At 42.5% G+C, this 72,089-nt stretch overlaps 1 protein-coding gene across 1 annotated transcript; it reads left to right on the forward strand.

The window, feature by feature from the left end:
- The first annotated feature begins 7,371 nt into the window (after nt 1–7,371).
- BCHE (butyrylcholinesterase) lies at nt 7,372–54,789 on the forward strand. Its single transcript, XM_083442232.1, has 4 exons — nt 7,372–7,516; nt 12,945–14,457; nt 48,350–48,516; nt 52,848–54,789. Exons 2-4 carry the CDS (start codon nt 12,950–12,952, stop codon nt 52,970–52,972), a joined length of 1,800 nt encoding a protein of 599 aa, XP_083298358.1. The 5' UTR covers nt 7,372–7,516; nt 12,945–12,949; the 3' UTR covers nt 52,973–54,789.
- The last annotated feature ends 17,300 nt before the right edge of the window (nt 54,790–72,089 follow it).

Genomic DNA, 72,089 nt, shown 5'->3' on the forward strand with positions numbered 1-72,089 from the left:
CTAACCCAGAAATAGGACCTTGGGTTAAGAACTTTGCTTCAGGATGAGAACAGAAATCATGCGCTGGCAGCGTGGCAGCAGTGGGAGGCCCCATCAGCTAAAGTGGTGCTTCAGGTTAAGAAGAGTTTCAGGTTAAGAACGGACCTCCAGAACGAATTAAGTTCTTAACCCGAGGTACCACTGTAATAAGCTCTAACCTCTAAGCTTATTACTGCTATAAGCTCTAAGCAAAGCTGAGGGGGGGGGGTGTCTTGTCTGGACAGCACAGGACCTCCATACACACTGCCCAGGCTTGTGCCCCAAGTGGGTCACTTCAGTGCTGCTATGACAGCAGTTTGACTTCACCCCTGGAGGCACACTCCATTGTCTCTCAAGACAGATGGATGCAAACAACAGCACCTAAGTGTGTCTAGGATTGCATGTATTAGTACATACATGAGACTAAGACCCAGGGCTTTTTTTACAGCCAGAACTCACCAGAACTCACCCCTTTGGTGCATTCTGGCCTTGCAGAACAGGGTGGCACATCCCCCCATCCCCCCTAAAAAAAACTCCATAACTTTGGCTGGGTGCTCCCCTGAAAGGTCAACAAGCAACTCTTTTTCTAATGGGAAAAAAGCCCTGCTAAGACCCATTAAACTAATTTGGACTTACTTCTGAATAGGCAAGACTCAGATTGCACAGGCAGTCACTACAGGACACCAGACCACCATCACTGAAGGGAGATTTTCAAAGGTCTCACCATATCTGCTATTTATGTCCTCACTGGGTTGGTTGATGTTTTGCTCTCCGCTATCACCAACCTGTTTTGAAGTCATTTTCAGTGGCATGCTTTATGCATCAAATATATCTGCATACTTGAACACATTTACTATATTTTCCCACTAACACACCCTTCTGACAAGCCATGTCTTCTAAGCAGATGGTACCGTGATATACTTACACAGTATGCAGAAATCGTGACATATTCCTGGAAATTTTTCACAGATGTTTATAATGAGATCTTCATGATCACACACCAATTGCATTTTCACAGACTGACAGAGCCTTCTGTTCCGAAAGGAGTTTGTACTCTGAAGTTGCTTCCATTTTGCTTTGTTCATTTTTAGTACATTTTAAGACTATGCAGGCTAACCAGGAAGCTTTTTAGAAGTGCCCAGCAAACAGCAAAATAATACATTTATTTATGTGCAATAAATATACCAGAAAAATATATTCATAAGAAATACCTAGCTATGACAAGAACTATACCTAGAACCATTTTTTTCGTTTACAGTCTTTTCCTGATTTTTTTCTGTAAACTAGCAACTTATAATTTTACTAATGAATAATTTTTTTACAACCAGCTATAATTAGAGCAATAAAGAGAAAATTATAGCTCTGCATGATATACTGACATATATATATATAAAAGAAGTCTTTCACTGGTTGTAATGTAGTTAAAGATATTCCTATTTGCTGAAATGAGCAGGTGAGTAACGTGAACTTTCCTAATATTGAAAAGTTATTCTACAGAAACATATATCTATTTCACCTTTTCATTGTGAGAGAATTATTGGGGAATTTTCATGTAATACAAAAGAAGAAGAAGAAGAAGTCTAAAGCTCTGCCTAAGTATTTTAGACCATATTAACTTTCCCTTTTTATTGTAGTGGTGGGGGACATCTGGCCACGGGTTCCTGGCACAGGTCTCAATTTTACCTGCGAGGCCATTTTCCACACCACCCACCTGCCCTACATGAGGTGTGGGACAAGTAAAGACATGGCTACAGAGGAACAAAGGAAGGCCTCAAATATTCCTTTGCAAGTGGGACTTGTTGATGCAGGGCCGTCTTACCCATGGGCAGTGGCGTAGTGTGGGTTGTCAGCACCCGGGGCAAGGCAAGTAATTTACGCCCCCCCCCCCCGCTGCACTGTCCCTCCCCCAGATAGTCCCTCGCTCTCTCTCCGCACCGCACCGCACACCTGGCACCCTCCCCTCCACAGTGGGCGGCGACCCGGCGGCTCGGATCGGATTCGCACAGCCAGCACTGCAGTGAGAGAGAGTGAGTGAGCCAGGTAGGGGCAGAGAGCTGCGAGTGCGAGCGCCCCCCCATATGTTGTGCCCGGTGCGGCCGGCCCCCCCTGCACCCCCGTGCTACGCCACTGCCCATGGGCACTATGGGTGTGGAGCACCCAGGCGCAGGGCTCTCAGGGGCGGCAGGCCGAGAGTCCTGGGCTGAGATTTGGAGTCCAGGAATTCGGAAGAGCCAACAGCTGCTGCCAAGTGGAGCAGAGCGGGTCAGAGCACCACAACTCTTTGGTTGTGGGCGAGCGAGCCGCTAAGGCAGCCGACCGGCTACACCCTCCTGCGCGCCTGGGATTGGCGGGCCATCAAGAGTCTGCTCACATCAGGTGCCTGGCTTTGCTCAGTCACTGCTGCTGCCTTGAGCTTGACTGATGTTGTGCTGGGCTCTGCTTGCCCCCCCAGGCACCCAGCCCCAGCCTTACTCTGCTATCACCACCTGCTCAGGCTCCTCTGTTGTTGCTGAGGTGGCCGGCCAGGCCACCATGCGTCGCTGTGGCCAGCATGCCATGCATGCCTCACCGACCCACCCTAAAAAAAGAAGGTTGACAATTTTGGGGTTCCCCCCCACTAAAAAAAGGTCAAGAACTCTGGGCAACCTGGGAGGGGTGCCAGGCGGATCTTTGCACCCCAGTGTTGCATATGCTTAAGACAGCCCTGTGTTGATGGCACCAATCAGCTGATTGATGTCAATGAGCTCCAATAGGATTGGCTGTACAATGCTGTTCCCAGTGGCGTAGCGTGGGGGTGCAGGGGGGGGCCGGCCGTACTGGGTGCAACATCTGGGGGGGCACGCTCGCACTCGCAGCTCTCTGCCCCTACCTGGCTCGCTCACTCTCTCTCACTGCAGTGCTGGCTGTGCGAATCCGATCCGAGCCGCCGGGTCGCCGCCCACTGTGGAGGGGAGGGTGCCAGGCGTGCGGTGCGGTGCGGAGAGAGAGCAAGGGACTATCTGGGGGAGGGACAGTGCAGCGGGGGGGGGGGCGCAAATTACTTGCCTTTCCCCGGGTGCTGACAACCCACGCTACACCACTGGCTGATCCCCACCCCTTTCACGGGCTGTAAGCTCCTTTTTATTGTTTTGTAATGTTTGCTTTTGTTTCATTTTATAATGTATATGTATAACAGAGAGAGCAATTATAACTTATGAAAATTAAAAGATGAAAAACAAAGCTTTAAAATTGGCACGTAGTATGAGCATATTTGCATACTGGTTATAAAAACAGCATTCAAGTGAAGACTATCACTATCCTCAGATTATCAAGACTGTGCTGGAACAGAGGCGCAGTCCCTACCAGGGAAGAATGGCAGATTAAACTGATGTAAACATGCAGAAATGGCAAAACTGACTGGAAGAATTAGGAATCAGGATGGCCACAACTTCAATAAGGAATGGGGAAAATATATAATTTACCTTAAAAAAACATTGTAAACAATTAAAATTATTAGTAGGATTGGAATGACACTTGTAGTTAAACATTGGACTATGGTTTTTTCGGAGATTTAATGGAACTGAACTAACAGAGAAGATGCAGGAGAAATGGTTAAGATAAGGACCCACAAAAGTGAGGGGGAAAGTCCAAGGGAACTTATGGAAATCGTTTAAATTGTTTGCTTGATGATTGTTTGTAAATCTGAAAATTTAAATAAATTTATTTAAAGAAGAAGAAGGAGACTGTGAGCCCCTTTGAAGATCCCTTTGGACTCTGAGGCAAGCAGACATTTTTCCTGTTCAGATGGGCAGCTCAGTTGGTTCGAGCATGGTGCTGATAACGCCAAGGTCGCAAGTTCAATCCCCATGTGGGACAGCTGCATATTCCTACATTGCAGGGGGTTGGACTAGATGACCCTCAGGGTCCCTTCCCGTTCTGCAATTCTATGATTCTATGATTGGTGGTTACAGTGAACCCCTTTGAACTTTAACAGATATGCATCCTTCGCCACCTGTCAAAGTTGGCCCACAGGGCTGGGGGCCCACCCAGATCCAGACTCCTACCCCTGCTTCATAGGTTTAATAAAAACTGAGCCTGCAAGCCTATACATGTGTACCTGGGAGAGCATACAATTGAACTCAATGGGGCTCACTTCCAAATACACTCGCAAATCCTGTGTGCCTTGCTTCTTTTGAAGTATATCATGTGGTTTCTTCTTCCCAGGTTCTGTAAGCTTAAGTTCCACCATTCTCAGCACTACTGGGCTCAAAGGAATAAGTAATAATCACAACAATAATTGCAACTTAGTCCCCACTGTGGGTTCCAATCTCCCTTCCCAAGCATTTACATTTACTACTTTATTCGGGTAAAACGTTATCTGCAGAATCATTTGCATTCATGGGAGCATGGAAGTGTTAAACTACTCATTGGAGAGTTTTTAAATGCACTAAAGATGCACTCAGAGCAGCAAACAAAATATAAAGACTCAGCTAGAGGCTAAAAAAGTGTTTCAAGTGCAAACTTTTCACTTCTTCACAGCACTGGCATAATTTTGTACAAACTAGGAGCTAAAGAGAGAGAAAAAGGACGGATCTAAAAAGAAAACCTTGTCAACAGCTTTGAGTAAACCCAATTAAACTGTCCTCACCTTGACCAATTAAAGTGACAGAAGCAGGAGCACAGGCTGTTTTAACAAGAAAGGAGGAAATGCTTTTTAAAAATCTATGCTGCGTTCACACAATGATGTCACTCCAACAATGTCAGATTTATGCAAATTAAAAAGGTCCAGAATGTTGACACATTTGTTCCAAGATGGCAGAGTATTTTTTGGACTGTACCGTTCTTCCTCCCTGACATTCAGCCTCCTGACTTGAATTCACAAATTTAAATTCAGATTGAGAGTAGTCCTCCCGCACACAGTGTGTGAAGAGAAACAGACATTCATTTAAGCCAGAAGACTGTTTTATAGGGTGCAAGTTGAACAGCTGCTGAAAGCTGCATCCAATCAAATGCTTTCCTGTCTTTCTGCCTCCATCTCCTCCAATCTGCAAACACACACCCCTCTCTCACACACAAACATGATGTCACAGCTGACAACACCAGCCAAGCCAGCATCTTCTTTCTTTGTTTTTAAGAAGAGGTTGGGTGGCCATCGCTCTTGCTTTAGCTGAGATTCCTGCATTGTAGGGGGTTAGACAAGATAACCTTGGTTGTCCCTTCCAGCTCTACAATTCTATGGTTCTATGAGTTTAAGGATCAACTCCATGTGTGCACAGATACAAAGATGGCACACTCAATGACTGTAACACGTGAACACGCTTTGTAGTAGAATTGTATTTTATGCTGTTTTAATGTTTTATGTATGGTCTGAAGCTCAACATCAAAAAAACGAAGATCATGGCCACTGGTCCCATCACCTCCTGGCAAATAGAAGGGGAAGAAATGGAGGCAGTAAGAGATTTTACTTTCTTGGGCTCCATGATCACTGCAGATGGTGACAGCAGTCACGAAATTAAAAGACGCCTGCTTCTTGGGAGAAAAGCAATGACAAACCTAGACAGCATCTTAAAAAGTAGAGACATCACCTTGCCAACAAAGGTCCGTATAGTCAAAGCTATGGTTTTCCCAGTAGTGATGTATGGAAGTGAGAGCTGGACCATAAAGAAGGCTGATCGCCGAAGAATTGATGCTTTTGAATTATGGTGCTGGAGGAGACTCTTGAGAGTCCCATGGACTGCAAGAAGATCAAACCTATCCATTCTTAAGGAAATCAGCCCTGAGTGCTCACTGGAAGGACAGATCGTGAAGCTGAGGCTCCAATACTTTGGCCACCTCATGAGAAGAGAAGACTCCCTGGAAAAGACCCTGATGTTGGGAAAGATGGAGGGCACAAGGAGAAGGGGACGACAGAGGATGAGATGGTTGGCTGGTGTTCTTGAAGCTACCAGCATGAGTTTGATCATGCGGGAGGCAGTGGAGGACAGAAGTGCCTGGCGTGCTCTAGTCCATGGGGTCACGAAGAGTCGGACGCGACTAAACGACTAAACAACAACAACAATGTTTTATGATGCCTTGTATGCCTTTCATGCTTTTGTATGCTGCCTTACACTTTTTACACATACAAAAAAGGCACATATAAGTGGCAAATAAATAAATAAATAAATAAATAAATTTATACCCCGTCCTCCCCAGCCAGAGCCAGGCTCAGGGCAGTAACACCAGTAAAATTACAGTAAAAACATAATGGGAGGGGGGTTGACAATTTAAAATACGGGTTAAAATTCAATTTTAAATGCAGCCTCAATTTAAAAGTAGCCCATAGATCAAAACCATAAGGGGAGGGAAACATAAGGGTCAAACTGAGTCCAAACCAAAGGCCAGGCAGGGCAGATCTGTCTTGCAGGCCCTGCGGAAAGATGTCAAGTCCCACAGGGCTCCAGTCTCTTGTGATAGAGCATTCCACCAAGTCAGGGCCAGTACTGAAAAGGCCCTTGCCCTAGTTGAGACCAATCTAACCATTCCTGAAAAGTGCATTCCTGAAAAGCATTTGGGTAGGGTCTGCTCCACGAACGAGCAAATTGCCTTTGGCGGGTTGCAGGAAATTTCAGTGGTATTAGTAGCGGTGATGAACAATAGCAGTACCGAAATTGGCACTAGGTGGCTTGCAGCTCCTTTTTTAATTCTTCACAATTCCCCCTGCATAATGTTGCTTCTGGGCATTGTGGGTGATTTTAATGATAGCCTCCATACCCGAGAGATGGAAAAATAACACCATGGGGGGGGGGTCTAAATAAGTCTCTGCTAGGTGGTCCAGATGTCAGGTTGCACACCTGGGATTTTATGCATTATATTTAGCTTGTTTGACTTTGTTGTAAACCATCCTGGGGCTTCTATGAAGAGCAGTATAAAAATCATCTAAAACAAAACAAAACTGGAGTGTGTTTCATTTTGAATTTAATTTAAATTTATTTATCTTCTGCATTATTATTGTCTCTCTCTTCCTCCCACACACCCCTTACTAGCGATGGTGCCAAGCAAAGTCTCAAATCCCACCAACCAGCTGAAGACCACTCATATGAGAACAATGATTCCTCTAGACCTGCGTGTGAATGTTACTAAACATGGAAAAATGCATGGGAAAAGCTGCATTGTTTTTATGCTTTGTACTTCCAATGGACTGGCTTTTCTAAATATGCATGCACTTCCTTCATTTCCCCGTCCCTGACGAAATCCTGAAAATTGGAATGCTCCGATTCCCTACTTGACTTAACTGCAAAGCCTTTCAACAATGATGGCATTCTCCTTTGAGCAGATGTCAGATATTAAGACCGCCTGCTTTCAGATCAAATTGCTGTTGCCAAGTCTCGCGAGCTTTCTCTTAAACAGTTCATTATAATGTCAGCACAGTCCAATTTGCAAGCATTAAAGAAGCAGCTGAACACTGCCTTTTGCTGAAGTATTAAAGATCTTGGATCTTAAAAAACACACATACTTTGGCATCTCTGTAATACGAAACGGGGTAAGAGATTCTCTATTTACGTTGATCTCTATCAGCATAAGTTATAGTTAAGCTCGATTTGTATGGGAATTGCAGTCTACTAAAACGTTATGCTCTGTCCATTTGTTGCTCTGCTGGGAATACAAAGTCTATTCTGCAAATGGAACTGATGGAACAAATAAGCAGGCATGTGTATCGAACCATAGTATTATTCAATGGATTCTGGGCTAAGTAAATTAAACTGAACTAAAAAAAAATCATTTATTAATTCAACTATCTGCTGAATTTAAATAGAGATTACACAGCCTTGTGTATAGATTTCTTGGTTGGCTAAAGATTTGCAAGGAGAGGAAACAATCATTGAAATAAATTGTATTGCTTCACTGAATGAGAATACCGAAGTCTGTTCTGCTGAACTTTCATGGATAAAGACTAATGGGAAAAAACTTTTAAAAAGAAAAGAAAAGTAGATGCATCTACCAATGTATCTACATTTGGATGACAGCCTAAAAGAATCTTCTGACTTCTTTTGTTCTGGAAGTAATAAAGTGAGTTTTATTTTCTTCAGTCTGTTTCACGTTAACCTAAGCACAGGATCAAATATTTCATACCAAACAATGGCAGTTTAACTTTTAGTTGAGAGTTGGCTTTTGGAAAATATTTGAAAGGGAACTTTGTACCTGCTCTTGAGTGCTTTGCTCCATCATGCAGGAAGGAATAAGCCAGCACAAGCTGTTATAGGGATAATTGTGACATGCACAACATTATGTGTGGTTCCAGTGTGCATATTTAATAGCTGACACTTGGCTGCAAGCCAGAACATTGTTTTATGTACTTGCATCATGTGGAAATTAATTGGACTAAAGTATATTTAACTGTGTCCTAGAATGCCATTAGGACGCAGCTTCCTTCGCCTTTACTTGGGAATAAGGAGGGATAAATCTTTTAGTTTTGATTTCTTTCAATTTCTTATTTTTCCAATCTTAAACTCAGCTCTTCACATTTCCATGAAAACTCTTCAGCATTTTCTGCATGCTATATACATGTTTGCAAGCAATTTCCCCTAATATAATGCATTTTTATGTTATTTTCATTGACACACACATTTTATGCCCATTTCACTAGTATATACCCTTTTGTATACAATGCTTGCTTGGTGAAATGTGTTGCAAAATTCGGAGAAGTGCGAATTTTGAATGACGCCTGTGGTTTTAGGAATTGCAAATTCAGCAGAATTTGAACTGAATTGTGTTGCTTCTTTGTGCCTACTTGAGAAGAAACCCATTGACTTCAATGGTTTTTCCTTGTTGGCATGGGATTTGCAATCACTGACTAATGCAAAAAGGAAAAGGAAAAAGAATGACAATTTGCTATGGCCTATTCAATTTGATGGCAAAATTGTTAGTAAAAACTTGTCTGCTTGATCAGTTCTCACCATTTGCAGAAATCATTGCCTTCGATTCTTCAGAGAACTAGTTGGAAGTTGTGTAACTGTTAGGCTGTTAATTGCCCATTATCACCATCCGTTTGCATTCCCACAGGGACATTGAAATGTGTATTGAGTTGTGTGCAATGTGTGCAATCACAAAACACTGCTTTACTTAGTTTTAACAGGATCATGTCCACTTCGTGAAAAGAAGTACAGTGGTACCTTGGGTTAAGTACTTAATTCGTTCTGGAGGTCCGTACTTAACCTGAAACTGTTCTTAACCTGAAGCACCACTTTAGCTAATGGGGCCTCCTGCTGCCGCCGTGCCGCCAGAACCTGATTTCTGTTCTTATCCTGAAGCAAAGTTCTTAACCTGAAGCACTATTTCTGGGCTAGCAGAGTGTGTAACATGAAGCGTATGTAACCTGAAGCATATGTAACCCGAGGTACCACTGTATGTGTGAAGGGGTGAGTTGCCCTGATATATTGTTGCTTTCTTTTTTTAATCATGTATATATTATTTGCCACAGGAAGACTGGTAGAAGTCAAGGTGAAACAGCCTGCAAATCATAGGCATGCTTTGCTAGGAAATAAATAGGATTGAACTGGATAGGTTTGACTTTTGAGTAAATGTGCATTGGATACAGTGCAAAGTTCTCCATACCCACCTCTCACAATCTCCTTTCCTCCTTTTCTGATTCTTCACTTTTTTATCTCCTTATCTTGCTCAGAAGACAGCCTCCACAGTGCTCACTTGTATTTGTACTGTTGATAATTAACTTGCAAATCAATTCTTGAATCAAATTGCCTGTTGTAGCTTCTGCAGTTTGAAACCAAAGCCCAACCTTTAAACCGGGTAATCTTGTTCATTTTACACCTATCTCCCCCTCCTGAACTGAAACCCAGGCTCTCTCTCTATGCATACATACACACACACACACACACAGAGAGAGAGAGAGAGAGAGAGAGAGAGAGAGAGAGATCAAAACCAGGGCAGGCAAGATTCTTTATAGATTTTTGATGATTCTTCCACGTTAATTCAACATTCTGGAAGTAAAGGAAGTCCTGTTGAATTCCATGGAGCTTACTCCCAAATAAGTTGGGTTAGGACTGCAGCCTCACTGAAGAAGCTGGTGGGGTGTAGGCAGGCAAGCTGAAATCTGATATGCTTAGGAATCAGCTTTCTTTCTTCTCAAGTCATAAAAAGCCCCATCAGTCACTCAGTCTTTTGCCAACTATGTTGAAACGGCTGAGAGCCACCTACTTCTCTCCCTCATATGCACATTATAATTTCTTAAAAGTACCCGTTTATAAACAGAAAGGCAAGAAACAAAATTTCACCAACAAAGCCACTTTACTACTGTGTGTGTGTGTCATCCTACCCTTCCTTCCTCCTCTCAGGCATTTGCAGTACAACAAAATAATATATTTCACCATTATTTCCCCCACTTAGGTATGGAAAGTATTTGTGTTTCCTGCCCTGATGCTAAACACATTTACTTGGGAATGAGCTCCAATCTGTTGCATTAAGGGACAGTGTGTGTGTGTGTGTGTGTGTGTGTGTGTGTATTTATTTATTTATTTAATAAAATGAGTGCCTCTAACCAAGCACATGCCTGGCCACCCGTGCTCTGATCATAATGTTCCTGTGGGTATGTCATGCCATGCCCATTGACTTCTGTGCTCCTGTGTGTATGTGATACTGTACCCATTGACTTTTATGCCACCTCTTTTGTCTTTTTAAAATAATTTTTATTGGTTTTAAAACAACCGTGAATACAATAACCATTAAACACTTAGCCAGCAGTGCAGCCAATGGTGTTTGTTTTATCCATCATCTCTAGACATAAACTTACATATTCAACAATCAAACATATTACTGAACGTAACATCTCCAAAAAGATCTTGATTTTGGTCACTTCTGTGAACACACCATCCATCTAAATCACCACGTGGATGTGCTCTAAATCATGTTTCGTGTCATTAGAAGGACTTGTAGATGACAACTGGCACTTGAGTTTTCTTATCTCCTTCTCTGCCCCAATCCATTTCCCTTTTGTGTCAGTTATCTTCAAATGTAAGCCTGAGAATAGAGACGGTCATATTTTCATTGATATGTAAACTGCTCTGTGGGCCTTTTTTTGGGTGGAATGTTGTGATGGCATGTTGAAGTCAATGGGCATAGCAGGACACTCTCAGGAACACTGAAGGCAAAGGGAATAGCATGACCCACCTAGAGGAACAAAGAAGTGAATGAACATCTTTCCCAGCCAAGTGATATGTACAAAAAATGCATATATTCATGAAAATATCATGCACACAGGGCTGTGGATCTCCATGTAAAACCTTGTGCAAGCATTCTGCATGCAAGCCCAGTGCCATCGCCAAACACCTGGCAAGCACAAAGTTCACAGGTGTGCAGTTTCCGGTAAGATCTTAGGTGAGCAAAGTTTAAGGATAGATTAATGCTCCTTTATCATGCTCTACAGTTCTTTATGAACCGCCCCAAGAGGCTTTACATAAAGTCTACTATTACTTTAAATCCTTTCCTTCAGTATTCGGCCTGTACGCCATGGCTTTTTATTTGCTCTCACATTCGACTGAATCTGTGAAATATTGTCTCTGATAATCCCCCTCTCCTTCTGTTCCTTTGATGCTCTCGCATACTTAGGAAGCACTTCAAGCAAAAATGTTCCTATTTTCCACTCTCAGCTTTCAACTGTAAGCAGACAGCCAGCAAAATGGCCCTCAATGAGCCACACAGCTGTATTTTGCACAGAAATTAACTCTGCTCCTTTTAAGGATAGAAGTACTACTCAATAACCTAGAACAGACTGTTTACAATGACAGTAATGAGGACACAGAATTCTTTCCTTTCCCCCATATCTTTTCACCCTCCTCAAGGAGAAATTACTCACAACGCCCAAGTTACTGCAATATCATTTTGGAGGTTGTTTTTTTTACTAAGGTCAATATCAAGGCCTGAATCTCAAACATAACTCCTGAAAGAAAACTCGATATGAAAGAAAGCGCAGTCGTTAGTGGCGTGATGAATAAACACACACAAAGTTTCCAGGAAAGAGTTTGGTGTAAAAATATGACTTGGCATAAGATATAGATATTTTGCTCTCCATGAAATGCCTCAAAATGGTGTCAACCTAATTCTTTTAGATCCTGTGAAGTAACAAAATGGTTCAGTCAGTAGGTCCCTCTGCATTCTTTTGTCTGAATCAAGTTGGGCAGAAACAAGAAAGTATTTCCTCATACAGCACACAGCTAAACTATGGAACTCATTCCCACAGGAGGCAGTGATGACCATGTAACCTTCCTCTTCCATAGTCTCTGTCTTGTCCTTGTAGACCTCATCAGGGTGGGCAAAACTAGAATTAGTTTGCTCTGCCTGTCTGTCTGAAGCTCCAACTAGTGTTGGTCCGCCTTACCAGTCTCAAAGGGCACTAGCCACCCTTGGGGAAAGCACTCCTGGTGAATTTGACTAGAAATGGGAGAAGCTGACTATAAGTGAAAATGGTTGGTTCATTAAGCTGGAAGGGACCTCAAGTGTTACATGCCCTACCAATGCAGGAAATCCACTATGACAGAACCCCCGATATGTGGTCATTCAGGGAGGATGAGGATAGCCATAGCAGAACATCTACCTTGCATGCACAGGGTCCCAAATTCAATCAACACCACCATCTCTAGGTAGGATTGTGCTAGATAGACCAATATCCTGACTCTACTGTGTACAACAACTTCCTGTGGTCTTATGATGAGGAAATGTTTTTCATTTTTCTCCACTCCTGTTTGGCTACATTTGTAATTCAAAGCACTAGGAGAGCTTGGTCTTAGGTCCTCAAGTTAGCTACTGTGTAAGGCTCATTTCTTGGTCTCCCCAGGGTATGTCTACTATTTTCTGATTTTTAATGCTTTAAGGCTATAGCACATTTTTTTTCCTGAATGCAGTAACCTCTTGCATTGCTGCACTGAAAACATATTTGCCCCCCACCCATTTCATTTCAGGAAACATGATATACCCTAATGGAGCATGCACTCTCATGTGGCTTCTTGTGCTGTACATGTTTGTCAAGAAGGTGGTCCCTCAAGATGACACTGTCGTTGCTACCAAGAGTGGAAGAGTCAAAGGGTTGACGTTGCCTGTGCTTGGTGGAACAGTTTCAGCCTTCCTCGGGATTCCTTATGGAGCTCCACCTGTTGGGCGACTTCGCTTCAAAAAGCCACAGCCTCGGGAAGAATGGGGAGGGGTCTGGAATGCCACCAAGTATGCAAACTCTTGCTATCAGAACATAGACAATACTTTCCCTGGGTTTTCAGGATCCGAGATGTGGAACCCCAACACAAACCTCAGTGAAGATTGCCTCTACCTCAATGTGTGGGTTCCTTCACCCAAGCCTAAAAATGCAACTGTCATGGTATGGATCTATGGTGGCGGCTTCCAGACTGGGACCTCCTCATTGAATGTCTATGATGGCAGATTTCTAGCCCGTGTTGAGAGAGTCATCGTTGTTTCAATGAATTATAGGTTAGGAGCATTGGGATTCTTGGCTTTGCCGGGGAATGAAGATGCTCCAGGAAATGCAGGGTTGTTTGATCAACGACTGGCACTTCAGTGGGTCCAAGACAACATAGCAGCTTTTGGTGGCAATCCTAAAAGTGTGACATTGTTTGGAGAGAGTGCTGGAGCAGGAGGTGTCAGCTACCATCTCCTTTCTCCACAAAGCCATCCTCTCTTCACTAGGGCAATCATGCAAAGCGGTGCTGGAAATGCCCCTTGGGGTGCACTTCTACCCTCTGAAGCAACACTGAGAACTCTAGCTCTAGCTAAACTCCTCCACTGTACGAGCAGCAACGAAACAGAGATCATTATTTGCCTTCAGAGCAAAGATCCCCAGGATATACTTGCCAATGAAGTCTCTGTTTTACCATACAGGGCTCTTTTAGAGCTGTACTTCACTCCAGTAGTTGATGGCGATTTTCTTGCTGATCTTCCTGGAACCTTGTTGAAGAATGGGAAATTTAAACAAACACAGATCTTGTTGGGGGTGAACAAAGATGAAGGTACGGCTTTCCTTGTGTACGGAGCACCTGGCTTCAGCAAAGATAACAACAGCCTTATCAATGAAACAGAATTCCGGGCAGGCTTGGCACTATCCTTCCCAGAAACAAGTGAAGTGGGATTGGAATCTATTGCTTTTCACTATACGGACTGGGAGGAAGAGCAGATCCCTTTCAATTACCGTGATGCTATGGATGATATCGTTGGAGACTACAATTTCATATGTCCGACTGTGGAGTTTGTAAAACATTTTGTCGAGGCACAGAACAACGCTTTCTTATACTTCTTTGAGCACCGATCTTCAAAACTACCATGGCCAGAGTGGATGGGAGTACCACATGGCTATGAAATAGAATTTGTATTTGGATTACCTCTAGAGAGAAGAGCTAATTACACCAAAGCGGAGGAAACTCTGAGTAGGTCTATTCTGAAGTACTGGGCAAGTTTTGCAAAAACTGGGTAAGTTGTGGGTGTGGAGGTGTGGGTGTTTGGGGGGGGGATATTTTTATGTTTACAGCTGAGTCTCTTTCCTAGTTATTCATCCTACAAAAATTCAGAATAATTCCTCCATGCTATTGAGTATTTTTTTGGTGCTTGCTTGCAGAAGTGGGGGGCTAATCTCTGAATCCCATTATTCCTTCTCCATTCCCACTATTAATATGGTGGCAGTGATGGTGGAACAAAAACTCTGGCAAAAAATAAAGTGCCAGTAGACAGTATGTAATGAAAAAAGATGTTGTTGAAAAGAACTTGAGGAGCACGTCCCTAAGAACATTAAGAGCAACAAGAAGAAGTTATTTAAATGCATTAGCAAGAAGAGACCATCTAGGGAGGTGATTAGGCCCTCGGATGACAAGGGATCCAAAGGTGTGCCAAAAGAGGATAAGGAGATTACAGAGAAGTTGAACGAATTATTTGTATCTGTCTTCATAGCAGAATATAAAAGACAGATCCCAGTGCATGAACTAACTTTTGCAGTAAAACAACCTGAGGAACAGAGGCAGATAGTGGTTATGAGAGAAGAGGTTTTAGGCCTAACAGAGAAAATAAAAACCGATCAACCTCCAGGCCCAGATGACATTCACCCAAAGGTTCTCAAATAATTCAAATGTGACATTGTTGTTGTTCTAACAAAAAAATATGTAACTTGTCCCTCAAGACAGCCTCCATACCTGACGAATGGAAAGTAGCCAATGCAACAACAATTTTTAAAGTGGGGAATCTGTGGGAATACTGGACATTACAGATTGGTTAGCTTAACAACTGTCTCAGGAGAACTGGTGGGAAGTGTTGTTAAAGGTAAAATAACCAAGTATGTAGAAGAAGACTTGCTGAAGCAGAGCCATCAGGGCTTCTGCAAGGGGAAGTCTCAGGAACCCATCAGAGTTTCTAAGAACAATCATACAAACAGTGGTCATCCAGCTGACATAGTGTACTTCGACTTTCAAAAAGCTTTTGACAAGGTACTTAATCAAAGACTCCTGGCTAAGGAATAAGAGGAGAGGTCCTCTTTAGATCAGGATTTGGTTCAGTAGGAGGAATCAAAGAGATGGGGGAAATGGCAGAGATATAGAAAGTGGAGTCCTCCAAGGATTGGTATTGGGATCCATGATTTTTAACTTATTCATAAAGGATCTAGAGTTAAACAATGAAGTGGCCAGGTGTACTGATCATACTGAATTGTTCAGGGTCATTTAGCAGTGGAGCAGGAGAAGGAGGATACAGGTTGTGACAGAAGAAGTAGAGAATACTGGTAGTTGGAGCAACATTTAATAACAATATGATTGGTTATGCACTTTCACAAAGGCTGCAAGGAAGTGCTCATTGCCTCTCAAGGCAAGATGTCTCCTATTATTTCCAGAAGCTGGCAGTATCAGATGTGTTTATAACAAGACAGGATATGGTTTCAGCGTTCTTGATCATTTGTTGCTTTACCTTACAAGAGAGAGGAACCTTATTTCATCACAGTAACAGCTGTTGCAAATGAACGCCACAGTTTTGAGTTGCAAAAAAAGTATTCTATTTACAGCCCCCTGACCCCTGGCACTGCCACCCTCTTTGGCTCTCTCACACAGAGAAATTAACTCCACTCTTCCCAAAGGCAGATATAATGACTGGGTTATATGACCTTGCATTCTTGCAAGCGCTCAGGAAGTGTCCATAAAGCATGACGTGAGAAAGAAAACATTGGATAAGAAATCCCCCATGTATTTTCTCAAGCTTAGCTGTTGATATTGCTATTCTCACATTATATTGGCACATGATATATATATATATATAGGATGGGGTAAAGCCATGTCTATAAAACGTAACATAAAATGCCCCCAATAATCTAAGCTTTAATTCCCAAATTTGTTACTGTACATCTATTCTGGTGGTGGCATCATGAAGGGCACCTTTCGTATTCCTCTTCTTAATTGTGGAGGTTACCATTTTAGAAAAAAAGAAAGGTTACAACTATGCATTGATTAATTGTTACAATTTAAATAAACAACCCCATTTTTAACTATCTAGGTCTCAAAGTGGCTTGCAGTAAAAAAAATTAAACATAATATACAAAATTGAAAACCTCAGAAATTGCAAATCTTTTAAAAAATAAAATCGCAAAATTTTAAAACAACAGAGAAACATCCATGATGAAAAAGCCTTCTGAAATAGAGGAGTTTTAATTAGGTATCTGAAACCTATCGGGAACGGTGCCTGTCTGACTTCTATTGGGAGGAAACTCAGCAGAGTTGGACCCACAACAATGAAGCCACGACTTCTTATTGATATGAGCTGTGGTTCTGCTCCATGGGGGCCAGTATTGCACTTCCCCAGATGACCTAACTGACTAAGCCTATTTGTAATATGTCCCTAATGTTTTAGTAGGGATCTGCAACACCCTCTTGGAAAGAAAATATATTTATTGCTGGTCAAATTGATACTCTTTTTGCTTGGCACAAAATTCCTCAATATTACAACCAAGCAGAAGCATCCACATTTATGTTGAATTTTTACTTTAGGCAGAACTCAGTAGCAGCTCAGTTCTCTCTCTCTCTCACTTACACACACAACACACACACACACAGACACACACACAACAGAGAGAAAAATTCTTTGGAGGTTTCCCCTAAGCAGGAACCTCCACATTTGACTCAAAATGTTGCTTTAGGCCCAATTCAGCGGCAACTCAAATAACAGTGTTTATCTGTCTTCCTGGGATGCAAAAGGAGCGAGTGTCTGACATTTGCAATGCCCTGCTAGTTAATGCTAGACTTTCAGCGCAGATAACTGCAGCCTATTTGCAAGACAGCCATTCAAACAGGGGGGAAGAGTTTGCTACTTTAAAATGAGCAAAAGAAAAACAATTCTCACCACCACCGCCCCTCATCTGCCTTCAGAAACAGCAGTGGTGGTGCAAAATGGGATTTCTTAGCCCTACAGTCAATTTGCAGGTAAGACTTGGCTTCAAGTCAAGAAGATGTCAATGACAGGGTTGTTGTCCCTCTTTACACAATGAAGACAGTTCTCTTTTTGTTCCACCCTGCCACTTCCAAAGTAAAAGAAATGGTGTGTTCATTGTTGCTGTGTGTTTTTCTGAAAGCAAAATTATTCTGGTTACCTGGATTTTTCAAGAGGTTCCCATTCTTTCAGGAGTTCAGTGTTTCCCTTGCAAACACAACTTCTGCTTCCTTGCAGAGTCTAGCATTTGAGTAGGCAGCCAGTTGAGATGATAGGCTGTCAAAGTTTGGATCAACAACCTTGGAAGGTAGTGGCGTGTTTCATGGTTCTGTAATTGTCAGCCGCCTCCCCAACCCCTGCCACAAAGTTCTGATTTTTTAATTTATTCTGCATTTGTTTCAACAATTGTCAGGTGCTGTTGCGGTTGCTCGAGAGTAATCAGGCAAGACTCCGACCTGTCTTTTACAGGCTTTATTTTGGTGCAAACTATTTACAGTGAAAAGCGTCATAAGTTCATGTCTGGCTCAGTCTCTAGCAGAATCCGGGAGTGGTCTGTTTTTGGAGCTCCCCCAACATAAAAGTCTCATCACCCCCAGCCTTTTCCACCCCTCCCTGCACCTCAAACTACTGCGCAGGATGGGCGATGGAAAGGGCGTGCTCCCCGCCTCTCCGGCTTGCTCTGGCTCGGTGTTAAGGCTCTTCCTAGCATCCTCTGGTCCTTGCACCTCTTCTCCACTGGAGGTGGGGCTTTCCTCCTCACTGGAAGAGGAACTGCTTCACAAGATTTTCGTGGCTCCCTGTAACACAACTGCCCTTCTATCTCTCGGCTCTGAGCCGATGGCAGTTCCCTGACAACAATGCATATACTTCTTAATTTACAGTCATCTCTACAGTCATTGGCAGAAGACCCAATACAATAGAACTATTTAAAGAACCCCACACTTTAAAAAATCAGAATTCATTTTAAAAGCTTGTTGGGGCTGATGGGACTTGGAGTGCCATCTGGAAGGCACCATGCTAGCTACACTTCTCACATTTTAGTGACGTCTCACTGCAGTTTTCATTTAAATAGAGATTTCTGTGCTCTAGAGTTAGAGCAGATTTCTCCAAACTGCTGGACTCCAGCTCCTTTCAGTTCCAGACAGCATTTGCTGTTGTTGTTGTTGTTTAGTCATTTAGTCGTGTCCGACTCTTCATGACCCCATGGACGAGAGCACACCAGGCACTCCTGTATTCCACTGCCTCCCGCAGTTTGGTCAAACTCATGTTAGTAGCTTCGAGAAACTGTCCAACCATCTCGTCCTCTGTCGTCCTCTTCTCCTTGTGCCCTCCATCTTTCCCAGCATCAGGGTCTTTTCCAGGGAGTCTTCTCTTCTCATGAGGTGGCCAAAGTATTGGAGCCTCAGCTTCACGATCTGTCCTTCCAGTGAGCACTCAGGGCTGATTTCCTTAAGAATGGAGAGGTTTGATCTTCTTGCAGTCCATGGGACTCTCAAGAGTCTCCTCCAGCACCATAATTCAAAAGCATCAATTCTTTGGCGATCAGCCTTCTTTATGGTCCAGCCAGCATAGCCAATGGCAAAGGTGGTTTTAGGGTGGCACAGTGTGGGCACCAAAACAATGCTGTAGATTAAAGTGCAAGAGGTGGGGGCACCAAGTTTTAGCATCGGACAAATCTGAGAGCCCAAAGTCCACCAGGGATGATGGGAGATGGGGTCCATCAACATCCACAGGGTACAAGATTTGGGAAAGCTAAGTTAATAGTGTAGGAATCAACTTCTCACCAGCTGTTCCAATTATGGATATCTGTTATTGGACTAAGTCTAAATCACTTGGATGTGAATTGTAATATTAAGTTACATGACCTATATTGTTGTTGGACTTCTTAATGTTTTAAATTAGGGATGAGTGAATCAATCTATTTCTTCCCCAAATTCCTTTACATGCAGGTATCTTTAAACACACCCCATCCTGTTTCTGCATTGATCTAGGATTTATTCATTTACATGTCTATTTACATTAAAATATGTAAATAGGAAACATCCTTCAAATACAGTTCTAAACATTTTTTTTTTCTATTAAGATATGATTTTTGTAAGTATGTTGATACAGACAAAAGAACGTACGTCACACAGCACATTGTTAAATGGTGGAATTGGCTCTCACAAGATGTCATTATGGCCACTAATGAGACATTACAATGAGAACATCTTGGATGGCTTTAAAAGGATATTAGACAAATTCATGGAGGATAGTGTCTACTAGCCATGATGACTATATTCTCTTCCATTAATAGCCACCCTGAGCCCGGTCTTGGCTGGGGAAGGCGGGGTATAAATAAAAAATTATTATTATTATTATTATTATTATATCAGGTACAATATGTCTTTGAATACCAGTTGCTGAGAACCAGAATTGTTTTTGTTTGCAAGCTTCTCAAAGGCATTTGGCTGGCCATTGTGAGAACAGGACGTTGGACTAGATAGGCCATTGGCCCAAACCAGCACAAACCTATACCTTTATATTTTCTGAGTCAAAAACGGAGTTAGTATCATGAAAGCTGATGGATAATTTTGTTCTGCTTCACACAGTTCAGGAGGTATGGATCAGACCAGTCTTACCTGGTATCCACAAATTTGTCAAGCATCCTAGATTACTTTAGAATCCTAATAATATGGTTTGTTGCTTGTGTTTAGGGGAGGGGAATCTTGCCATTCTTACAACTGAAAGGAATATGTACATTTTGTGTGAATTACATTAAATATGTGTTGTTGTGGGTTTAAAAAAAACCCTTCTGCAGAGTTGTGACATCATCAGAGCCTGAGTATTTCACAGGAAAAATAAAGCTTCTTTCTCGTTGTGACATTTTTAGAACTGGTTCATCTTAATAGCAGGAAATGCTGTAAGGGGAATCCTTATTTTTCATTATGCGTTATTTGAAATGCTTTTGTATTGTTTCAAAATGTAGTTGCCTGCTTTGAGACTAATGAAGAAGATATTTCATTTTGACATGTAGGCTGCAATTTGGGATGCTCAGAGTTCAAAGGAGAAAAAAAGAGTAAATAAATTCTTTAGGATGTCCACTTAAGAGTTGGAGTAATATTATTAACAAATGGACCAAAAAAGCCATCATGGAAAAGACAAATTGCTCCATCAAAACATTACTCTAGTGCTGTTCATAGAATCAATTACTCTTTTGTATCTGGCAATAGAATGAAGCTGTCATTTGGCCTGGAGAGATCCAGTGCAATGAAGGCCACAAATCCTTTACAGAAGAACACAGGCAATAACACCATGTTTATAACTATGTGTGTTGTGCTGTAGAAAGTTATTTTTGTCGCAAAGTCACACTATGGAATTTGCAACCACAATGTGTGGCAATGGCCACAAATTTAGAAGGGTTTAAAAAGAGAACAGACAGATTCATGGAGGAAAAGACAGTCAATGTTACTAGTAATGAGTAAAGATGGATAAATCTGTCACTTTCAATTTCTCTCAGTTTTGTATTTTTCCAATCTTAAGTTTAGTCTTCCACGAATTATTATTTTTTGAAGGGGGTGGTGGAAGTCCTCATGGAAATCACCAGCGTTTTAGTGCAAATTTCTCCTCATATACACATTTTGTGTGCAATTTTGCCTGATATATACTTTGTTTTTGCAACGCAATTTCCCCAAATGTAATGCATATCAGTTTAATGAATATATGCATAGTTATGCTCCCTTTGCCCTACTATAAACCACAGAGCTTAGGGCTTGCCGATCAGAAGGTTGGCAGTTCGAATCCCCACGACAGGGTGAGCTCCCGTTGCTCGGTCCCAGCTCCTGCCCACCTAGCCATTCAAAAGCACGTCAAGGTGCAAGTAGATAAATAGGTACCATTCCAGTGGGAAGGTAAACGACGTTTCCGTGCGCTGCTCTGGTTTCGCCAGAATCGGCTTAGTCATGCTGGCCACATGACCCAGAAGCTGTACGTCGGCTCCCTCGGCCAATAAAGCGAGATGAGTGCTGTAACCCCAGAGTCATCTGTGACTGGACCTAACGGTCAGGGGGTACCTTTACCTTTTTAGGCTCCCTTTGCCCTACTATAATCTTTCTCTCTTTTCTCTTTTTTCCTTTGGTACACATTGCTTAGGTGGAAAATAGCATTGCAAAATATGAAGCGAAAATTTCAAAGGCCGTGTTTTAGTTCTTACAAAGTAGGTAGTTTTGCAAACCAATGTGAATTGAATCAAATGTCTCCCCCATGCCTAGTCATGAAGGCTGTGTACAACTTCCAGGACCAGAGACAACATGCCTCTGAATACCTGTCACTGAAGAACCACAAGGGGAGAAGGCTACAGTGCTTATGCCCTGGCTGTGGGCTCCTCCTATACATCTGGTTGGCTATGGTGGGAAAACATGAAGCTGAATCTAATAGGCATTTGTTCTGATCCAGCAGGGCTCTTTTTATATTTATTCTGTTAAAATCCCTGACCATTGGCCTCAGTTGCTAGGGCAGATGGGATTTGCAGTCTGAAAACATCTAGAGAGCGCCAGGTAGTGGAAAGTTAGATTGTGGTGTTGGACTAGGAATGGGCAGACCCAAGTTCAAATCAAAGTCATAAAATTCACTCTGTGTCCCTTGACCACCATAAAAAGTTCTTATGAGTTTGTAGATGAGAGGGGGGTGAATTCCTTGGAAGAAGTTTGGGATATAAACAAATACTGCTAATTCTGACATTTTGCATCACCTTTCTGTATAATAATATAATTAAAGCAATTACCTGATGAATTTAGAGGTTCTATGCATTGATAACTGGTCCCTCCCCACTTAATATGTGCAATCCTATACACCTTTTTCGGAATACTCATAAGGTGGAGCATAAGACGTCAGCCTCATTGATGAATTAATTTTATTACAGAGAAAAAATGCTGCCTGGAAAGTGGTTATGAAGGAAGAGATGATAGGAAGCGATATCATGTGACACATTCTTGATCTGCAGCTGTCTCAGTGTTTCTCATGCTTTGGAGGGTGTAATTTTTTAACTTTTATTTTGTGGCCTTCAGGGTATGCTTCAGGGGTCTTGATTTTTCAATAATTACACGATTTCCTGCAGCTCAGACATTACATTCCCTAAAGGGCAGAAGAAAGCAAATACCTCTAAGCTGTAAATAAGATTCCAATGAGTGGGCGTCAAAGCCTTGCCAATAGCCAGTTTCTGTTGCTCCATTAGTCACTTTAGCCTTTAGTCAATGGAACTGGAGTTCATTAGATGGAAATGTATTTGGATGGAGGGTTTCAAGTTCCACAGATTCTGACTGTCCCAGAATCTGCATGGCGGAGAAATTGCTATCCTACAGAGTAGTTTGAGGAAGATCAATTTCCTATTTCCCCCTCCCCACCCTTACATGAGAACATAAGAGCTCTGCTGGATCAGGCCAAAGGCTTGTTTACTAGGATCCTGTTCTCATAGTGGTCAACCAGATGCCCGTGAGAAGCTTGCAGAAGCAGGATTTGAGTGCAATAATGCTCTCTCTTAATTTGCAATTCCCAGCAACTGGAATTCAAAAGCATTTCACTGTTGATGGTAGAGACAGGACAAAGAAATTGTGGCTAGTAGCCAAGAAAAGTAGTGTATTGCATTTTAGGGTTGTCCCGGGCACAAAGTTGCTAGGGACTCAAAATTTCAACACATGGTGCTGCCTCAATACAGCTGCGTGCTTCTGTCATGGGGCTCCACTGAAAATGACTTCTCCATGCAAACCAGGAAATGACCTCTCCAGAATCTTCTTTTCTTATCTCTGTGGCTGCGCTTTCCTAGGTGACCTGGATGCAGTTAGGCAGCTGAGTGTGCATGTATACTCCGTCTATTCCCCTTTTTCCCAGCCCCATCCTCTGTGCATTCCCAGGCACTGGCAACCCAAGCTACACTACTGGCTAAGGATAGCTTTATCTTGCATGAATTTGTCTAATCCTCTGTTATTGCTACCCAAGGTGCTGGCCATTCCTACCTTTCTTTCCAAATTTGAGAGATGCAAAGGTTCAACTTGGGCCATGTTAAAGACAAGGAAATGCTTTTCAGTGTCACCAGACACTTCCTCTACCCAAACATTATGAAATCAGCATAGGTGAATCACAACTCAACATTTCCTAGGTGAGATAGGTGAGCAACACACTGATTTTCAACTCAAGGAACACTGACCAAGCTCCATCACCAGCTTTCTCATATGCTATATTGGTCAGAGATTTTAACTTTTTGTGAGTCTTGGGAGACAGCTGAGCCCTGAAGTGTAGCAATGAGGACTTATTCTTGATTGGTTGAAAACATAAGGCCTGTCAGAAGAATTCCACAGGGTCAGAGTATGCACGAGACAATATTGACTTATTAACTAATGTATTTTTATTGTAATTATATCCCCACAGAGAGTAGCCTGTGGCGCTTTTCCGACTCAGATGGCCATCTTGATTTAGGCTGTGTGTTGGGGGGGGGGTTGACATTTGTTGTTCTGTCTCAGGCAGCAATTATGTTGGACTAGCCCTGTATGCAATCATAGTGGTAGGCTGATTTTGGACTGATAAAGCTATTTTGTCCATGTAAAAGTTTCTCAGTATCTCAATACAACTTTTGATTCTTGGCCAATTGACTTCTCTGCAGTTACTTATATGAATATTAAACAAGGCATGTTTTCTTGGAACGAGGCTATTTCTGTCTGTGGTTTCCTCATGTGACTTATTTTAAGTTTAAATCCACGATGACAACTTAGTTACTTTTTTATTTATTTTAAAATAGATTTTTATCCTCATTTTTCTTCTTGACTTTTGGTGTTCTTCAGAAAGCCTTTGGAAGTAAATGAGTGACACTAACCGGTACGATCAATCACAGTCAGCGGTATGCTCCGCTAAACCCTTGCAAGGCAAAGCTTTATTTATCATGGAAGAAAATGCTTGTCAACCAACACTAGAAGTTGCTAGGTTATGCCTTTTCCATTACTTTATTCATTATCTTTATTCAGTACCGTTTTCCAGACATGAGTGAAGTTAAAAAAAAACCTGACAAAAAGATAGGCAAATCAGATGAAATGAAAGCTGCAAAGAAGTAAGTGAAGGGAACTCACAAAAATACCGTTGCTAGGCCTTTTGGGGAATGCTTCATTTAGACAAACTGACAGAATACCATCTTTCTTTTTTCCATTCTAGGAAACAAATGCTTTGCAGGCTCTAATTGGGATCTGAGTATTTGAAATATTCCTCCTTTTATATTTTAAGACATCTTCACATTGCTTACTGTTGTGAAGGCATCCAAAAGGTTTTCATTGAGTTATTAAAGACCATCATGAAGAGACCTACTTTTAGCCTATCTAAGCTTTAGACTCGCTTAGTCATTGGAGTTTAAAATTTAAAAAATCTGAATGACAGCCCCCTGACCACATAGCATTCAAGGCCCACACTCCAACAGGGGCCCACTGTCATTTGCATGTTCAGACCCAGAAACCTCCCCCCTAAATAAATTCACACTTGACTCAAATTTTAGTTTGGTTTTTGGCAGAATTTAGGCCACAACTTTATTGATTACAGAAAGTCACTGGTTGCATAGGCTCTGGTTCAACTAGCTCCCTGCCATGCAGGTAGCGCTGACCCAGGGTTCCAGCATAGGTCAGCCAAGGGTGAACACCCGGATAAACGGGAAGCTGGAAACGGGCTAACTCCGCCACCCAAATGTCCCCCTGGACTCAGGCACAGGCACAACCCCCTCTCAGGGGTTGACCAAGCCATCGAGTCCCCGGGTTCTTTTAATGGAATACCCTTCACATGGGGATGGTGAGAGCGTTCTCCCATCCCTATCACCTGAACCAGAGCCTATCCACAACCTTATAAGTTGTGACGATTTGCTACGCGGCAGGCAAAACCCAAATGGCAACAGCCAATCAGCCAAGTGGGGAAATTCCTGCCGTGCCCCTGTCTCAACGACAGACGGCACACGACAGCATAGCAAGGTCAAGCGTAAAAGCCCTAAAAGTAGGGAGAGGTTGGCGGGTGTTCCGAATGCACGCGCCAAAAGAGGAAGCTCTGGGTCACGTGCATGGGCATAAATAGGTCCCTCGAACCGTTTGGACTGTGTCCCATTGGCCAGATTGTACCCAGCTTCGAGGGACCTACAAATCAGGTATTGTGGCTGTCCAATCGTACCCACCCACAACACAGGGTGTCGGTTGTCCAGGTCTCACCGCAATACGTGCCCTCTTTAAGGGAGGACCCGATATCCCAAAGCCCACTGACATCACTGCCTGCTGTGTGTTGTTTCTACTTGTCTTCTCCAAGCAAGGGAGCAGTAACAGGACTAAGGACAAGTAGAAATAGACTCTATTTATCTTGCTTTCACTCTCTGGGTATGTTGTGGATGGGGCCCAGAGGAAGCTGACTTTCGAAATTCCCTTAGAATTTTATTATTTTATAATAAAATAACAGAGATTCAAGGCAGCTTACAGATAAAAAGAACAGTTTAAAACATAAAAAATAAAAAATAAACATTGATAGAGTTAAAAGAACACACACACACGCACAAACATGCACACATAGCATACAGATAATTACAATAAAAACAGCACAGCATATCTTGCCACTACCACTAAAAATAATAGTATGGTTAGTACTGTTCAGACCGGTTACAATGGTGAGTACCGTATTTATAGGGGGAGGGACACTAGAAAATGAGAGGTGTTGAATTTTGCTACAAATAATATTTTCTTCACTTTACTTGGAATTTGCTGGCTTTTTTATCATAACAAGATGGCTGTCCACACCTATTTAATATTGTGGAATGGTAACAAAAACCACTTAGCTGTTTCAATAAATTTGTGTTTTGGACTTGAGGCAAAAAACCCATAACTGGAGATGAATGTTTGACAATTTTATAAAGTTCTGGCTTGCGCACTGACAAGCTGTCAGAGACTCTCATAATTAAGCATATTTGAACCTGCTGTTGTTTGACAAAATAAGTTTGGGAACCAGACTGTTGATACTGGGAGGAGGGCAGGCATCTGCAAATTGTTCAGCTCCTTTAAATGACCTTTCTCTCTTTGTTCGTGAAAGTTCTAGGCTGCTGCAGTGAGGCAGTTATCAAAGGGGATGTTGGTGACACGCTTACTTGCGGAACCAGTGTTTTCAGCTCCCATTCCCTTGACCACTAGCCATGCTGGCTGGTGTTGGTAGAAATGGGAGTCCAACAATATTGGAGGGCTACACAACCCCCACCTTGGCTTTATTTGGCAAATGCAGATCCAGAGCTGGTGGTCTTAATGGGAACCACAGCATACAGGGATGAGGTATTAATTGTTTCCCTAATGAAAATACCCTCTGTTCCTAAGCTGGTCTTTGCAATCGTAGACAAGATACACGTAATATTTTCCTACTGGTTCTCATTCATGAAAGGGTGCAGGGAGAAGGGGATAAGTCCCATCCTCTGGTCCACTATCCCCTTTTGCCAAGGTGCCAATCCAAATCACCCCCACATCACACTTATCTACGTAGCCACCCAGTGGCTGTGAACTGCAAGTCAGGAGACCACTCTCCACCCCCATTGTTCAGCCCGGACACTGAGATCCAGCGCCGAGGGCCTTCTGGCGGTTCCCTCATTGCGAGAAGTGAGGTTACAGGGAACCAGACAGAGGGCCTTCTCGGTAGGGGCACCCTCCCTGTGGAACACCCTCCTTTCAGATATGAAGGAAATAAGCAGCTATCTTATCTTTAAAAGACATCTGAAGGCAGCCTTGTTTAGGGAAGTTTTTAATATTTAATGCTGTATTGTTTTTAACACTCGATTGGAAGCCACCCAGAGTGGCTGGGGAAACTCAGCCAGATGGGTGGGGTGTAAGTAAGAAATTATTATTATTATTATTATTATTATTATTATTATTATTATTACTCTTGTGTTCAGGTTCTGCTTGTGAGATTCCCATATGCTCGACTTCTTATGGTCATATCACCTAGTTTGGCCCAGAAACATTTTCTTTTATTTCAAGAAAAAAGTTGGAAAAAAATATCCCAGAGGTTTCCTTGGTAGAAAGAGTATAAATTAGAAACTTTCAAATCCCATTGGCTTCCATGGGGGATTTACAGCAGCAGCATAAACACGTTTCTATCCGAAAGCAGGTCTTTCTGTGCTCAGTGGGACTTACTCCCTAGAAAGTGTGTTTAGCATGGTAGCCTTAAGCATAGACTTAAATATCTCATCACTGAGGAACCTCAAGTGCTTATAGTGTTTTATTAACATGCACCACACCACTCCTTTCTTTCCCATCACAGTAATTTCAGATAACCTCAAAGAATCGCCACAGTTTGATGCAGAGTGCTTCTTCCTGTTCACCTACGCACTGACCTTTCTTGTCAAACTGGCTTAGTTGACTGACCACCTACAGGTTTGAAGTCCTGACTGCAGCCCTCATTGCTGGAACCGCATCTTCTCATGTCAACCCTTTCTTACCCTTTGTCATAACTCCTCTCTCCCCCTTTCTCTCTTTTATTGACTCTTTCTATATTTTCTTCCTCTGCCCTGCCTTCATTGTCTCCCCTTTTTTTCCAACTGTAAGCTCCTCCAACAAAGGACTTATGCCTTTCCCTCGTGTTATTCTATATTTTCATCTTTTTTTTAAAAAAATGTTGATTTAATTTGTATTCTACCCTTCCACCCAAGGCTTGAAGGTAAGGGCTGTTGGTGTTTCACAACTTTAACCTGTTGCAGGATCTTAGCCAGACCCAGTCAAATATAGCAGAGCATACCCAGACTTCCAGAAGCAATCAATTGCAGGCAGGAAGGAGGTGCTGCTACCAGTAACTTGGTTACTTAGAGGTGTTTATTATTTACAGTAGACTCACAAGTTACTAAATACATGAACAGATATGGATCTTAACTAGCTCTCTTAACAAACTCCAAACGACTCTCAGAACACCACAATGACCAACACACTATCCAGTAAGGAAGGTCATGAGTCATCATGCCTGTGTGGAGACCTCAACCAATAGTAGAGCTGTATCCAAGGTCCCCTGTATCTCTAGGCAGAATAACTCCCTCTGCTCAGTCTTCTTGGCCTTTGGCCAACTCTTAATTGCTGTGTGTGAAGCTGCATGTAGGCAAAATCCCAACAAGGGCATCATGGCTCAGTAGTAGAGCATCTGCTTTGCATGCAGAAGGTCCTGGGTTTAATCAATGGCATCTCCAAGTCAGGGTGGAAGAGACCTGAAATTCTGGAAAGCTGCTGCCAGAGAATACTGAGTTAGATGAGCCAATCGTTTGATGTGGCATATGGCAGCTTCCTATTTAAAATTCCTTGGGAGGTACATAGCAACATAGGAAACTGTCTAACACCAAGTCAGGCCAAAAGTCCATCTAGCACAATATTGTCCACATAGACTGGCAATGACTCTTCAGGATTTCAGGGAAGGGAAATCCAGGCCCTTCCTGGATAAGCCAAGGATTGATCCTGGGACCTTCTGCACATGAAATGTAAAATACAGCCGCACCTTGGAAGTCAAACGGAATCCGTTCTGGAAGTCCGTTCGACTTCCAAATTGTCAAAAAAACAAAGTGTGGCTTCTGATTGGCTGCAGGAAGCTCCTGCAGCCAATCAGAAGCTGTGGAAGCCCCATCGGACGTTCGACTTCCAAAAAGTAGTTCGCAAACCGAAACATTCACTTCTGGGTTTGCGACGTTCAGGAGCCAAAATGTTCTGGAACTAAGCTGTTCAACTTCCAAGGTACAACTGTATGTATAAAAACCATATAACAATATAGAACATTGAGATAGTGAAAGAGGCGGACAGAATTAAATTATGAATGAGAAATTGCAAACAGTTCAACAGCTTGTACAAAAACTCTCCACCAATAACATTGGCCTGACACTAAGCTGTAACACAGAGGACAGTCAAATTTCTGTGGGGATTTCTACACCCAGGGTGCCATAGTAGAGAAAGTTTTGCTCTATGTCTTTGTACTAGGGGTACCAAATTGAATAAAATATTGGGGGCTGGGGAGAGGTAAGCCCTTGGTATAACATTGGCGCAGGTCATTGTGTGAAATTTTACACAGCAACTCATACCACTCTTGCCAGTCATTGCCACTGCTAGTTAAGCCCATTACTAAAATGGTAAAGGTAAAGGACCCCTGACAGTTAAGTCCAGTCACAGACGACTCTGGGGTTGCGGCGCTCATCTCACTTTACAGGCCGAGGGAGCCAATGTTTGGCCGCAGACAGTTTTTCCAGGTCATGTGGCCAGCATGACTAAGCCGCTTCTGGCGCAACGGAACACCAAAACCAGTGCAGGGCACAGAAATAATGTTTACCTTCCACCAGAGTGGTACCTTATTTATCTACTTGCACTTTTTGGCGTGCTTTCAAACTGCTAGGTTGGCAGGAGCAGGGACTGAGCAATGGGAGCTCACCCCGTCGCGGGGATTCAAACTGCCAACCTTCTGATCGGCAAGCCCAAGAGGCTCAGTGGTTTAGACCACAGCGCCACCTGTGTCCCATGACTAGGGGTCTATTAATATAGGAGAACACACACTAGAGAGCACTTTGCTATGGGCATTCTCAAACCATGGCCTGGTCTTCACTGTTCCAGGTGCTTGTCATTTCCCTGCTATTGGTATTTTTTATTTTATCAGGACATACAAACAGGTGTCTTCTCTGCTGGTTGTTGTACATTCTTCCATCATCAACCACAACAAACAATTTACATCCTTTGGCAATAGCCTAAAACTGCTCTGCGTAATTCCTAGACCTGTTAATTTCTGTCTTAGGCAGTGTAGCTGCTCATAAAACTACCCTTCTTCCTTATCTCGGCTAACCATGACTAATGAATTGGCCTGAAATAAATGCGGTTGCAGAATGACTCATTCGGCCTTGGGAGTTATTGCAAATTGTTTGTTTTTAACGAGGCCAGTCATTACAGAGGGCATGAGAACAATGCATTCTTTAATTTCTGAGTATAATGGAGCATTGTTTAAAAAGAGGGCTTGGGTTCTCGGGTCAATGCAACACTGTACACCTTCTGCCATCAGTGGTGGACTTTGGGTTCTCATATTTCAGTGGCACCCTGTGTGATGCTAAAATTTGGCACCACCTTCTCGTGCCCTGTTCTACAGTATTGTTTTGGTGCCCACTTCACCATGGCATCCAGTGCGACCAAATGAGCCACATTAGCCTAAAACTGCCTCTGCTGCCATTAATATATTATACATATTTGAAGTGTAGGGGGGGGGGGAGCACTGATCAGCTTCTCAGCCCTGCCTCTTTACACAGAAGATACACAGATGTGCCCTACCCTTTTACCATGGAGGGTGCCTTCAGTCAGAAATGAGTGCCCCACATCAATGCACCTATTGCATTGGAGCACCCATTGTCAACTTAGGTTGATACACCAACTATGCCCTTCTCTGTTCCGGGATAGTTTGGTCACTGTGATGTTAGAGGTATAAGTTTTATATCCATGAAATGCAATGTTTGTATGCATTCAACTTTGAAAAACTTATATAAAGATTTACATTTGGAAAGTCGAGAAGTTTGCATGGGGCAGGAGGTTTCACTCTAGCAAATGTGGCAGAAAAAATTGGATGGTTCCAGTCTTTATGCTAACTGGTGACTCATGCTGGAAAGTCAAGCAGAGGGAAGAAGAAAACTGAGAATTCAGTATCTTTGTCTGTCGGTGGAGCCAACAGCATTAGCAGTAATGACTCAGTTCAGTGGTGATGATAGGTTGCATTGGCAATCTCTCTCCCTAAAGAAGAGGGGTGTACATTTCTTGCTGTTTAAGAGCAATGCGTTACTTTGCATTTTGTAACATTTCTTTGTAACTATTTTAAGACTATTCACTAAAGCTACACTGCACAAAGCTCAGATCAACTTGCATCAGCTCTCACATGTGATTCATGCACTGGTAACTTCACAGTTGGACTGAGCTACAAGAGGACAGACTAGAGCTAAATCATACCTGGGCAACTACACTCAATGTGCAACTTGATGCCACTTCATTTCCTGCTCTAAATGTCATTTTGAATTGAGCGTCCCAAGGAATTTACAGCTAAGATTGCTGTCACCTAGTAGGAATGTCAATGGAGAGGTCCGAACTTTATTTAGCATGTCTAGGCATCAGAAAATTGAGATGCTCAAGAGCTTCTCAAGTTTCTGGATGCCAGGATGAGAGCCAACTGGATCACAGACATTTCTCAAGGGATCAGAGGAAGGCATAATGTTTGCTTTTAATATCCTTTATCGGGATTGCAGTTTGTTTTTCTTCTACAAAATGTATGGTTCTAAATGATATTCTAGGAATCAATTAGAAATATTTTCAGAGCTAGATTGGAATACAAATATAGTTTCTTCTGACCTTTGCCAGTCAGCTGGCCAAGGGTTTTAGGGGGGCAGTGGACTTGAATGCCAATGGGTACCTAGATTTTGGTTCTTCTGTCATTTGTATGCTTATTCAGCGGGTTCAGCATACTGGGTTTGAACTTGCTGAGACATTACTCCACCAGTTGTTTGCAAATTCCTCCTGGCAGACAACTATATTTGTCAGTGGTTAAAGCAGACTTCTCTAACCTGGTGCCATCCAGATATTTTGGACTACAACTCCCATCAGCCCTGGACATTAGTGCCAGTCATCAGGGGCAATGGGAAATATATATTTAAACATCTGGATAGCACCAAGCTGGAAAAGGCTTGGTTAAAAGTGAATGACCTGAACTGATAACATTAAGTTTGAGGAGGAGACTCCAGAGAGTCCCTTTGACTGCAAGAAGATCAAACCTATTCATTCTGAAGGAAATCAGCCCTGAGTGCTCACTGGAAGGACAGATTGTGAAGCTGAGGCTCCAATACTTTGGCCACCTCATGAGAAGAGAAGACTCCCTGGAAAAGACCCTGATGTTGGGAAAGATGGAGGGCACAAGGAGAAGGGGACGACAGAGGACGAGATGGTTGGATAGTGTTCTCGAAGCTACCAGCATGAGTTTGGCCAAACTGTGGGAGGCATTGGAAGACAGGAGTGCCTTGTCTTGGGGTCACGAAGAGTCGGACACGACTAAACAACAACAACAGGTTTAACTCATTTCAGGGCTACTCATACAATAACAGGAAAGCAAGAGTAACAGTTCACGGCAATGTACAGACAGAGGAAAAGTTACTAGGGTAACTCTAATTCTTTGCCAAAAAGCCCACCTGGTCTCAGACTGTATGAATCGCACACATTAAAAACATTTACATAAATGTGCTTATTTGGCCCTGTTTTATTGTGCTAGTCATAGGAAACAAAAAGCAGACTTGGAAAACTCCCCCAGGACGTATTAACATCTGGTACTTCTTTGAGAAATCTTGTTCCTCAAATGCGTTGTTTGTACAAAGTGATCTTTTAAAAAAAGCTCTAGGTGAAACTCTTCAAGATGTGTTGAACTAGGTCACAAAGTTTGCTAATGTTATTGGAAAACTTGTTGTTCTTCTTCAACATTATCGGACTGGTTGGTCAACAGAGCAAATTCATCTCAAATTGTCACTTTGGGCAAAACCCTACTATAAATGATTATGGGGAGTGACGTGTGAACTTACCCCATCAGAAACTGTACTCAGTTCATCAAATCCCACATTAAAAACTTGGATGAAAGTTCTCTGTTTTTTCCAGATCTTGTAACCATATACAATTTGGGGGGCTCTTTTGGGAGGAAAGGTAGAGTATAATAATAAGCAATCAAATACATTAGTTCATCCTGGCAATGTGTGATTTATAGTGCAGTAGACTCACAGCATACATTGCGATGCCACACATCACAAAGCTTCCTTCTCTGAGAAATTGTTTTCCTGTCTTACAGCGAGTTTGACTGTTGCTTCAAAAGTGATCAACTGCAGATGGAGTTCAGATCCAAACTTTAAACCTAATTGATTTGGCAAAGAGTAGCTAAAAGGGTTAAAATAACACCACCCCATGAGAAGCACCTGAGTGTGCAGAATTTAGATGCAGTACATGTACAAAAAAAATCTGGAAATGAACTCAGAATTAATTTAATTTTGAATTATGGTGATTTTAAGATCTGTTAGACAGATAACTGGACTTGGTGCACATTCAGCCATTTATGAACCTGATAGTTCTGGCATATGAGCCACCTAATTTTGAGTTTTGATGGCATCTCAGGATATGGGGCATAGCTTCTTAAGGTTTAAGTTTTACCAGGCAACAGTTTTGCATCAGTGTACCTTAGATTACCAGTTGCTAGGGCAAATAAGTGGGAGAAAGCTCTCATCCTCATGTCTTGCATGAGGACTTCTTATAGGCATGTGGTTGGCCTCTATGGGACCAGAATGCTGGACTAGATGGTATCAAGCCCTTATTTCCCATTCAGCATAGTCTTTGTATATCTCCCTGAATTCTCCGAGGTTATTGGACTTTCCCTGTGAAAGGAACTGAAATCAAACATTTCTTTAGTTCTAAGGAGTTGAAGCATTGCATTGTAGTGGTGCAGGCTTTTATTCACAGAACTTACATTAAATGGACAAGACAGATGGGTGGAAATGGGCTAGGCGAGAATGAGATGGCAGCAGAGAAGTTGGTGAGCTCAATCTTCTACTTTCCCCACAAATCATAAACCCTGGAGTCTCATCGATGCAAACTAGCATCATGAATAAAATCTGAAATTGCAAAATGAAATATTTCTGTCATTTGCCTTTTATTTTAGGCTTATAGGTATGAAAACCCTGAACAGACTTTTTTTGTGAATTAGGCATAAGGCATGATGAAATTGCACAGGGAATCCTTCACATCATTTGATGAGATGATAAATGACTAGCTGAAGTGGAGAAATGCTCTGAATTTAAAAAGAAATCTAGAGAGAGAGCTCATTATATCAAATCGCACATCAATGGGCCCCAATGACAGCAAAAGTGACTTCAAATGAAACTGAGCATTCATAAAGAGTGAGGGTGTCAGATTCTCTTTTTATTCATTCTGGAGTGAAGCTTCTTCTAATTCTGTTATTTCAAGTGACATCATTTGGCAACCTGAGGAAATCAGACGGGACCATTCACATAGCACCTATAGCGCATTCTTACCCCCCCCCCCTAAAGTCAGTGTGTATCCGAAAGGGAACTTTTCTGCACAATAAACCTATCGTTTCAAATATATTGGATTGTGACAATCTGACAACTGATGTTAGAGACCTTTGGAGAGGGAGTTCACTTTTTAAGTCATCATATAGGTGGTTCCAGTTTGTGGTCGCACCACTATTGTATATTACCTTGCATTATCATTCTTCTGTTGTGCTTGTATACTGATTGACTGAGCTGGTGTGATGGCATGGAATGTTCAGCTTCTCAGGCAACTAAACAACAGCAGTGGCACTTCTAAGAGGGAAGGGAATGTTGTCAGTTTGGCTGGGATTAAAGCCTCATGGTAAAGCTGAGGATTGAGAATAGGTTACAGAATGCATGGAACCTGTTGGGTAGCAGGGGGACAGGTACCCTACAGCAGACTCTGGCATCCTCAGATATTGCAACACAATTCCCATCATCCCCTGCCAGTTTAGCCAATAGTCAGAGTTGATGAGGGCTGTAATCCTAATATCATTTGGAGACCCAGCTTTGAAGAAGGCTGCTCTAGAAGCAAAGAGGCCCAAGTCATAATATTATAGAATCTTAGAGTTGTAAGGTATCCACAAGGGTCATCTAGCCCAACCCCTGCAATACAGGAATCTCAGCTAAAGCATCCATGACAGATGGCCATACAACCTCTGTTTACAAACAGAGAGCCCACCACTTCTTATGGGAGTCTGTTCCACTGCTGAACAGCTCTTACTGTCAGAAAGTTTTTTCCAAATATTTAGTCAGAATCTCCATTCCTGCAGCTTGAAGCCATTGGTTCAAGTTCTACCTTCCAGAGCAGGAGAAAACAAATAAGTTCCCTCCTCCATGTGACAGCCCTTAAGATATTTGAAGATGGCTATCATATCTCCTCTCACTCTCCTCTTTTCCAGGCTAAACATACCCAGCTCCTTCAACTGTTCCTCATAAGGCTTAGTTCCCAGACCCTTGATCATCTTGGTTGCCCTCCTCTGCACATGTTCCAGCTTGTCAACATCCTTCTTAAACTGTAATGCCCGGACTTGGACACAGTATTCCAAGTGTGGTCTGACTAAGGCAGAACAGAGTTGTACTATTACTTCCCTTGATCTAGACACTATATTTCTGTTGATGCAGCCTAGAATAGCATTAATTTTATTTTATTTTTTGCTGCTGCATCACACTGTTGACTCATGTGAAGCTTGTGGTCCACCAAGACCCCCAGATCCTTTTCACATGTACTGCTAGTAAGTCAAGGCAATGGAGTGTGAAAAGCAAGATGGAGAATGCCACAGAGGATGGCTTAGAGAAAAGGTAATAATAACATAATAATAATATTTTATTATTTATACCCCGCCCATCTGGCTGGGTTTCCCCAGCCACTCTGGGCGGATTCCAACAAAACACTAAGTACAATAACCCATTAAATATTAAAAGCTTCCCTAAACAGGGAAGATAGCTAAAGTAAGTGGCCAGGTATATATTGTAGTTGTAATAGGAAAGTAAGTTATATTTCTAAAGCATTGTGATCAATGTGAGTGTAGGGTGGTTTTGGTGAATCAAACCTCTCTCTCTCTCTCTCTCTCTCTCTCTCTCTCTCTGTGTGTGTGTGTGTGTGTGTGCATTGAACTTTGCACATCAATTTGCAGAAACTGTGGCTCAAGGCTTCTAGATCTCCATATGGTAAACCAAATGTATATGAACGATATGAACACATGTGCTAATGTAGCATCACAGAGAAACCTAAGATTATAGAGAAAAAGGGAAGTCACTAAGTGGTGGAAGCTTGTAGTATACCCTTATTGTAAGAAACCCAAGATGCATTGCTGTGAAGAAGTCCACTTTCCATGTTGGTAGGAGCTGCAACACTCAATTGAAACTGCTGCAATATGCTTACCAACAAAGGGTGCCGGGGACACCTGTGCTTCCCACCCCACCCCCCTTGCTACTCTCATTAAATAAGAAATCACTAGCAGCGCTTGAATTCTTTTCAATGAAGAGGTTGATTGCTTGCTTTTAGTCTGAATTGCAACTAGGTCTCTGACAGCTGATCTACTTTTGAGTTGAGTGCATGAAGCATGCATTTGTGCAACTCTTCAGCAAAGTCTCCTATGCTGCAATTAGTTGAAATCACTAATATGTGAGTTCATCCTGCCTTGGGGAAATCACTTGCTAAGGGGGGAGGTTTGTGTGCTGGTAGCTGGGATCTTGCCTATACTTCTGATTGGCTGAATCTCTTTGCTGCCATCTGCTGGTTGGAATATAAATTTGCTACAGCCACCAGTTGGCTGAAGTACGTATTTGCAATGCACCCATATTCCCGGCTGTCACCTTCTGGACGGCTGTCTCATGCAGCGCTCTCAAGGTTTGCTTCTTTGTAGTAAAGACAAGGGACCGTACATCACTGACTGAATTAGCCATGAGTTAGGTTGAAACAACAAAGATTCCATTGGCACATCTAGGTCTTTAGGAGGTAGATAGCTTTGAATGTGATGAGTGCTTCCAGGTAAGAGAAAATGGGGGGAAGAGGTGATCAGTTATGATAATACCAAAATCCAGGTCAGGATCCTAATTGATAGCCCAGGAATTGCCCCAAAGGGAGAGGTTCTTCCCCCAGTATGCTCCTGAAACCCACACTCCCAGAGCCAACCACCACAGCCAATTGCTATGGTCAGCAACCCAGTCAAACTTTTAAATATGTATTGTGGTGGCAAATGCGACAGTGTGGGCTGTGCAAAGAGGTTCTTTGTACTTCCTCTCCCCACTGCACTTAGTTTTTCTCATTCTTTTGCGTCTCCTCACCACCACTTTACTGCCGATGTTCAGAAAACAGTATCAAACAATTTTGATATGACCGTAGATGTGCTTGCACCAATATTTTGGTTTGTGTGGTGTCTTACCGGCCACATGTCTGCTCCCTTATGCAGTGATAAAACACCATACCCAAAGAATCATGATACCACCCAAGAGAAATATTGCAGCAGGAGAAAGATTGCTTTTATTTTATATTCCTTTTTTGAAACACACAGGCAAACTCATGGGGAACATTGACAGGGAGAAGACACAAACCAAGTCATGGAGCTTTGGAAAATTTGCATTGTATACGGTGGAATTTTTTGTGGGCAGAGACTCCAAACAATGCAGATTTCCTACTGCATCCATTCTAGTTTGGAAGCAAAGACCAGGTGCCTTAGAAATAGAAGACCTGGAGTGAAACAAGAGAGGGGGGAAATATCTGAAACATCCCTAATTAGAATAGATGGGTGTTTGATTTGACCCAGTATAGTTCAGCTCATGTTTTTAATCAGATGTGGCTTAAATTCTTACTCCTCTTCTGTGAGAGGTTTGGATGATGGCAACATAAGAGTGGATCTTTTCTGTGGTCCCCCCCCCCCTTGTGGAACTCTCTCCCCAAGGAGGCTCATGTGGCATCTTTGCTGCATATATTCAGACACCAGGCAAAAACACCCCTCTGCTCCTAGGACTTTGGCTCATTAAACAATCAATGTTTTTAACCTGGGGGCGGTGGTATTTTTTTGTTTTTATGTTGTGAAGTGTCCTGTGTTTGTCAGATGAAAGGAGGTGTAGAAATTTAATGAATAATAAATAACAGTAACAATCAGGTGTGTTCTTTAAATGTAGATTGCAGGCACTTTTTATGATGGTAAACTTTGCAAAATAATCAGTGTTTTCTGTGGAATATAAAAGGAGTCCTGCTAGATCACACCAAAGGCCCACCCAGTTCAGCATTGAGCAACCAGATGCCTCTGAGAAGCCAACAAAGAGGACACAAGCACAACAGCAGCATCCCACTCTGATCTCCTGCTCCTGGCATTCAAAGGTCTGCTGCTTCTAATACTAGATCCCTTCTGCATCCCTTTTAAAGCCATCCTAATTGCAGCCACCACTATATCCTGTGGGATTGAATTCCATAGTTTAACAATGCGCTGTATGAAAAGTACTGTTTTTCGTCAAGTGAGGCCTGTTAATTTTCAGTGTCTCACGAACCTGTCAAGCAGCACAGTTTCTAAACACACACACACACACACACACACACACACACAGTGGTTGGCTTGCTGGAATTCTATTTCCCGAACAAGTGCTATTTTAAGAGTAGTTCAGCCTCCTAATGTCAGCCTCCAAGAATTGAGTCTGGTTCTGTCAATAGGCAGAACAAAACTTAGGAAGCAGTTTCTGGGGCTAGAACAGCCCCTACCATCGGCCCAGAGTCTCCTAAGATGGCCTGCTCTGCACCCTTTAAACTAGAATGCTGCCCTTGGGCAAGGTGGAGGAAGTTGTCGCACCCTCACTGTTGAAGTAAGAATCAAATGGCAGCCTGTTCAAGTTGTGTAGGTGGAGTTGAGGAGAGGAATTTCTTCTTGATCTTCATTTGAGGCAGGCAAATGTGTTGAGCTGGCCCATTACTTGCCATGAAGGTAAGATGGAAAGAAAGAATGTCATACCATCCAACATTTTCTGATGCAAAACCAGGACACACATTTTCTGGGACGCACACCTTCCAGGATGTGCTCCCCGGCGAGTCACGTGACCCATGCATTGTTCTTGCCCCCCCCCAAAAAGTGCAAGTGGGGGAGGGGTAGAGCGCAGTGCAAAAGCACAGGAGAATGTGGCATCCAAAATGGCCGCCAAGGTCCTGCAAGAAAAAAACTTGGAAGATATGGTTTCTCTCTGTGAGATATAAAACACTGGTTCCTAAGGCTTAAAGTCCTAGGAGCCTTTATCCTTTCCCCGATTGCAAAATCCCACCCTGGTCCTCCAGTTGGTTGGTGGACAGCACAGAGGTTACAGCCTACTAGACCGCCTGATTATACTCATTTCCCAGAACCGCAATGCCCATTCCTTATTGCCCTTATTTGGTCAAAGCCTCCCTAGCATTTACCTATTGACAGAAGCAGTATAGCCTTATCCAACAGCAAATTAACCTGAAACTGTTCTTAACCTGAGGTACTACTTTAGCTAATGGGGACTCCCATTATGCAAAAGGCACCCGAAGCCTTCGGAGCACAGAGCGAGTTCCTGCTGTGCTCCGGAGGCTTCAGGTTCCTTTCACTGAAGCCAGGAGAGTCTTGCTCTCCCGGCTTCAGCAAAAGCAACCCGAAGCCTCCGGAGTGCAGCGGGAGCTATCCCTGAAGCCTGGAGAGCAAGAGGGGTCGGTGCGCACCAACCCCTCTCGCTCTCCAGGCTTCAGCAAAAGCAACGCGAATCCTCCGGAGCATGGAAGGAGCGCTCCCTCTGCGCTTCAGAGGCTTCGCGTTGCTATCGCTGAAGCCAAGAAGCCTGCATTCTCTCCATAGGACGCACACACATTTACCCTTAATTTTTGGAGGGGGAAAAGTGCATCCTATAGAGTGAAAAATACGGTAACTACATAAACATTGAAACACATCAGTAAGAACTGGCTGGCAAAGATACCCTGGTTCCAAGCTCCACAAGGTTTTGCATGCTCGTACCTGCACCTTGGATTTAGCCTGGCAGCTTATTGGCAGCTACTGCAATTCTTTCAGCAGCGGTGTAACATGATGAATAGTCTGCCTCAATGAGCTGTCGAGCTGCTGCATTTTGCACTAGCTGCCATTTCTGGGCCAATCTCAGAAGCTGCAACCACATAACAATGATGCCAGCTATGCAACAGCTGATTTCCCTCGCTAATTAAACATGCATATGCACAACTTCAATTTACCTTTATATAAGGTGATAACAGCCCGGGAATATGATTCAGCTCTCCAAACGAACAAGCTTTCCTTTCTCTCCTACTAGCTCAGGGCTAAAATAAGCCATTTGTGGGGGTTAGAAAGAGACTGCTTAGTAGTAAATCTTCAGCGCCTCTCATTCCTGTCTGCATCTTAGAACAGGGAAATTGCAGGAAGCATTGTGCATTCTGTCACTGGAATTCTACTTCTTAACTCTCCCAGGAATTGCACAAAGGCTCACGATGGTTACTTGCCTTCAGTTGTTACACCGTGAGTACAGAATAGGAGAAGGTCTACACTGAAGATCGTGTGTCCTCCTGGCCTTTAGAAATTATGTGAGACATCTGGATGTGTTATGTCTCTGTAATGCCGCAAATACTTCTTGCCATTCTCTGATTGATTGATGACTTTGCACACACAGCTAGCTGTGACTTGATTGTCTGGGGGCAGAGTAATCATACGTGGTTTGCTCTTCCAGCTTTCAAACTAATTAGGAGCATCCTTCTATCATGGACAAAAAGGAGGAGGACTCTACTTCCAGTCATAAACAGTGCAATTTATTGATCTTCTCCAATAGGCTAGCAAAGGTGGTGCGCAGTTCAACAAAGATGCATGGTTATATCTAATAGTTAACCTTCCTCTCAAGTAAGTTCACTATCCCAGAGAACTGACCAAGGTTTACTGAAAAACCCAGCTAAAATGGATACGGGCATCTGATGTGCTTGCTGTGCTTGGAGATGGGAGATGCTGAGCTTTCAAATGGATTTCCTCCCCCACTCGCTGCATCGGTCCCCTTCCCTAAGCATGAAGGACTGCTTATTGAGGAAGGCTTTCCACACAGCAGGCAACAGAAAATCCCCCAAAGATGTGGCACAGTGGCACAATGGACTCTTCTCCCTCCCCTGAGCCCTATGTTAGTAAAGCACAACGTGGCAGCAGCATTTTATGCTGGGGGATCATGGCAATTATAGCTCATCTTCCACGGTTCCCAAATATTGTTCTCCTGAACTTATTATAGTAGTTTGCTGACACTGCTGAATTGATTTACTGCCTTCACTAGGTTGTCTGGATTGCCTCAGTATTGCAAGATAGCACAGGGAGAGCATTATTGCTCTGACGTCTCGCTTGTCGGCTCCCCGTAAGCATCTAGTTGGCCACTGGATGCTGAACAAAATGGGCCTTGGGCCTGATCTAGCAGGGCTCTTTTTAGCGGTTTGTATGACAATGAAATAAAAGGAACAGCATGCTGCGGGACGCCTCTCTAAGTGAGAGCGATTACTATTAACTCTAATTGTCTTCGTTGAAGATAAGGTAGCACTTGGCTTCCAAGAAAGGCTCTCTGGTTGGTTAATTGCAGGACAGCTCACCTATTCTGTTGGTGTCCTGGAGTGCCCAGGAAAGGTCTATGGCTTGCTGGTATCTGAAGGTGACAAGCACTGGTAATCTTCCCTTTCTTAAGCTGTCAAGAAGATGCAGCCACTACAGTTCATTAATAAGTCTCTGTTGTGGGCAGGTTTTGTTTGGATGGAGCCTTATGGGGAAAAAATGCTTTTAGTGAAGCTTTGTGGACACAAGTGTTGCACTACAATGTACAGTGGACACTTGGGTTGCGAACGTGATCCGTGCTGGATGCATGTTCGCAACCTGCAGCGTTTGCAACCTGCAGTGGCACATCTGCGCATGCACGGGTTGCGATTTGGCACTTCTGCGCATGCGCGACCGCCGAAACCCGGAAGTAACCCGTTCCAGTACTTCCGGGTTTTGGCGGGTCCGTAACCTGAAAAAAACGCAACCTGAAGCATCTGTAATCCAAGGCATGACTGTACTTGAACAATGTTATTATTGAATAAAAGTAGTTAACTCAAAGGTAGGCAATATGGTACCCTCAGTATGGTATGGGACTCCAACTCTTATCAGCGCCAGACAACATGGCCAATGCTCAGGGATGTTGAGAGATGTGATTAGCATATGAACGGCCACAACATTGGCTCCCCCTGGTTTAAATGTTACACTGACTTACGTTAACATCAGTTTCCTTGGTGAAATGGGTTCTCAGTGAATTGTAACAAAAAAGAGGACTTAACAAACTTGTGAAAGTTGTTTGTAGAGATTAAAAATTAAGCTGACTGCCTTTTTGCCTGTGAATGATAAGTTATCTATAACAATGTGGCTTTTAATAAAAAAAAACAAGTTAATGTCTGCTTACATCGTGCTTTCAGTTTGCATTAATCATATTAGTGCAAAAACGATAATGGTCAAAAAAATTCATTTTAATTATGGAAGTTTTCTTTCCCAAGTAAAGATTTCCACTAAGGTTACTTTGTTGGACCAAAAAGTATTTATCTGTCAGCAGCGAATCTACGAAAGTCAGCTGCCAATAAACAGTTTCTTATGGAATTAGTGGCTAATAAGCAATTGCTTACAAATGTAATGTTTATTAAAAAGCAACCTTTAAAGGCAGTTTTACTGCTTCTGCAGAGTTTTCAGTGTCCCAAAGGTCTCATATTGATCCTCCACTAGCATAATGCCAGCCTAATGCTATTAACTGAGATTTTTCTAACTTGTAAATTTGGAGAGAGAGACTTGTCTTTTGATGGAATATGACCCTGCATGAATGGAGCACAGCCAATATGGAGAGATTACTAAATATGAAATATATTTAATAGCTCCACATCTAAAAATATTTAATCTCTGTAAACATGGCACCCAGATGAGATTTGAGATTATTTCTATCTGAGATCTGAGGGTAAAAAAATTGACATGCAAATCAAAGAACAGATGGAAGATAAATATTGGTGGGAATTCAGACAAAATCTTGGACAATGTGTTGCATTTAGAGCTGCAAAATCTACATTTAAATTCATCGAGGCAGATGTCAGCCTGCTTCATTTCATAGCTACCTTCTTTCCTTTGCTTCTTCCTTTGGTTGCAAAGTTAAAAGAAGACAATAACATTAAAACTTTAGCTGTATCCAGGTATTCTAGACTGAGAAGGACTGGACATCAGTAAGAAGACAGACAGGTGTAGGATGGATGAGGGGAGATTGCTGTCCCATTGGAACAGACCAGCCTGCACTGAACATGCATAAAAACTCAGTTATAAGTTCTGCAATGTTTTTGGTGAATCTGATAAGTGGGAATTTCTGTGTATCTCCTGTTAAAGTACTAAGTATTCTCTAGCAATGCAAGGAATATACATATATCTCAAAGTCCCATGTGACAGGGCATTATATTAAACACATGATGCTTTCAATCACTTCCTACAAACTGATATCTGCATCCGCAAGCATAGCCCCCTTCTCACCTGTAAAGTACAATTTGGAATGTCATGACTTGCTTCATAGCGCAGGAGTGCTTAAATGAATTCTGACAGTGCTATTAGTGTCCTGATCTTGAACTGAAGTACTAGTCAGCTCTGCTTAAGTCACTATTCTCAGGAGCCACAAATAAACATGCAATTAAATGGGTGCCATAAGTTAATCAGAGCAGAATTAGCGAAGAAGTGGGCAACTGAGGAACCTAGGAATTGCCATGCCAGATCAGATTAAGGGATATTTTAGACTAAAAGCTTGAATTCACTAGTGTCTGTCCAGTGGGCTTTCAGGAAGAGTTAAATGCCCGGAATGTAGTAACTAAAAGCAGAGCTTATGAAACGACCCATGAGTTATAGTTGATGCTAGTTTACTATAGTTACTACTCCCTTCTCTCCATACATGTCTCTCTCTCTGTGTATCTGTATGAAGGTGAGGAGGATTCTAGTAATTATCTGGACTAGAAGAAATGAATTACGATTATCCATTACATTTATCGGTCAGTTTATGCAACAAAAAGTCTCAAGGTGGTTAGACAAGGTAAAATGCAGCACATAAAAACAGCTTGAAACCATAACAGCTTTAAAACACTGAACAACGCAAAATGCATAAAATGCTCCTCCAGCAATATGTTAAGACAGACAAGTCTTACCCAACCCATTAAAATATGTCCAAACATGAAAACTATGTGGCTCTGCTGCTCAAGATCGTAACCCCATTGTCAGTCATGCTTGTCATGGTGGCTTTCATCATCAGGTAGAATTTTGCTTAGCAAAGTGAATGTGTGCAGAGGAGGGCAACCAAGATGGTCAAGGGTCTGGAAACCAAGCCTTATGAGGAACAGTTGAAGGAGCTGGGTATTAACAAGAGGAGAGTGAGAGGAGATATGATAGCCATCTTCAAATATCTTAAGGGCTGTCACATGGAGGAGGGAACATACTTGTTTTCTCCTGCTCTGGAAGGTAGGACTCGAACCAATGGCTTCAAGCTTCAGGAAAGGAGATTCTGACTAAATATTTGGAAAAAACTTTCTGACAGTAAGAGCTGTTCAGCAGTGGAACAGACTCTCATAAGAAGTGGTGGACTCTCTGTTTTTAAACAGAGGTTGGATGGCTATCTGTCATGGATGCTTTAGCTGAGATTCCTGTAATGCAGGGGGTTGGACTAGATGACCCTTGGGGTCCTTTCCAACTCTATGATTCTGGGGTTTGATGAATGGGTAGCACTGGCAACAGTCCATGCCAGTTTCGATTGGGACCCAAACTTTGGATGGTGTGTGTGGACATGGGATTGGTCTTAGAGTGGGCAAAATATGCACATACTTATTCTTGAGCCTGCTTCCCTCTACAGCCTGACATTCACCAGCTTCACTGATTGCCACAGCAGGAGGAGCAAGGGAAGTTGCTTCCCATTGCTACATCTGGGTAGTCACTTCACAGAGTTGAGATATTCCAGGCATCCAGCCAGTGGCCTGTAGCAAGAACAGCTGGTGTTCTTTTCATTTTTTGCATTGGCGGGTTGTTTACCTGTTTAACACATTTAGCTGTAGCATCCTTTGTTGTTTTAAAACAGCGATATGACTACCCAGCCCGTGTACAAATCGAGCGATCTGTTTCCAACAGCCTCCTGCAAAAGTGATTTTTCCTTAGATGAACATGAACTTTAAACCCAGTTCTCTTTCCTCGAGGCCCTCCAGCTGCTAACCGTAGCATACATTAACAACCATGCCACTTAGGAGATTTTTTTTTCTAAAGCACGCCCTGAAGTAAACATTTGCAGTCCAGCACTCTTTCCTAAAATGGCCACTCTTGACCTCTACTTCAGCAGTGGTAAACAAACTGAAACTCCCACTGTCTTCAGAAAGAGTTAGCTTTCCCTTGCTGGTTTTCCTGGCTGGAGACCATGGGAAAGGAGACCCAATTACTCTTCTCAGCCCTTGCACTTTTCAATTCTTTTATTGCCTTCTTCCTCTCTGAGTGTTGTTTAAATAATCATTCACGGCATTTTGTAAACCTCTTTTAAGAGAAGCTTTGGTAGCTTTCCCCTCATGCTTTGGAGAATTTGCTTTGCAATTTCTTTGCTGTGCACAAGCTTGGACAGAGCCCTCTCTAGAGAGATGGCTGATAAACATGAATAGAAGTCAACAAAAGAAAACTCTGCTCCTTCTTCCTATTGATTCATGCTGATACCAAGCTGCTTAATTGGTGATGGGATGGGAAGCTGCCCCATAGAGAGAGTAGATGTGGTGGTTAGAGTGCTAGACTAGGGTCTGGGAGACAGGGGTTCAAATCTCCACTCAGCCATAAAGCTTACCAGATGACTTTGGGCCATCTTTCAGCCTAATCTATGGAGAGGGGGAGTAGTGTGTAAGTCACCAAGAGCTCCTTGCAGAAAAGGTGGAAAGGAATTATTATTATTATTATTATTATTATTATTATTATTATTATTATTATTATTTATTTGTACCCCACCCATCTAGCTGGGTTTCCCCAGCCACTCTGGGTGGCTTCCAACAAAATATTAAAATACAGTAATCCATCAAACATTAAAAGCTTCCCTAAACAGGGCTGCCTTCGGATGTCTTCTAAAGGTCTGGTAGTTGTTGTTCTCTTTGACATCTGGTGGGAGGGCGTTCCAGAGGGCGGGTGCCACTACCGAGAAGGCCCTCTGCCTGGCTCCCTGTAACTTCGCTTCTCGTAATAACGTAATAACAAACAAACAGATCGGGCTATTGGTCCCTCTAGCCTACCACTGGGAGCAACTCTCCAAGATATTGGGTAGGGACCTTTCCCTGGATGAGGGGGTAATGCAATTCATCTAAAGGTAAAACTATCTAAGTTGCACTTTCTGAAATAATATGCAAACTGAAACACAATTATCCTTCAAAATTCACAGTTCTCAGAATTTTGCCGTGCAGTTCTCCAGCCTAGTAATGTGTACCAAAATCCACCTACAGTCCTAGGGTAAAGGATACACTGGTGAAAGTAGTATACAAAGATACATTGTATTGGGGAAAATTGTTTTGCAAAAATATGTACTTTAGGGAAAATTGCATACAAACATGTTTGGAGAAGTTCACCGTTGTGGAAATGTTGAGAACTGAACTTCAGTTTGGGGAAATGAGAAACTGAGAAAGCCAAATGATCAGAGCTTCCCATCCCTACTGGTACCTGATCTCATTTTAGCTGCAGACGGAACCTGAGGCCAACAGCATGCAATATGTGTGTTCTACAACTGAGCTACACAGAGCAAACATGCAGCAGGATCACACCAGTAGTTCCTGTTCCCACTTGTGCCTGTTCACTTGACTGTTTCAACACATGTATGGAACCTATATGTGTCCCTTTTGCACATACATCAGCACTATACGGCCCAGCCTTCCCCAACATGGTGTCCTCCATTTGTTTTGGACACACCCATCAAGCTTCAGCCAGCTTGGAAAATAATAAAAGATGGCAGGAGTTGTAAGACAATAGCATGTGGAAGACAGCAGGTTGAAGAAAGCTGGTACAAACAGTCTAGAGCAGATGTGGAGAATTTGGCCACAGAGCCTAGGACTTGCCGATCAGCAGGTCGGCGGTTTGAATCCCTGCGACGGGCTGAGATCCCGTTGCTCGGTCCCTGCTCCTGCCAACCTAGCAGTTCAAAAGCACGTCAAAGTGCAAGTAGATAAATAGGTACCACTCCGGTGGGAAGGCAAACGGTGTTTCCGTGCGCTGCTCTGGTTCGCCAGAAGCGGCTTAGTCATGCTGGCCACATAACCCAGAAGCTGTACGCCGGCTCCCTTGGCCAATAAGGCGAGATGAGCGCCGCAACCCCAGAGTCAGTCACGACTGGACCTAATGGTCAAGGGTCCCTTTACCTTTGCCTTTAGATACTGTTGGTCAGCCCCCCTCCATCAGCTGTAATCAGCATGGCCAATGGTCAAGGATGACGACAGATGCAGTCCTGCAACATCTGGATGCTTCATTGTTTTTCTATTCCTGGTCTGCAGAGCATGCATAATGCAGGGGCTGTGATTCTACATGCCCTGTATAGATTTACCTTTTGCTCTTATATTGTCACTCTAGTGCTGAGCGATCCTTTAATGTGCATACCTGTGGATGGAAGGATTTCTTTAGCTAGGAACTTTCCTTTCTTTAGTTAGGAACAGGAAGAGGGAACCTGTGCCCCCCCCCCATGCAATGATCTTGCAAGTCCCATCATCACCCACCCCTACATTACTGCATCATGTCCAAGATAATCAATTCCAATATATGACAGCACTTTTGCACATTGTCTTACATTAATTATTTTGAACAGTGGAAAGATGCCTTTTTCCCCATTAGGAAACTCATTCTTTCTCCAGCATACTTTAATCAGGATACAATTTCCGTTCGTTTCACCCATATAGGCGCATATCTTTGCAAAATGTCTACCTTAAAAAAAATTCAATATAGTATTCTTGCATATTTGAATAAGGCATTAGCATTCTTATTAAGAACTTTGGGCAATCCAGGCTAGTGAATTTATTGTCCTTAATGTTATTTCTCACTGACCTCTTGGGCTCATCCATGGAACTGATGAACAGTGATTTTATTACTGTATGCATATTTCTCTATTCTTAATTAAACTTTTTTTTTTTTTTCCAAATTCCCATTTAAAGTTTGGGGATGTTGATATTTATTCCTATCTAGTTTCCAAAGTACTGGGGTAATTCCATGCAACCCTACCAATCTTTGAAATAAAATAACTTTTCAGCAGTATAATTTTAAACTACTGATGTGCACAGGTAATTTCCCATGAGAGATCTAATGCTTCTCTTTAATCCTTTAGAACACCCAATGGGAGTCAGATTAATGGGACAAGATGGCCAGTCTTCACCACCGCTGAACAAAAATACTTAACATTAAGCACAGACGCTTCAAAGATTCGTACAAAATTACGTGCCCAGCAGTGCCGATTCTGGAATATATTTTTTCCCAAACTCCTGGAGATGACAGGTAATTTTGGTGGCAAATGTATGTATGTACAGTAAATTGGTTAATGCAAGGTCACTTTGCTGCTACTAAATTTTAATTTCAATTTCAATTTCAAGGCTTTTATGAGCAAGAACTATCTGTGTAAAATTAAATCCAGAGGTCCTTCAAAAAAGACAACCTCTTTCACTTAACTAATACTCCTCCCCCCCCCCACAATCAATTTGTGTAATATATAGTTTTGTGCAAGTTTCACATGCTCTCTTCAGCTTCATTCACATAAGATTTGTTGTCCATTGCATGAGCACAGTCTGCTGAGAACATCTGCGGCATGAGCCTGTTGAAATGAAAGGGTGAAAGAACAGCTGCATTCCTACACAGATTCCATTCATTTCAAAAGCAAAATATGGAAGTGTGATGGTCCCTTGGAATCGAACCCTACCAAGATCAGCAGGACTTTCATCTTAGTAAGGGTGCTTAAGGTTGCAGGCAGGGATGGGTGGAATCTGTCATTTATTTTTCAGTAATTAAGCCAAAACTTGAATTAGTTGCAGACTTTACTTTGTAATAAATTTAGGCTGAAGTGCAATCTTAGAAGCAGCAATGATGAGCCTTCTAAAATGAGCTGAACTTCTGGCTTGTCAGGACTACTTCAGGGTTTTTTTCCTACTAGAAATCCAAGATCCACCCACTAATGGTAGGTGTAAAAACTTTTAGAATAAAGAACAGGGTGTCATTGCATCCAACAAAGCCATTATGCTCACAGAACACCGTCTGTTCACACAATGGAAATTCCTGTCCCTCTTGCCTCCTAGCTCCTGCATTTCCACAGATCTGCCCCAGAAGATTCCATTGCACAAACAGAAGTTGTAGGAATGGGTAATGATAGAGTTGTGAACTGTCTCCAGTTGTAAGGGGTTGAAGCTAAGGCCCCATCTGCACTGTATATTTGAAGCACTATAATACCACTTTAACCAGCCATGGCTCCCCCCAAATAGTCCTGAGAACTCTAGTTTTTTAAGAGTGTGGACAGTTATTTGGAGACCCCTATTCTCTGCACATAAGGGATGTGGGTGGTACTGTTGGTTAAACCACAGAGCCTAGGGCTTGCCAATCAGAAGGTCGGCGATTCGAATCCCCGTGATTGGGTGAGCTCCCGTTGCTCGGTCCCTGCTCCTGCCAACCTAGCAGTTCGAAAGCACGAAGTGCAAGTAGATAAATAGGTACCGCTCCAACGGGAAGGTAAACGGCATTTCCATGCGCTGCTCTGGTTCACCAGAAGCAGCTTAGTCATGCTGGCCACATGACCCGGAAGCTGTCTGCGGACAAACGCCAGCTCCCTCGGCCAGTAAAGTGAGATGAGCACTGCAACCCCAGAGTTGTCCGTGACTGGACTTAATACCTATTCTCTACACAGAGCTACAATTACAAGAGTTCTCTGGGCCTACAAAAGTGAGTAAGCTGTAAGAAGGTAACAGTGACAATGGCCACAAGTTTAGGTTTCGTTTTGGGTTTTAAAAAAAAGAATTACACAAATTTGTGGGATATGGATCTGTTACTAGACATTAGCCATGAGAGGACAGTTAGGACATTCATAAGTAGAGGCAGTGCTCAGTATTGCATATCTGTTTGGGAGGTACCTATACCTGGGCCCAGTTCTTTATACAAAGTGTGAACGAGCTGCTGTAACATCTTCATCTAATTTTCTTTGGTATGCTTGAATTCTCTTGTGTACTTATACTCAGCCAAGTGGCGCATGTCATATCTTTATATTGTGTTTGGGATTGTCTGTATCTCTGACAGCGAAAGCTAACAAATAAGCTGGCTTTGGTTGGTTGGTTTTTCAAATAGCTGTTATGCGTAAGGCTTCCTAGTGGGGAAAGAACATAGCCATCTTCATCTGACACATTGTTTTCCATTTGACGTCTGAGAGATTTTATCATCTCTTGCATCATGACATCCCATCATATGTAGGATGTGGGAGACATTCAAAAACAAGCATCCTGTGTGTGTGTTATGTGTGAACCTGGACCGGTTTCAAGCAAGATGTGGGTATATCGTGAATCTGACGAAATGTTCCTTGTGATCATCTGACATTACTCACGGAAATCATAACTGAAGACACCATCTGTTTGGAGGATGATATTGACGAGCAACTGTGCTGCATGTAACCAAATGTTCTGTGAAATAACCAATATCAGTAAGATATGCTACTGTGTTACATAATAGGCCAGTAAAATAATCTCCAGTAATGGGGACGTAAAATGAAATGTAGTCTAACTCGATGGGGTCAATCCTAAAGCAAGATCTGCTGAGACGAACAGCATAGACTGCAGTAGATCTCCAACTCAACTGGCTGAGTCCCATCTGAGCTCAGATGGCATTATGTCCCCAACCCCAGAAGAGCTGAAGGTACTCTGGCATAACTTGCTCATTCAGGCAGGTGTTAGTTCCCCAAAGGGGTGGCGGTTCTGGGGATGTGTTGGGCAAGTGGGACTGAGGGGGCCTTAGGCTGGATCCTGAGCCCATTCGGCTCAGTGACATGACCTGGCAACCTGGCATAGGACACAGCTTTAAAGACGTGCTTTCCTTCTGCCAGGCTTAGGTGGTGCAGTAGCTGCAGTCCTACTCTTTAAAAGTTCTTGGATCTGGTGTAACTTTATAGCAGCTCAAACTATACTGGCTTGCTTTATGCCAGATTCTTGTGCATAGGATTGCTCCCTAAATGTTGCAGATATCAATATTGCGCAACTTGAAGTGACTGGATGCAAAAAAACCCAACCCTGACCCATTAGATTGTTCAAAACTTTACTTGTCGAACTTTCTTCAAAGCAGAACAAAAGCATCAAAGATACATCCAAATGATTCCATACAATATCTTGTGCAGTCTAGCACAGGCTCATCATCTTAGAAATAAAATATGAAATACTCCAAACAGATCTAAAATCAGAGGTTTGTCTCTCCTTACAGTTTCCATTTTGCCTGGAGCTGTATTCACTCACTGGAGAGGGTCATTTACATGTCCTTACTTCCACAGAGCATGAGAACCAAGATGAACTTGCAATTCAATACCTCTCATGTGATCTAAGGTTAAAACACCACGTCAGAGCTTCCAGAGAACAATAACAATAGATAATTATCAACCTGTTTAGGCAGCTCAGAGAGCTATTCTTGACTGGATAATATTATGGATGCTTACCCTATTCCTATTTCATATCCTACAACTAAGGCTGAGTACGTAGCATACATTTAAAGCTCATTCCCTCCAAAATAATACAGGAAGCTGTCGTTTGTTAAGGGTGCCGTGTGAGGGGTAAATTACAGGTCCCAGGATTCTCGCAGGTGTGGTGAGTGCTTTAACTGATTTGCTATTGTTTGTGATAACAGGGCTGTTTCTCAGTGCTTGTTATTGCATATTCTTAGTGACTCTGTACAGCTGCTTTGTTGTTAGCATCTGTCTGTCCCGGGAGACAATAGAGGAGTGAGCCTTTGAGGGTTAAGTCAAACTGTTGGACAATTACAGTGCCTGCTGTGGCTGTAGAGACCGATATGTTTTGTTGCACCTGAGGCAGATGAAGGTTTTCCGGTTTTGCTTCCACAGGTGCACCATGGAGTTTCATCTCCCCATACCCCTCACAGTGGTTATTCATCCTCTGGTCACTGCTTTGGATATATGGACCTGATTGTCTGTTTCCACCTGTTTTAATTATCAAACATACTGAACAAATAAGACGTTTCTTTTTCAGGTCCATTTTGACTTCTGTTTTGTTTGTTTTTAACACATTGTTGCTATATTTGGGACACTGTTCTGCAACTGGGAATAGGTGATGAATTTATTTGTTTTGTTTCCAGAAGGAAATCCACTCCATCTCCCTTGTTCAAAGATGGAAGAACTGTGACCTTCCAGGTATTGTTGGACTACAGTCCCTATCATCCCTGACCACTGACCATGCTGTCTGCGGCTTATGGGAGATGGAGTCCAACATCATTTGGAAGGCCATAAGGTTCCCATCCTAATTAGAAGCCAATATCTGGATCCAAGTTACTAGTTGCCTATCTGTTATGAACTATACACTGCTTGGAAAATGTCAAAGGGGTGTAAATATTGAAAATGAAATTCCATATGATACCTACATTGATCTGTAAGAATAATTATTCACTTCAGCCGATTATCTCAAGATCTAGAGATAAAATGTTGCCCTTTCGAATTTGCAATAAATCAGGTGACAAAGGGGAGGGTGTAGTGCTGTGCAGTGTATTTAGAGGAAAATGGCATTGGTAATCAGAATTATTTTTCAATTAATGTACAAAGAGATTTAAATTTAGATTAATGCCACCCACTTCATGTTTTACAGGCAATATTGATGAAGCAGAACGAGAGTGGAAAGCAGGATTCCTTCGCTGGAACAATTACATGATTGACTGGAAAAATCAATTTAATGATTACACTAGTAAGAAGGAAAGCTGTGCAGGTCTCTAATTAAAAGTTCCAGCCTTTCTGGAATGCCTTCATTGTCAAAGATCAAGGCAAACACAGAGATAGCTAATGTAGCATATCCAGCAATAAGGCATGTTATGCAGGCTCAGTGACACGTCACAAATATACTTGTCTCCCAGGTCCATTTCTATTTATATCAATAAACGTTATAAAGTGCTTCTCCTCTTTGAAGCTTTGAGAAATGAAAATCAGACCAAGTGTGATTAAAACCTGAGGATTATCGTTAGATGTCTAATGGCCCCGATCCAGATCTAGCCGCATGGCTAGTTGCACAAGCATGAGGATGGAGATTTGATTGCACATCAGGAATTGCAACCCATTGCAAGTGATGCAGTACGCTATCTGTATACACAGCCCATTTATGGCTGTTGTTCCCAATCCAGGAAGTGGCACAAATGCGTAAGCCTATTTGTATACATGTGTCTCCTGAGCTGGATTGCGGCAAGTAAGTTTCAGCAGAAATAAATATTTGTTGTATGTTGACAGATAAATGCAACATTTCTTTCACCGTAAAGGACACCGCAGAAATATCAGTATTCCAGAACACTGCCATCAAAAGCTCCATTGGCTCAGATCTCCAACTGCAATGTCACAACATTTTAATCCTGCTTCAGCTGTAATTTACTTGTTAGGGGTATATCAAGAGTTGCCAATGTTACAGGAAATAAAAAAAGATGCAATTTTCTTGTTAAGTCAAAAGAGGCTTTTAAAACTGACTGTCTCGCTCCTTGAAAACTAAACATTCTGGAGACCCAAATGCTCATTGTCAAATTATACCAATTTTCCCTACAGAGAACAGAATTATTTCTTGACACTGTCAATGAATCAAAGGAGAGCTATTCAGGCAAACCTTTCTTCACCCCTTCACCCTCTTCCACTGGAGCACATCATCTGCTGAGAAAGAGCACTCTTTCTATTATCAAATGCTTATCTGGCTCTTTTAATTTGGAAAGTGCTTTGAAATCATCCATTTAACTGGTCTCCCAACATCGTTCTGCAGTAGGTAGGAATGGGTGGATAAGGGGGAAATCCTATGGTGAGATCCCCCAGGATGAGCAGCTTAGGATACAATGGAACTGTGGATCAGACAGCTGGTTCTTAGCTCAGCTGGTGTTATGCCTCCAACCATGGCTCAGCCCAAGATATGCTGGTGTGACTCACTCAGCTGACTGAAGCAGGCAGTGTAAGTTTCCCAAAAGGGATCTGGCTTTTTCATGATGGAATCAGGAGCAGAGGGTGGACTTAGGCTGGTTCCTAAACCCATTCATCTCAGTCCTGTGACCTGGCAACCTGGGCATAGAAGACTCTTTTAAAAGCTTGTTTTCCTTCTGCCAGGCTTATGCAGAGCAGGAGGAGCAGCCCCACTTTTGAACAGGATTTGGATCTGGAGTAACTTTCCATCAACTTAATTTACAGCAGCTTCCTTTATGCCGGCTTCTTGTGTGTAAAAGATTGCTCCCTGAATGCCACTTAAATCTCACAGTCTGTTCACTGAAATCTCACAGTCTGTTCATCCCATCGGGTCTGTCTTCTCCATCCAGGATAATCTCAATGGAGTTCGGTACCAACTTTGAATCCCCAGGCACCTTACCAAGGTTTTGGACCGGCAAATTGCAGATTGCTGCTTTAGAATGTTGCACACTTTTCATTTCACCTTTCCCTTGAAATGAGGAGTATATTCTGAGAGTAAGACTCTCCAGATTTTATAGGCAATCACATGTTTTAAAAAATAATAATAAAAGGAGATGCTGTGGACGAAAGCAAACCAAATAACCATAATAAAATTCACTGCAAAACCATTCAGCTGAGATGTTGGTGTGTCAGTGTTGATGATCTCTGTATATGATGTAGTATTATTGGTTGGAGTTTTTTAGATACGTACATCAGGGGATGCTTAGAAAATAATCATAACAAATATTGCACCATTCATTCAATACAGTAATTCTACTTGGTTGCATTCTACACTAAAGGGGCAATCCTATGGAGAAGATCTGCCAGGTGGGGCAGCTTATGATGCATTGGATCTTTGGCTCAGCTGGCTGATTCCTGGCTTAGCTGGCCTCGGGCAGCATTAAGTTCCCAACTCCAGCTCAGCTTAAGATACATGGCTCAGCTAGGGATCAGTTGACCGAGCCACAGCTGGCTTTGCTGAGACCAGTGTAAGTTCTTTAAAAGGGGTGTGCTGCAGGTAGGGCTGTGGGAGATGTAGGCTGGATCCTAAGAGGGTTCAGCTCAGACATGTGACCTGGAAATTCAGTGTAGAACATTATTTCAAGGCTTGTTTTCCCCTTGACAGGCTTAGGAAGAGCAGCAGCAGTCCCAAGGTTGAATGGGACTTCTTGTATTCTTACTGGAATATATCTAACATCCATTTACTTAGAATCATAGAATCATAGAATCATAGAGTTGGAAGAGACCACAAGGGCCATCGAGTCCAACCCCCTGCCAAGCAGGAAACACCATCAGAGCACTCCTGACATATGGTTGTCAAGCCTCTGCTTAAAGACCTCCAAAGAAGGAGACTCCACCACACTCCTTGGCAGCAAATTCCACTGTCGAACAGCTCTTACTGTCAGGAAGTTCTACCTAATGTTTAGGTGGAATCTTCTTTCTTGTAGTTTGGATCCATTGCTCCGTGTCCGCTTCTCTGGAGCAGCAGAAAACAACCTTTCTCCCTCCTCTATGTGACATCCTTTTATATATTTGAACATGGCTATCATATCACCCCTTAACCTCCTCTTCTCCAGGCTAAACATGCCCAGCTCCCTTAGCCGTTCCTCATAAGGCATCGTTTCCAGGCCTTTGACCATTTTGGTTGCCCTCCTCTGGACACATTCCAGTTTGTCAGTGTCCTTCTTGAACTGTGGTGCCCAGAACTGGACACAGTACTCCAGGTGAGGTCTGACCAGAGCAGAATACAGTGGCACTATTACTTCCCTTGATCTAGATGCTATACTCCTATTGATGCAGCCCAGAATTGCATTGGCTTTTTTAGCTGCCTACTTTTTTAGCTCAAGGACCACCTTCCATTCTGAACAACCTTCTGAGGAAAGTATGTCAGGGGTGGGCAGGGCGAGAGGCATGAGCAGAGCAATGCATGTTCATTTCGCCATTGTACAGTAGCCTACTTTCTCTACGGACTCCCTCACTCCTCATGATCCTCAGTCTAGTCATTATCAGAGTTCAAGAACACATTCAAGCAAAGGCAAAAACAGTCAAGGAGGGTGCAAAGAACAACTGGTGACAAGTGTAGCACAGGAGGGTGGTTGGTCTGGGAAGACTCCTGAAGCAAGATAAAGTAGCCTGGAGGGCTGCATTTGACCCTGGAGTCTGAGATTTCCCCACCCTGTTATACAGTAGGTGGGGATGAACACCAAGGTTGGTCAAACACATTTTTATATTTTCCTACATTCTCTCTCTCTCTCTCTCTCTCTCTCTCTCACACACACACACACACACACAATTCCATTTTATAATGGACTGAACTTTTGTGTATGTAACAGGCACATGGAAAACTGGAAGTCCTTTTTTTTCTTTATTGTTTCTGTTCCCTTTTCCCCTTTTCCTTCCTGCTTCTTTCTCTAACTTTTTCTTTTCTTCTCTTTCTTCTCTGGTGCCCTCTGCTCAGGGCATTGATGGGGGCCCAGGGATTGTACACCCATGGGTGCGGTAGATGGAGGGACCCTGGGTGCAAGGCAGGGCCCTGCCCCCAGGGTGAGCGGCTGGGAGGGGAAAGGAAATATCCTATGTGAAAGCTGGGATGGGCTACTACTTTCTGGGGCCGTAAGGGTTAAGAACTACCTCTAAGTGAGGACTCTGTATTCTATTTGTAATTTTTGTAGGTGTCTTTGTTTTGCTTTTTATTTACATTAGTTTTCTATAGCTTACTGTTTTGTGAAAACCTTTAATAAAAATCTTGACATCCAAAGCCATACAAGTCAGGGCCTTTTTCAGCCGAAACTTAGTTCCTGCACCTCTCAGGTGGGCACCATTGCCATTATGAGAGAAGTGTTCATGGTGAGTTCTGGCACCATTTTTTCTCGAAAAATAGCACTGATTTTTTGGCACATGAGAAATAACATACAAACTTCTCTCCTCCTCCTTGCTAGTGAAAATACAACAATAATGAACTAAATAACTAATAATTTGTTGACTTTCTTTGACACCCCAAATCTGTTGCCTGAGGCAGTCAACTCTCTCTGACTAATTGTAGGGCCAATCTAAGCAATCACTGCTTTATAAGAATCAAGTTTGTGATAGACATGTATAGTGTTTTAGAAGGTGTCTTTCAGTAATGTGAAACAGCAATCTGGAGATGATAGCAAGACCAGGGGGCAGAAAACCTTGACTTCAAGTTCGGAGCAGTAGACGTTGAACATTCAACATCAACTTTCATCTTCCCCAGTGATCTACTATTTCTGCAGGCCATCTTCCCACAGACTTGTAATGAACTGCCCCTTCATGTTATTTCCTGTGAGTTTTCTGCTAAACGTTTCCCGAATATTCTCTGACAGCTGATCTGCAGTAGCAATTAGTTTCTGACACAAACTGGCAAGCAGCTATCAGCTTTGGCAGTATTTAATTGATAGATTGCAGTAAGGTTTGCAATAGATTTCAGTACTTTTTTTGTATTATTAGCTTCTGCTGTTTATTTGCAGTACAATTTTATGCTCCTTTATTCAGCTCCACTGAGATGAATGGGACTTCTTTGATATCCTACAGCCTCAATCAGTCAAAATGGTCAAAGTTTGAATTTGGAGGTCAAATTTCAGTTCTGGGATGACTAAGGTCAAAACTTTGAAATCCAAATCCAAATGATGGCAATTAAAAGTTCACTAAATTTTGAAATTCAAAATAGAAAACCACACCATTTGGGGGCTCCTTAGCTGTAAATCCCTGATTTGCTTTCTTTCCATAATAATGACGGATCCTCCATTTCTCGATTCCGTATTTCAATTTAAGGTCCTTCAACCATGCTGTGTGTGTGGGAGGGGGTCTTGAATCCCTACACTGAGAAGACTTTAACCGTTAGCACTGCTTTTGGTGTTCTCCAAATCCTTCCATGGCAATCATGTATGTAATAAAACCATATGACAACAACAGGATCATATGTTTAGCAAGGGAACAAAGAGCTGTTCTCACTTCAGCATAAGATACTTAGAAGAGCCCTGCACATGATTGCACTGCTAAATATAACAATTACAATATCAATAACAGTTTGTATCAACATCAGTCTTAGAACATGCGCTTTGAAATTAATGGACATGACTAACTTAGGTCCATTAATTTCAGTGGGTTTACTTAGAACTTATTTGCAGACAATCCATCAATAACAATAGATGATGTCTAGCTAACTCACTGAAAGCTATGGACTTAATTCCATTGAATTGAATTCAGTGTTGAAATTAATGGACATTATTACCTTGGGTGTATTAATTTCACTGAGTCTTCTCCCAGTAGAACATAGTGGAGTGCAACTCATTGATTTCAGTGGGTCTACTCTAATATTAGATTTATTTTATTTTATTGCATATTGACTGTGAAATATTTTGTGGATCATTAACTGGTGGGAAAGTAGGATATAAATGCAGCAGAAACAATGCATAAATTGATCCTGAATTTGACTCTGAATTCTGAAGCTGTCTGTGATAGCTTTTCAGTTGATAGTTGCACTTTCTGTGGGTTAAAAATGGCTGAGTTGACTACGTTTGCTCATGTACTGACAGTGGCTGCCTTTGTCTATGTGCAACACTTCCCACCATCCACCGAGACGCACGTGCCAAGCAGGATATCATGTCTATTTTTACCAACATGCTTCCGCTTCCAGTGCCAGTGAAAAGCAGCCCCGAGGCCAATAAATCTGTCTGCTTTTGGCCAGCTCAGAGTTACAAAAAACCAAGCACCTGTGGTAGAGACATTTGCAGCTGGATATGTTTATCAAGCCAGATCCATCTGCATTAAAGGCTTGCATGCCAATGGATTTGCAGTGGGTGGACTGGGAACTTGAATCCATAAGATAAAATCCCTGGCATAATTTAGAAGAATCTCCCTCTCTCTCTCTCCTGCATGCTCTATTTTGTATCTCTAACCAATCATTTAAATATGTGGGTGTTGCTGTTTTTGCTTGGGGCGGGATAATGCTATGCAATTGTTCCTAGAAAGTTGCTGATAAAGGGGTAATTTAACTGGTGGCAGACACTGTGTCTTTTGTTTTGTTGTTGGTTGGTACCATGCCAACTCTGAAGTGTGCACCATCTACAACACCTTAAATTAGCTCAACAGTATTTTTCTATTTCTTTCTCTCCATGGGGAACCTTGCAAGTCATAATTCTGTGGTGTGGGGTTGCCAAATAACTAGGGAGGAGAAACACCTGGCCCTAAAAAGAAGAAGAAGAAGAGTTTGGATTTGATATCCCGCCTTTCACTCCCTTTCAGGAGTCTCAAAGCGGCTAACATTCTCCTTTCCCTTCCTCCCCCACAACAAACACTCTGTGAGGTGAGTGGGGCTGAGAGACTTCAAAGAAGTGTGACTGGCCCAAGGTCACCCAGCAGCTGCATGTGGAGGAGCGGAGACGCGAACCCGGTTCCCCAGATCACGAGACTACCGCTCTTAACCACTACACCATACTGGCTCTCAAAAAAAAAGTAAAAAAAAAAAAGTGGTCAGGTGTTTGTTTGCCTGTTAGCTGAACAAAGAATCCCACACTGGATCCCAAGGGGATCTAGTCACTGTACAACTTTCAGTAGCAACCCTGTGCCATTTGTCACATCTAGTTCTGCCCTCAGTTTGGAGCTATACGTTCCTTCTCAGACCATGTGGTGTAGGGGTTAGAGTGTTGGACTAAGACCTGAGGGCATCCCTGTTCAATGAAGTTCTCTGTGTGTCCTTGGGACAGTCACTGCCTCTCAGCCCAACTTACCTCACAGGGTTTTTGAGAGGATAAAATGGGGGAAATGACAATCACGTACAATGCTTGGAGCTGCTTGGAGGAAAGATGGAATGCAAATAAAATGAATAGATAATCCCTTGTGGGAGAAATGTCAAAGGCAGGGCATAAAGGAGTTTTCTTGCCATAGGGGCAAACTCCTAAGGCCCAAGGTCACTTCAGGGCCCCCAATAAAATATTTGAGGTGGCCAAGCCCCCCTCCCCTAAGTTGATGGTCGTAGCAATTAAAATGGTATGTTACCAATTGTGCAGAGTGGGGCTTTCCTGCTCCCCATATTTTATTCCAGTTGGCACCCCTGTGTTTGTGTGTGTGAGAGAGAGAGCTGATAACATCTACATATTACCTTATGAAGCATTATTGTGGGGAATAAGGACAGAAAACAACATATCCAACTCCTTCAGACTTGTGAAAATCTGGAAATGGGGATGTGTGAAATTGCCCTCCTCAAAAAACAAAACAAATCAAAAAATCATCCACATCCATAGGCAGTGTGAAAGAGATTTCAGTGGTTTGGGGGAAGGGGCTATTTCATAGTAGTAGCTGCTGCTTTCTCCCACATATTCTAAAAGCCACCTCAAGTTGGAGGTGATTTGCCTCTGAATGTTGACTGCCTGGAATCACAGGTGGGGAGGGGGCCGTTGCACCTTAGACCTGCTTGCAGGCTTCCCCTGGGCATCTGGTTGGCTGCTGTGGCCACAGGATGCTAGGCTGTATGGACCACTTCTTATGTTCTTATTTCCCCCACCTCCGGAGTCATTTTCACATCCCTGAATTTTACCCACCCAAAATCTTCAAGGCACTGCAGAAGGAAGGCAAAAAAAACCCCAAAACCAGACTGCATGAAAAGTATTACTCTTCTCTGCTCTTGGCCACTTGCTCCCGGTCTTTAATGTTGAACTTTTGTAAGTAAGTGCAAAAACGATCTCAGATCTTTCGGTTGAAATATCCCCAGTTCGCAGTGACATGCTTCAGTTGCAAAGATATACCTCTTTATGAGCTTGTTCTCTGTTTCTACTTTTTAATTTATATTCAGCCTCCAGCTTTCCAATGATGGATTCCATCACATGCTTCTCTGTTCCCTTCCACGTCTAAAGCTTCCCACACTCATCTGTTCTTTGTCCAAGATAAATGTTCGGAATCTTTCCATTCAGTCAACTATTCTCTCCCCATATTTCAGCTTCACCCAGTTCCTTTTCAGCTGGCATTAAATTCAGCTTTGTTTACATAAGAAAGCTCCATCATATTTTATCCCTCACCCCTCCCAATTCATTTTATCTCTTAGAAGCTTTCCATTTTTGGTCAGGCACATTTTCTTTTGGCTTTTTTTAATTCCATTTTTCTTTTCCATTTAAGCCAGACACCATTTTTTTAAAAAATAAATAAAATAAATGGATCATTTGGTTCAGTTTACTCTTCCCCCCCCTTAGGTGTGCATTCATACAGCACAGCTGTAAATTACATCCATGCTGAAAACTGTAGCACGAGAAAGGCTTCATTCTTGTGCTCTTTTTGGGGTTTATGCACAGAATCAGACACCTGAGAACAATTAAGCACAAACCATATAGTTCTGAACAGTGCACATTTCTTTAAACTGATACTGCCCCCTCCTCTCCCTCTAAATGATGTCTCATCCTCTGCTTCCTGATTTTCTCAAGCCACATGACACCAGAAGAACCTGCTTTTGCTGAGTCAAACCATTGGTCCATCTAGCTCAGTATTGTCTACACTGACTGGTACTGTGCTCCTGTTCAGGATGTCACCAGACAGCCATGTCATCTTCAAAGAAACACTATTTTTGGAAGGTGTCCATCTGGGTCCATTAAGCTCTCTTCTAGGTCATTTAAGAACAGACAAAACAATGTGGGGGCCAAAATGCATCCCTGTCTCACCCCCTAGTCATCTCGATACTGTTTGATAACTGTCTCTGCCGACCGCATCGGACCTGCATTTTCGTTCCATTGTACAGGGCTTTTATAAGAAAGAGGAGTCGTTTGTCCTGCAAAATCAGATTTAGTTTGGACCATAGCTGGGATCTGGGGATGGAGTCAAACACTGATTTCAGATCCCTGAAGGCCACGAAGAGTTTACCGTGTAGAGGCCTGGTATACTTCTCGGCTAGGAAGGACAGCATTAGACAGTGGTCTGATGTTGAATGGTTCTCACGAAAGGCTGCCTGGGCTTCAGATAGTATATTATGTTCATTTAAAAAGGTTGCCAGTTTGCTGCTGAGGAATCGGGCATACAGCTTCCCAATTATTGAAATCAGGCTAATTGGCCTATAATTGGAGGGTACATTTGGGTGGCCTCTCTTAAAGATTGGGATTACTATAGCATGTTTCCAGCTATCTTTTTCTTCCATTTTCCCTCACCCCACTCCAACAATCAGCTAGCATTCCATGGCAATGGAAAACACCCAGTCCTCATTGAGCTATGTTTGGTCCTTTCACATTAGATTCCCTCCCTCTAAAGATTACTTCTGCAAGCTTGCCAATACTTGACCATAGATGGTGCCATTTTGACTACATCCAATCCTTCACATGTCTTCTCAGTAAGCCCTACTGAGTATAACAGGGCTTACTGTGTATAGGATTGCACACTTGGACAACTGAATTGAATGGTAGTATATAGAGAGGGGTGGAGAACTTGTGGCATTCCAGATATTGCTGAACTATAGCTTCCAGTGTGGTGCAGTGGTTAAGAGCGGTAGACTTGTAATCTGGGGAACCGGGTTCGCATCTCCGCTCCTCCACATGCAGCTGCTGGGTGACCTTGGGCCAGTCACACTTCTTTGAAGTCTCTCAGCCCCACTCACCTCACAAAGTGTTTGTTGTGGGGGAGGAAGGGAAAGGAGAATGTTAGCCACTTTGAGACTCCTTCGGGTAGTGATAAAGCGGGATATCAAATTGAAACTCCTCCGCTTCGTCTCCTTCTTCTTCTTCTTCTTCTTCTTCTTCTTCTTCTTCTTCTTCCATCTTTCGTCACCATCGTCCAAGGTATCTGGGGATAATGGGGGATGAGGCTGGTCGTAGATTCCCCACCTCTGGACCACACTATCTTGAGTCAGTTTCCACTTTGCAGGGCCGTAAGACAGTGTCCTCCTAACTCTCTCTCTTTAGCAATCTTTCACCGGAGGGGGTACTGCAGAGCCAAACTAGCTTCTCAATTGCCTGGGCACATTGCTGAGATCAAGAAAAAGCATCCCATCCTCTTGCTGGTCCTTCCCCATTAGCATATATAAATGCACAAGCAGAAGACAAGTGCTCATCCCTTTGCGTTCTTATCTAATTTATTCTTGAGTTTCACCAGCTAATGTGTGAGACACTAATAATAGAATAAATGCACAAATGATGTAGGTGGTTCTTTCAGTTCAGGACTGTGGTGGTTAATTCTTTCAATTTATAAAGTATTTAAAGTCTCAGTTATACAGAGCACTGGTAGAAGTGTGTAGGCAGAAAGCAGTTATCTCTGCACCTCTCAATCTCCCAAATTAAATCTATTCTTGCTGCATGGCTAATCACTTTCAGGGCAACTCATCACCCATCTCTTTATTACCAACTGCATTTTTGGTTCAGAAATAGATATGTATATTCCAATGGAGTCCTAGATTGATCTGATTTTATTATCTCAACTCACATGAGTATCAGGGGTTAACCTGGTGTAACTCCAAGGGATGTGATGGATCATCTATCAGAGATTGTTTAGAAAGTAATTCACATGGATTTTTATCTAAGGGCTGCAGGAAGCCAGTTGAATTAAACATCCAAAGTGATATTTCTGAAATATTAAACCTTCTCCCACTCACTAATTATAGAGCAGTGCACTGTATAGACGCTATCAGCTGGAGATCTAGGAGTGATTCAGTAACTCTGATAGGTGCATGGCTATTAAGATATTTGTTTCAAATCAGGAGAAATACTAATAATTAATCAGTGGTGACAAAGGAGGAATAATGTCAGTTCCTTTTCTGTGTGCTGCTATGATGGCTTGTCATCCTTTATTTTATGTTGGTGCATGGAAATATTGAAAACACATTGCAGAAAATGTGTCTTGACTATTACTGACAATTGATTGCATTCAACTTAGAGTAGAACCATTGGAATCAAGACGTTTAAGTTAGTCAAGCCCATTGATTTTAGTGCACATACTCTATGATTTAATTGGATGTAACCCCAAATAAACTGATATTTCTGACAGTGTATCTATCTACATATTTAATTGAAATATAGCAATAATGATCGGCAGCTATGCATTACCTCTACAAATCACCTCAAACCATTTCACTAGATTTTTGTTTTGGTAAGGATTTTTGTACCATTTAAATGAATGAAAGGTTTGCTATTTGATTTCAATAGAAAGAATAAGCTCTTCGTGTTTGTAAAAACCCATAACGAACCCTCAACACCAATATACTAAAATGAACTGAGAGATCATTTTTCATCGCATGTTAAAGAAAAATCTGTACCCTCCTGTTCCCCTGGAACATTTCCCTTTTCTTTGAGACACAAGGTGCTTATATGGAAGTAAGATCAATTAGAAAGGTGAGATTGTGGAAAAGAAAGAACTTTGGAAGGGACAAAATGACGGAGCTTTTGTTGCTGTTTTGGATGGACTATTAACCTGGGCTAGCTAGTAGATCACTCTCTTAGATGTGGTCCGAGTACAACTCCCATCCGCCCAAGACAATGCAATGTGGCCACTGGTCAGGAATTATGGGAGTAATAGTCCAACAGTGTTGGAGAGTCAGAGGTTAGTCATCTCAAGCCCACCAAGCCTAATCTCCACCTCCTCTCAGAAAGTGAGGGCTAGCTGAGAGGAAACTACAGCTGCTTCACCTCACTCATGTCATTGCTTTCACCTTCAGAAACATCAGGTGAACAGGCAGCAACAGCAAGGATGAGGAAGAGCAAGCCTAGGAAGCTTCAAGTATTGCCCATGGGCTCCCTGCCCAACAATGCTGAATCCAGGTCCTGGTCCTGAAACCAAGTGTGTGTGGGGGGGGGGGGAATAATCTTGTGATGGTAGCTCAGCTCTTTGTCAGAGCTGATTTGCTGTGATAGGACCACTGTTTGTGTTCTCTGGCGTGGGTCATGTGACTCATCTACACATTGGCCAGGCCACCAATTCAAACAGGTCCACAATCAACTATGCATTGACTGCAGCACAGAATCGCTAGCCTGCAGATTTCCATCTGTGTAGCCTCCTTTTTTCCTGCAACCAACCCCCTCTCCCATTCCCAACTTCTAATTTACAAAAGTAGATGATAATGAATGGATCTAACATGGCAAAAGTTGCCTAAAGCAGTACAGTATCTCCTCCTTCACAGTCTGTATTACTACTATTTTATTTCCATCTCCTGGCTTTTCACCCTTTGATATTTTAATAATCGTTATACCCTTTGATCTTTCTGTCTTTCTTTGCAGTGTCTTGAAATGCCAGCTAATTATTCATTATAGGGTCACATAATTCATCTGTAGAATATACCTTTTGGTCCTGTCTGTATTTTAAAGTTAAGTTACCTGTATTGGGCATCACCTTAAGTTACGGCCATGTTCATTTCTGCAAAGTGAGGCAATCTGTACAGACATGCCAATTCTCCATTGCAAAAATGGAGTGCTCTCCTGTCCATAGAAGAGAATGAGGGAAAGCTCCTGCACTTATAGAACACCTTTTGCACATCTGATTTCATAGAATCTTAGAGTTGGAAGGGACCCAAGGGTCATCTAGTCCAACCCTCTGCAATCTCAGCTATAGCATCCAAGACAGATGGCCATCCAACCTCTGCTTAAAAACCTCCAAGGAAGGAGAGTCCATCACCTCTCATGAGAGACTGTTCTACTGCTGAACAGCTCTTACTGTCTAAGTTTTTTTCAATGTTTAGTCAGAATCTATTTTATTGTAACTTGAAGTCATTGGTTCGCGTCCTACCCTCCAGAGCAGGAGGAAACAAGTATGTTCCTTCCTCCATGTGACAGCCCTTAAGATATTTGAAGATGGCTATCATATCTCCTCTCAAGCTCCTCTTTTCCAGGCTAAACATACCCAGCTCCTTCAAGCGCTCCTCATAAGGCTTAGTTTCAGATGATGTATTTTAATAAATACCTAGATATTTGGCACAATTTGTACACTGATGTGAGCTGATAGAACAAAGGAACAAATTCTGGTGTAAAAAAATAATACACAAGGCAATCAAGTCATTCCAGGTTTAGAAAATATATCTGTGCGGTAAATAACTTTTAAAAAAATCAAATCCACATTTTACAGCTGTGTTACAAAACCAAAGAAATACAACTCCCACCTTGGCGATATCTTCACGCTTGCAAAAATAACAATTCCCACACAATATTGGCAGGATTGTTATTATGAAATCCATGTTTTAGTATAAACTTTAAAGACTAGTCTTCTGCTTTCTGGCATATTTGTAAAGACAATAAAGTTCTACCATATTCCAGCAGAAGTGCCTTTATGTTTTATTCCTCTTGCCCATCATAATGTTTGCTTTTCCGTGCTATCTTCTATACCAATATTTTAAAGTTTCCCCTTAAAGGATGTTCCAGAAGTTGGCAATGACCATATGCACTGCCACCAGAAAAAAAAAATCCAATTAAAGGTTTGTCAGTGCTGTAAATAATTCTGAGAACCTAATCTTGCATATGGGAGTGTATACCCGAAACATTAAATGATGTATTAAAACTCAGTCACTTCCCATCTATCAAAACCCAGGTACTGAATCTCAGCTTTAAATTTTGAAATGATGGATTCATTTGCAAATCCCAGTGACAGCACAACATCCTCTGTTGCACATGAGGGCAGCAGGCTAGCACAGAGGGTGCAGGCCTGGCCACATGATGCATTCAGCTCTTCCTACCAAAACTTCATTGCTCCCCAACATCTGCTGCCAGAGGCAGCTGCTTCATTTTCCCTGATGGCATGGCAAGCCCATTTAGGCAGAGAGTTGACACCCCTTTGTCCCAAGACCCATCACAAGTAAGATCCTTAGCATGTAAATGCCCCAAAGGAATTTCAGCCTTAGCAGCACCCATGAGCACCCATTTACTACAATCACTCACTGAGATTGGTATGAGCTGGCATGCCACTATAACTGGATATAATTGAGCAATTGTAAAGCAATAGTGAGGACTAAAAGTCAATACAACACCAGTCTTGAAAGACCTACATTGGCTACCAGTACGTTTCCAAGCACAATTCAAAGTGTTGGTGCTGACCTTTAAAGCCCTAAACAGCCTCGGTCCGGTATATCTGAAGGAGCATCTCCACCCCCATCATTCTACCCAGACACTGAGGTCCAGCGCCAAGGGCCTTCTGACGGTTCCCTCGCTGTGAGAAGCCAAGTTACAGGAAACCAGGCAGAGGGCCTTTTTGGTAGTGGCATCCACCCTGTGGAACACCCTCCCACCAGATGTCAAAGAGAACAACAACTACCAGACTTTTAGAAGACATCCGAAGGCAGCCCTGTTTAGGGAAGCTTTTAATGTTTGATGGATTACTGTATTTTAATATTTTGTTGGAAGCCACCCAGAGTGGCTGGGGAAACCCAACTAGATGGGCGGGGTATAAATAATAAATTATTATTATTATTACAAGATTACTATTTTATCTGCCACACGCAGAACGAAGGTTATGTGGTTCAGCTTTTGACAACCTCAGGCAGCTGGTGGGATCTCAGCGCCATGCAGGCCCCACCAGCTCTGATGCTGGACCTCATGCCAGGCTTTGAGAAGGCAAGAAACTTCATTTTAAGTAGCCTATAGTGACCCAGACTGCTAATTTCGCATCATTCCAGAGTATTGTCAGGCACCCTGGAGTATTGTAGAAGATGTAAAATGGAGGCTCAGCTTCCCATAGCTGTGCGATGTGCAGAAAGCATCTCTCCAATTTGAGGTCCCATTATTGAGGCTGCAAATTCTTGTGTGTGTGTGTGTGCATTTTGGTCGTTTTCTCAGGGTTGGGAGAAAGTCTATGAACTTTTGTGGAGGGGAGATTACTGGGAAAACATTTGACAGACCTGCCTTTTGAAATAAGTGCAGCTAGTTCCATTTAGCACTGCAGAAGAATGGATGTTTTTAATGAGAAATGGCATCCTTCCATCCCATGCACAACAGAACATCAAATACAGTGGTACCCACCTGAAACTTTGGAACAACATTTTCCCATAGGATTTGGAAATTTGGGGTGTGTGGAGGGGAAATGTTTTAAAAGATGGCTATATTCTCATGTTCCTTTTGAAAAACCAATGAAAACCATTTATTTAGTTGAGTTAAATGAAGATGAACAATAAAGCAAGCAAAGCATTTCCATTTCACCCCTCAATCCACTTATCCCTAGTGGCCACCACTAAGTATGGAAGGATCCGTCCATTTTGGTTCTCTGCTTCTCATTTCTCCAATCTTAAATTCAGTTCTTCAAATTCATGCAGCAAATCACAGTTTAAAAAAATCTTCATAAAAAATCATTTGAGTTTTAGTACAAATTTCTCATAATAAATACATTTTTTGAGTAATGTACACATTTTTGTAAGATTGTATACTATCCCCCCCAATATATTCATTTTATGCACACTTCCCTGATATATGCAAATTTCAAAACATTGTTTGGTGGGCGAACAGCATAACAAAATTCAGATAAGTGCAAATTTCAAAGGATTGTGGCATTTCAGTTCTCAAATTCTTTCAAGAAGTGCTACTTTGATAGAGTCACCTTTAAATGCAAACTGAATCAAATTTCTCACCTGTCTCTTGCAACCACTATAGGAAAGGTTTCACTAAATGCCCTTTACTGACGGCGTGTGCAAACCTTTCCAGCCTTTAAACTTTCTGAAAACACAAAAAAAATTGAGAACACACACATGCATCAAATTAGGAGAAACTGCTGGGGAAAAAATGTTCCAATTAGGCAGAATTGCATACAAAAATGTATATGCATAGTAGACAAAACAGGCACTAAAATGCTGATGAGTTATTATGAGGACTTTCAAAAACTGCAAACTGATGCAGAAATGTGGTGAAGTGAACTTAAGACTGGGGAAAATGAGAAACCGAGAGAAACCAGAATTGACAGATTTGCCCATCCCCAGTGGATGCACAAAAGGCTTTGTGAAGAGCTGAAAATCAAAGAGAGCATGTATAAGAAATTGAAGTAAGGACAGGTAACAAAGGATGGCTGCAGACTAGTATCCCAGGCATGTTGAGATGTGTCAGGAAAGCTAAAGCTCAGAATGAACTGAGCTTGGCAAGGGATGTTAAGAATACAAAGAGAGATAGATAAAGCACTTTTTCTGGTATGCTCAAAGGAAGAGGAAGGTACAAGTGCTAAGTAATGGGTGACAAAGAGAAGGTGGAACTGCTCAACTCCTCCATATTCTAAAAAGAGAGCTGTGTGCAACCTTGGACATGTAATTTAACTAGAGAGGACTCAGGATTGCAGTTCAAAACTGATGCCTAGATACCTTAAATGAGCTCAGAACTGCCAGGGCAGATGAATGGGCATCCCAGGGCACAAAAGGTGCTTGCTGAGTTGCTCACAAAATGTGCTGTCATTTTTGATAAATCATGGAGAATGGGTGGGCTGTCCCAAGCCTGGAGGCATGCAAATGCTAACTATGGATTGTACTCAGCTCAGTCCTACTCAGAGTAGACCCATTGAAGACACGGTTCATTAATATCAGTCAGTCTACTCTGAGTAGCACTGAGTTGAATACTGATATTAATGAACTGTGTCTATTAACTTCAGTGGGTCTACTCTGAACAGGACTAGCACAGAATACTTGCAATCTTCAAAATGTGAGAAACTAGAAGATCCAGGAAACTACAGAAATGTCAATCTGATAGCACAGAAGATAGGAGAACAGATTATAAAGGAATCAGTTGCTAAACACATGCTTAACAGTGCAATGGATTCACCATGGATTCGTTAAAAATGAATTATTCCAGTCCAATTATTCCACTCTCACTCTCTTTTTAATTGGGGTTACTAGTTTAGTAGATTGTGAGAATGCCAGTGGATAGAATTCATTTTTATTTCACCAAGGCATTTAAAAAGATACTCTATGATATTTTGGTTAGCAACCTGGTTACATTTTTTTTATTAAAGAACCAGACTTATTGAAGGTATTTAGAAGGCGGAATACAACATCATGTTAATCTGGTTATTCCATCAACTCAGACATTTCTGCTTGCATGATCTCCCCACCCCAAAAAAACAATGTCAGGAAATGGGAGAGGTATGTGAATTGCTTGGATGATTCCCCATTTACTGTTTTGGGGGTTCTACTTACCCCCAGAGCATCTTTGTGGGGCATGTAGCGGGACAAGAGTGGGAAAGCTGTTCTGCTGGCTCACACTGGTGCAACTATTTAGTTAAATCTGGCCCAGGTTGATACCAATTTTATACAGACTTCCTGGCAATGAATATGACCTTATGCAGTTGAATCAGCCGCATAGTGTTTCATTACCAACTTCTACAGAATCATTAAGGGGTACTGGTTGTGACAGCACTACCTTATAGAGCAAAGAAACAAATCCACTGGTTGGGATGACAGCAAAAACACATTAGAGGAACACCATACTTTTTCAGTGTGTAGCACATGTCTGGAATAGCTCAGCTGGTAGAGGATGAGATTCTGGATGTCAGGGCCATAGGTTTGAGCCTCACATTGGGCAAGGGATTCCTGCACAGCAGGGTGTTGTACTAGATGGCCCTTCCAACTCTACAATTCTGTGAATCATGCTTGATTCAGACCACCATTCGTGAATTTGGACACTGATTTGGAGGAAGACTGCCCAGCTGCACCAGCAGCAGCACCAGATCCATGACTAAGGACCAAAGCTGAGACCACTGAGCCATGACCCCACCCCACCCAGGGGCTACAGCTGGATTGCACCTAAGAGCTAACATTCTTGCATCCATGGCCTTACATATCAGTACTGCTCACCCCACAAGCAGCATGTCTGGCAAAAGATGTCTGAGTGTCTTTTGAAGGTTCCCCAGTCTCTAGAAGATGATACGACTTGGGAGAGGTGGATAAACACAAGAAATTCACAAGGCTGTGATAGCCAATGTTCCACCCTCCAGATGTTAGGTTCCAACTCTCATCAGCTCCAACAAGTGTGGCTCAGTGATCAGGGATGGTGCAATCTGTAGTCCAACAACATCTGGAGGGCACCATGTTGGCAACCCTTGAAACAATTAGCATCCACGCCTTCTCTGAACACAATGCTTTTTAAATGGGATCTGTCCAGGGTCCTGAATGACCTTCTGTGAGTACTAATGCCTTCTGCTTCTCAGGTTCCAGGTAGCAACATGCCCCTTGTTGGATCTGTTTCCACCATTTTCCATGGTTGGCTCACCCTTTTCCATTCCTGGACTCTCACATTAGACTTTTAGACAGCATAAGGATCTGCTGTGGTGATCTCCAAGATGGCGCTCCACTGAAAATTCCTAGATTGTGGAGTACAAGGGTAAAATATCACAGACCTCTTGCACAACGTAATGCGTGTGGGAGAGATTTTCTATTGAACCTGCCTATCCCCTGCATCCTAAAATGGTGCAGTCTAGCAATGGAGCACCTCTCACATAGATGTAGCTTTTGACAGTACAGTGGTACCTCGGGTTACATACGCTTCAGGTTACATACGCTTCAGGTTACAGACTCCACTAACCCAGAAATAGTGCTTCAGGTTAAGAACTTTGCTTCAGGATGAGAACAGAAATCGTGCTCCAGCGGCGCGGCGGCAGCAGGAGACCCCATTAGCTAAAGTGGTGCTTCAGGTTAAGAACAGTTTCGGACCTCCGGAACGAATTAAGTACTTAACCCGAGGTACCACTGTATGGTTTGTCCTATTTGTGGTTTAGTAAATAAAACAGTAAGTGCAGCAAGTGTTTGCTCTTTAAACTGGAGTGTGGTTGCAATTCCAGCTCTGAAAGACCCATAAGAGCATTTTGAGATGAGCTGCCTTTTAGCTTCTCTTCCTCTCAACTATTTCAACGGGTGTGCTTTTCTCTGTCCTCCAGGCCAGACACTGTATCTTTTGGCAAGAGTTAAAAAAAGGCTTGCTTTCTTGTCCTAGCAGAGACAGTTATTAATTTAGTCCCTTGTTCATGTTCATGGGGGAACCAGGGCAGCTCGCTTATTCTG

The sequence above is a fragment of the Podarcis tiliguerta genome (assembly GCF_965153285.1).
Source record: "Podarcis tiliguerta genome assembly, chromosome: 5".
NCBI lineage: Eukaryota > Metazoa > Chordata > Lepidosauria > Squamata > Lacertidae > Podarcis > Podarcis tiliguerta.

What these genes read in the sequence shown, in the direction of transcription:
- BCHE (XM_083442232.1), top strand. Translation starts at nt 12,950, where the DNA reads ATGATATACCCTAATGGAGCATGCACTCTCATGTGGCTTCTTGTGCTG. An exon ending in GCAAGTTTTGCAAAAACTGG is followed by an intron (nt 14,458 to 48,349) that starts GTAAGTTGTGGG and finishes TTAATCCTTTAG; the next exon opens with AACACCCAATGGGAGTCAGA. An exon ending in CAAACTCCTGGAGATGACAG is followed by an intron (nt 48,517 to 52,847) that starts GTAATTTTGGTG and finishes CATGTTTTACAG; the next exon opens with GCAATATTGATGAAGCAGAA.